Source organism: Vicugna pacos, chromosome 9 (genome assembly GCF_048564905.1).
Source record: "Vicugna pacos chromosome 9, VicPac4, whole genome shotgun sequence".
Taxonomy (NCBI): Eukaryota; Metazoa; Chordata; class Mammalia; order Artiodactyla; family Camelidae; genus Vicugna; species Vicugna pacos.
Window position 1 is genome coordinate 11,709,064 of NC_132995.1, and position 71,826 is coordinate 11,780,889.

The 71,826-nt window shown below is 40.6% G+C and overlaps 2 protein-coding genes and 1 long non-coding RNA gene across 7 annotated transcripts; 1 reads left to right on the plus strand and 2 right to left on the minus strand.

Annotated features, from left to right (window-relative positions):
• Window positions 1-15,288: 15,288 nt before the first annotated feature.
• LOC102525410 (uncharacterized) lies at window positions 15,289-27,350 on the minus strand. 5 transcript variants are annotated; one of them, XM_031681777.2, is made up of 7 exons: window positions 26,944-26,998; window positions 26,168-26,242; window positions 23,407-23,486; window positions 22,780-22,867; window positions 21,138-21,264; window positions 19,937-20,032; window positions 15,289-18,624 (listed from the first exon to the last, which is right to left on the minus strand). In XM_031681777.2, the coding sequence occupies exons 4-7, from the start codon at window positions 22,786-22,788 to the stop codon at window positions 16,508-16,510; spliced, it is 2,349 nt and encodes a 782-aa protein (XP_031537637.1). In that variant the 5' UTR covers window positions 22,789-22,867; window positions 23,407-23,486; window positions 26,168-26,242; window positions 26,944-26,998; the 3' UTR covers window positions 15,289-16,507. The 5 variants fall into 5 exon arrangements, with proteins under 5 accessions (XP_031537637.1, XP_015104038.2, XP_072823158.1 ...); XM_015248552.3 differs by lacking the exon at window positions 23,407-23,486 and having other exon boundaries at window positions 26,944-27,350; XM_072967057.1 differs by lacking the exons at window positions 23,407-23,486; window positions 26,944-26,998 and adding an exon at window positions 26,918-26,934.
• On the plus strand, window positions 27,188-29,583 carry LOC140698076 (uncharacterized). The gene is made up of 2 exons (XR_012075506.1): window positions 27,188-27,350; window positions 29,272-29,583. It is a non-coding gene; the product is annotated as an uncharacterized lncRNA (long non-coding RNA).
• A 2,215-nt stretch (window positions 29,584-31,798) lies between these two features.
• On the minus strand, window positions 31,799-40,439 carry PSMC4 (proteasome 26S subunit, ATPase 4). Its single transcript, XM_006215023.4, has 11 exons — window positions 40,282-40,439; window positions 39,260-39,358; window positions 38,948-39,134; window positions 37,373-37,519; window positions 37,182-37,291; window positions 36,985-37,078; window positions 32,955-33,122; window positions 32,799-32,875; window positions 32,486-32,654; window positions 32,217-32,272; window positions 31,799-32,031 (listed from the first exon to the last, which is right to left on the minus strand). Exons 1-11 carry the CDS (start codon window positions 40,315-40,317, stop codon window positions 31,918-31,920), a joined length of 1,257 nt encoding a protein of 418 aa, XP_006215085.1. The 5' UTR covers window positions 40,318-40,439; the 3' UTR covers window positions 31,799-31,917.
• Window positions 40,440-71,826: the final 31,387 nt, after the last annotated feature.

Sequence of the window (71,826 nt, forward strand, 5' to 3'; positions counted from 1 at the left end):
AGATAAGTCATATGAATGTAAGGAATGTGGGAAGTACTTTAGTCATGGTTCAAATCTTATGCAGGATCAGAGTATTTATATGGGAGAGAAACCATATGAATGTGAGGAATGTGGGAAGGACTTTAGACTTCATATATAACTTATGCAACATCAGAAATTTCATACTGGTGAGAAACTCTTTAAATGTAAGGAATGTGGGAAAGCTTTTAGTCTTCCCACCCAGCTTAATCATCATAAAAACATTCACATAGGTGAAAAGCCATTTAAGCATAAGGAATGTGATAAGACCTTTAATCATGATTCATACCTTGTTCAACATCAGAGTATTCATGCAGGTGTAAAACCATATGAATGTAATGAATGTGGAAAAGGCTTTAATCATGGTCCAAACCTTATACAGCATCAGAAAATGCATTCTAGTGAGAAACACTTTGTATGTAAGGAATGTGAGAAGGCCTTTAGTCTTCTGATACAGCTGGCTCAACATCAGTACATTCATACTGGTGAGAAACCATTTGAATGCAAAGAATGTGGGAAAGCCTTCAGTTGTGGCTTGAACCTTGTTCAGCATCAGAGAATTCACAATGGTGAGAAACCCTTGGATTGTAAGGAATGTGGGAAGGCCTTTCAACACCATTACCAGTTTCTCAGACATTACAGAAATCACACTGGTGAGAACCCCTATGAATGTAAGGAATGTGGGAAATACTTTACTGATGGTAGAGACCTTAGAGTACATCAGAGAATTCTTACCAATGAGACCATATCAGTGTAAGGAATGTGGGAAGGCTTTTAGTCATAGCTCAAACCTTCAACATGTTAAAATTCATACTGGTGGGAAACCCTGTGAAGGTAAGGAATGTGAAAAGGCCTTTAGCAATAATTACGAACTTACTGTACATCAGAGAAGTCATACTGGTGTGAAACCCTGTGAATGTAAGGAATGTGGGAAAGCTTTTAGACTTAGTTAAGTCTTTACTGTGCATCAGAGAGTTCATACTGCTGTGAAATCCTATGAATGTAAAGAATGTGGAAAGACCTTTAGTTTTATTTCAAACCTTGTTCAACATGTGAGAATTCATAGTGGTGAAAAACCTTATAAATGTAAGGAATGTGGTAAGGCTTTTAGACTTAGTTCAGTTTTTATTGCCCATCAAAGAATTCGTACAGGTCTGAAACCCTATGAATGTAAAGAATGCGGGAAAGCCTTTACTGTGAATGATCAGCTTACTCAACATCAGAAAATTCATAATCATCAGAAGTCTTATGAATATAAGGAATATGAACCAATCTTCACTGGGTATGAACAACTTACTCAGCATCAGACAATTCATACTGGTGAGAAATCCTATGACTATAAAAGATATGGAAACACCTTTCATCCTGATCTGAGGTTTGCTCAACAGCGCAGTATTCATACTGGTAAGAAGTCAGATTAAGTAACATTAAAAGACTTACAGTCACAGTAAACACCTTAGAGTTCAGAAAAGACATTCTCTAGTGAGAATATAGGGTAGCCTTCATGGTCATAATTTACTAACCATAAATACATTTTACTAGATATGTTAATTTCATAAATTTGGAAAAGCCTTCAAATTCACTAGAGAAAAACTCACTGGAAGAAATATAGGAAAAGGTCTACCTGAAGCACATACTTTATTATCATTGCCATTTCACTGCCTGTGTGATATGAGGCTAGATGTTTTATCCTCTTTTTGCACCATTGGTAAATGGCAACAATAAAGAGTACTTAGTAGCACAGTTATGGGAATAAATGTGTTGTAGTACTTACGAGATCCTTGAAATAGTGTTTGGCACATGGCTGTACTCATAAAGAATGGCTTTTACATTGTTGTTTCACTTGCATTACTGTTATTGATGTGAGAGAAAATTGTATTATTGTGAGTAATTTAGAAAAGCCACATTCATTCATCTGTAATTAAATTTTAAATAACTTATACTGGATAAAATCTAGTGGAAGGTAAAGAACGTGAGAGGATTCTCAGTAAGGCCTCATTCCTTCAGTTACATCAAAAAGTTAATGCTGGAAAGAAACCCTGTGGATTTCGTGAATGGAAAGATGTTGAAAATAACAGCTGTTGAAGAATCTGGGAGAGTTTTTAAAATGATTTTCCTATAAAAGTTTCAACAGGCAGAGAATGTGTAATTTATGTTCTCTGTCCAGAAGTAAAGACAATTTAGTAACAGCAAAAATAAAAACTATCCACATATATTATCCAGCTCTTTATCATGAAAATTGTTACACATAAAGAATAAACACCCAAATACTCCTGTCTAGATTCAAAGTTGTTAGCAATTTAACATCTTTATGTTTCTGTGTATTTTTTGTTGTACCATTGAGAATATGTTTTAGACATCATGATACTGTACCTCTTATTACATCAATATGTATTTCCCAAACATAAAGACAGTCTTGGATATAGCCATAGCACCATAATTACCCATAAGGAAATTACCCATAATTCAATAATAATTATCCTGTATGCAGATTTCTTCATTGGTGTCTAAAATGCTTTTTATAGCTGTTTATTTTCTAGAGAGAATGCATTCCAGATTCTTCATTGTTTTTGGTTGTTAGCTCTCATTAGCCTCTTGTAGTCTGCAACAGTGACTCTCAAATTTTCTTGGGTATCAGAATCACCTGTGGAACTTGGTAAACTACAAAGGTCCAGGCCTTATCCTACCTCAGTGACCCTGAGCCTCTGAATATTTCACTAGCTCTCCAGGTGATTTTGATGGGCACCACTGTTAGAGAGCCATTGGTCTAGAACATTTCTCTTCATTTTAAAAAACAATGTTGACTTTTTGAGAAATCCAGGAAAATTATCTACCGTGTGCTTAGGTTTTTTTGTTTCCTTATAATGTCATTTAGCCTTACTCTGACCTTTGTTATTTTCTGTACAAAGGAAGTTATGTCTAGAGGTTTCATTAGTTTCACATTAAATGTTTGAGGAAAGAGTACTTTGTAGGTTATGTTTGTCATACTGCAACACATCAGAAGACATTTAAGGACAGGCCATCCCATTCTTAGTGAAACTGAGATGATGGCTCTGGATCTCCATTGTAAAGATGTGGTTTGCAGTTGGTAAGCAATTTGTGTGGAGAGACTTTGTCATCTCTCTGGAAATTTATAATCGTGTGTATTTAAATCCTGGATCAAACAGAAATAAAAATTGAAATAGACTATTCAGGAATGAATGACATTAAGATGTCAACATAATTGAACTTATGGAATGTGGCTGAAGCTACATTCTGTAAAAAATCTGTATCCTTCAAGTATATACAGGAAACCAAGATTCTTTTGACCAGAACCTTGTTTTGTCATTATTCAGTACTTGATCCCCAGTGTATGTTGAAACATCATTGCATCCCAGGGCTAGATCTTACTTGGTCATGGTATATGGTCCTTTTAATTTGCTGATGAATTTGGTTTGCTAGTATTTTGAGAATTTTTACATGTGTATTCACCAGGAATATTGGCCTGTAGTTTTCTTGTAGTGTACTTATCTGACTTTGGTATCAGTATAATGATGGCCTAGTAAAATGAGTTTGGGAATGTTCCTTTTCAGTTTGAGGGAGAGAGTTCAAGCAGGATGGGTATTAATTCTTCTTTAAGTGTTTGGTTAAATTCACCAGTGAAATCATCGGGTCCAGGGCTTTTCTTTATAGGGAGATTTTTATTATTGATTCAATCTCCTTGTTATTAGTCTGTTCAGATTTTCTATTTCTTCATATGAATTATGACCACAGTCAATCTTGGTAGATTGTATGTTTCTAGGATATGTCTGTTTCACCTAGGTTATCCAGTTTGTTGGCATACAGTTGTTCATAATACTCTCTTATAATCCTTTTTATTTCTGATTAATCACTTGTAATGTTCCCACAGTCACTTCTGATTTTAGTAATTAGAAGTGTCTCTCTTTTTTTCTTAGTATATCTAAAGATTTGTAAATTTTGTTGGTCTTTTCAAAGAACCAACTTTGATTTTATTGATTTTCTCTTTTGTTTTTCTATTCTGTTTTATCTCTTATCTCTTATCTATCTATCTATCTATCTATCTATCTATCTATCTATCTATCTATCTATATATTTAACATTTTTATTGATTTACAATAATTTTACAATGTTGTGTCAAATTCCAGTGTAAAACACAATTTTTCAGTTATACATGAACATATATATATTCATTGTCACATTTTTTTCTCTGTGAGCTACCATAAGATCTTGTATATATTTCCCTGTGCTATACAGTATAATCTTATCTATTCTACATTTTGAAATCCCAGTCTATCTCTTCCCACTCCTCGCCCCCTTGGCAACCACAAGTTTGTATTCTATGTCTATGAGTCTATTTCTGTTTTGTATTTATGTTTTGTTTGTTTCTTTGTTTGTTTTTAAGTTTAGATTCCACATATGAGAGATCTCATGTGGTATTTTTCTTTCTTTTTCTGGCTTACTTCACTTAGAATGACATTCTCCAGGAGCATCTATGTTGCTGCAAATGGCGTTACGTTGTCGGTTTTTATGGCTGAGTAGTATTCCATTGTATAAATATACCACTTCTTCTTTATCCAGTCATCTGCGTTGATGGACATTTAGGCTGTTTCCATGTCTTGGCTACTGTAAATAGTGCTGCTATGAACATTGGGGTTCAGGTGTCATTTTGGAGTAAGTTTCCTTCTGGATATATGCCCAGGAGCGGGATTCCTGGGTCATATGGTAAGACTATTCCTAGTCTTTTGAGGAATCTCCATACTGTTTTCCACAGTGGCTGCACCAAACTGCATTCCCACCAGCAGTGTAGGAGGGTTCCCTTTTCTCCACAGCCTCTCCAGCATTTGTCATTTGTAGACTTTTGAATGATGGCCATTCTGACTGGTGTGAGGCGATACTTCATTGTAGTTTTGATTTGCACTTCTCTGATGATTAGTGATATTGAGCATTTTTTCATGTGCTTGTTGATCATTTGTATTTCTTCCTTGGAGAATTGCTTGTTTAGATCTTCTGCCAAGTTTTGGATTGGGTTTGTTTTTTTCTTATTAAGTCATATGAGCTGCTTATATATTCTGGAGATCAAGCCTTTGTCGGTTTCATTTGCAAAAATTTTCTCCCATTCCATAGGTTGTCGTTTTGTTTTACTTATGGTTTCCTTTGCTGTGCAGAAGTTTGTAAGTTTAATTAGGTCCCATTTGTTTATTCTTGCTTTTATTTCTATTGCTTGAGTAGACTGCCCTAGGAGAACATTTTTGAGATGTATGTCAGATAATGTTTTGCCTATATTTTTTTCTAGGAGGTTTATTGTATCTTGTCTTATGTTTAAGTCTTTGATCCATTTTGAGTTTATTTTTGTGTATAGTGTAAGGGAGTGTTCTAGTTTCATTGCTTTACACGCTGCTGTCCAGTTTTCCCAACACCATTTGCTGAAGAGACTGTCTTTATTCCATTGTATAGTCTTGCCTCTTTGTCAAATATGAGTTGACCAAAAGTTTGTGGGTTCATTTCTGGGCTCTCTATTCTATTCCATTGGTCCATATGTCTGGTTTTGTACCAATACCATGCTGTTTTGATCACTGTAGCTCTATAGTATTGTCTGAAGTCTGGGAGAGTTATTCCTCCATCCTCTTTCTTTTTCTTCAGTAATGCTTTGGCAATTCTAGGTCTTCTGTGGTTCCATATAAATTTTATTATGATTTGTTCTAGTTCTGTGAAATACATCCTGGGTAATTTGATAGGGATTGCATTAAATCTGTAGATTTCCTTGGGCAGTGTGACCATTTTAACAATATTGATTCTTCCAATCCAAGAGCATGGGATATCTTTCCATTTTTTTAAGTCTTCTTTAATTTCCTTCATCAGTGGTTTATAGTTTTCTGTGTATAAGATGCCCACTATCACCACTCCTATTCAGCATAGTCTTGGAAGTCCCAGCCACAGCAATCAGGCAAGAGAGAGAAATAAAAGGGATCCAGATTGGAAAAGAAGAGGTAAAAGTATCACTATATGCTGGCGACATGTTACTATATATAGAAAACCCTAAAAGGTCCACACAAAAACTACTAGAGCTGATTGAAGAATTCAGCAAGGTAGCAGGTTACAAGATTAACACTCAAAAATCAGTAGCATTTCTTTACACTAACAATGAATCAACAGAAAAAGAAAATAAAGAAACAATCCCCTTTAAAATAGCACCCAAAGTAAGAAAACACCTAGGAATAAATCTCTCTCTTATCTATATTAATCTTTATTATTTCCTTTCTTCTGGCTTTGGATTTAATTTGTTCATCTTTTTTTTTCCATTCCTTTAGTTGTAAAGTTAGGTTGTTGATTTTAAATTTTTCTTGTTTTTTTTAATGTAATTGTTTTTAGTTATAAATTTTCCTCTTAGCATCACTTTTGCTGCATTTCATAAGTTTTGGTCTGTTGTATTTTTGTTTTTGTTCATGTCTAAGTATTTTATGATTTCCTTGTAATATCTTCTTTGATCCACTGGATGTTTAAAAATGAATTAATTTCTACAATTTTGTGGATTTTCCAGTTTTTTGTTACTAATATCTAGCTTTATCATGTTGTGGTCAGTAAAGATACTTTGTATAATACCTGTTTTGTTAAATCTATTGAGACTTAATTTGTGGCCTAACATATAGTGTATCCTGGAAAATGTCCCATGTGCACTTGAGAGGAATGTGTATTTTGTTGTTGGGCAGATTGTTCTGTATGTCTGGTAGATCTAGTTGGTTTATTGTGTTAAGTCATCTGTTTCCTTACTTATATTCTGTCTTGTTCTATCCATTATTGTGAGTAAGGTATTGCAGTCTTCAGCTATTATTATAGAGCTGTCTGTTTCTTCCTTCAGTTCTGTCAGTTTTTGTTTCATATATTTTGATGCTCTGTCATTAGGTGCATAAATGCTAGTAATTGTTATATCTTCTTTCTGTACTGAACCTTTTATTAATATATATTAATGTCCTTTGTTTCTTGTGACTTTTTAAAATTTGAAGTCTATTTTTTTCTGATATTACTATAGCCACACCTGCTCTCTGTTGTTTACTATTTACATGGAAAATCTTTTTCTATCCTTTTAATTTCAGCCTGTTTGTGTCATTGGGTCTCAAGTGAGTCTCTAATAAAAAGCATATAGTTGGATCATGTTTTTTAATCCATTCTGCCAATACCTGTCTTTTGATTTGAAGAGTTTAATCCATTTACATTTAAAGTAATTGTTGTTAAGTAGAGACTTGCTTATGTCATTGTACTATTTGTTTTCTATATACCTTATAACTTTTTCATCCCTCACTTCCTGTATTACTGTCTTCTTTTGTGTTTAGTTGATTTTTTTCTGTAGTGAAATGTTTAAATTCCTTTCTCGTTTCCTTTTATGTATAGTTTATAGGTGTTTTCTTTGTAGCTACCATAGGGATTACATTTAACATCCTAATTTGAATTTATACCAGCTTAATTTCATTAACATACAAAAAAATCTGCTCCTTTGTAGCCCTGCTCCACCCCTTTGAGTTGCTAATGTCACATAATTATGTCTTTATACTTGTGTGCCCCAAAACATAAGCTAGTATTCTTTTAAATGCATTAGTCTCTTAAATTATGTAGAAAATAAGATTTGAAGTTACAAACCAAAGTTACAGTAATTCTAGATGTTGTGTCATTCCCAGCCTATTGATAGTGATACTGTTGGCTAAGAATGCCTGAGATACTTGTCCAAGCCCATATGACTTGTAGTGAATCCTCACAGACATTTCCCCCACTAGAGCTACTGTTGTGACTGGACTGGTGCTTGTAGTTCTTATTATGTACACACCTCAGCAACAACTATCAGGGAACCTTGAAGAACAGTTTTATTACTCACAGGTCCTAGAGGATATATGGCATGTCCAAGGGCCACATGGTGAGATTGCATATATAGAGTGCAGACCCAGTGCTCTGCCTTTATTAGGGATCGAGGATGGAGTGTGTAGGGTTTCACAGGTTCACTCTTTGTTGGCTAACATAAAGCCTAAGAGCAGAAATTAGGGCAGCGAAAGGGAGAATTAGGCTCACTCAAGTGGACAGTTATCTAGATTACCCAGGAATTTTTGAAAGGGGGAACTTCATGGGTGGGGCAGCCTAATTCCTTATCTTGTTGTTTTGCTAGTAGTTGTGTCAAACTGCTGACAGTATATTTATTCAAGATGAATGTCCTTTGAAATAGATGCCTCAGCAATCAAAAGCCTTATGCCAGGCACTTATTCTGCAATCAAAAAGCTTAATCTCAGACACACCTCACTAGCTTTTATACCAATAATTTTTTCCTTTAAGTGTATGTGTCTTAAATCATGCAGAAAGCAAAAAAAAAAAAAAAGAACTATAAACCATTATATACTAGCTTTTATAATTGTCTATATATTTACCTGTATTGAGATCTTTGTTTCTCTATGTGGCTTTAAGTTAATTGTTCAGTGTCTTCATTTTACCTGGCAGAACTCCCGTGAGCTATTCTTGCAGGGTAGGTCGACTGGTCATGAACTCCTTCAGCTTTTGTTTACCTGAGAATGTATTAATTTCTTCCTCACTTTTGAAGGACGGTTTTGCAAGATAGAGGATTCTTTAAAAAAAAAAAAAGCAACACTATTTATAATTGCCGAAATATGGAAGCATCTTAAATGCACATCAATAGATGAATGGATAAAGAAGATATAGCACATATATGTAATGGAATACAACTCATATCTATAAGAAAGAAGGATATTTTGCCATTTGCAGCCCTTCATTCACTTTTTTTTAATTCAAAAACCGGAATTTTATAACTGGCATAAACATTTCCATTGCATCAAAACCAACAAAATACCTAGAAATAAACTTAACCAAGGGGGTTATATACTCTGAAAACTGTAAAACACTGATGAAGGAAATTGAAAATGATACAAAGAAATGGAAAGATATCTTGTGCTCTTGGATTGGAATAATCAACATTATCAAAATGGCTGTACTACCCAAAACAACCTACAGATCCAATGCAACCCCTGTCAGAATACCCACCACATTTTTCACTGAACTAGAACAAATAATTCCAAAATTTATATGTAACCATAAAAGACCCCAAATTGCCAAAGCAACCTTTTGTAGGTCTTTCTCTCTTCTTTTTGTTCTCTTTTCTTACGGTTTGATGACTAGAGAAGTTCCTTTAACATTTGTTGTAAAGCTGGCTTGGTGGTGCTGTATTCTTTTGGCTTTTGTTTATCTGTTTTTGATTTCTTGAAGCTTTTGATTTCTCTATTAAATCTGAATGAGAGCCTTGCTAGGTAGAGTATTCTTGGTTGTAGATTTTTCCCTTTTATTACTTTAAATGTATCATGCCACTCCCTTCTGTCCTGTAGAGTTTCTGCTGAAAAATCAGCTGATAACCTTATGGAAGTTCCCTTGTATGTTATTTGTTGCTTTTCTCTTGCTGATTTTAATGTTTACTCCTTATCCTTAATTTTTGTCTATTTGATTACTGTGTGCCTTGGTGTGTTCCTCTTTGGGTTGATTCTGTATGGAACTCTCTGCACTTCCTGGACTTGGATGACCTATCCTTTCCCAAGTTAGGGAAGTTTTCAGTAATTATCTCTTCAAAAATTTTCTCAGGTCCTTTCTGTCTCTTTTCTCTTTCTGAGACCCCTATAATGCGAATATTAGTGCACTTCATGTTGTCCCAGAGTTCTCTTCAACTATCTTCATTTCTTTTCATTCTTTTTTCTTTTTTCTGTTCTGCAGTAGTGATTTCCACTAATCTGCCTTCTAGCTCACTGATCCATTCTTCTGCCTCATTTAGTCTATTCTTGGTTCCTTCTAGTGTGTTATTCATTTCAGTGATTTTATTCTTCAACTCTATTTGGATATTCTTTATATTTTCCAACTCTTTGCTAAAACTTCACTCTATGCATCTATACTCTTCTTGAGTTCTCTGAACATCTTCACCATCATTACTTTAAACTCTTTCTCAGATAAACTGCCTATCTCCTCATCACTTACTTCTTTTTCTGGGATTTTATCTTACGCCTTTGCCTGGAAGATATTCCTTTGCTGCCTCATATTGTCTATCTTTCTGTTTGTATTTTTAGGTAGGTTAGTTATGTTTCTCAACCTTGGAGAAGTGGCCCTCAGTGGGAGACATCCTATGCATCCCAGCAGTACACTCCTCTCTTGTCATCCAAGGGCCAGGGTCCAGCCAGTCCCACGGTAGAGTCTGACCTGTGTTTGTGGATTCCTTCCAAAGGCTTTGGGATTGTTGTTTCATTTCTGGTATCTTCCTCCTAGTGGATGAAGCTGGACTAGAGGCTTATGCCAGTTTTCTGGCAGGAGTAGTCAGTGCCTGCACACTGCTGGGTGAAGTTTGGTCCTGGATCTCTGGTGGGTAAGGCCATGTCTAGAGGTGTTTGTGGCTCAAGAAATCTGCTGGCAAGTGAGGCTGTGTTCCCACCCAGTATGTTGTTTGGCTTGAGGCTTCCCAGTACTTAACCCTACAGGCTGTTGGGTGGGACTGGGTCTTGGTGGTAATGATCCAATCAAGATGTCAGCCTCCAGAAAGCTCATGTAGGTGAACACTTACTTGGAATATCTGCCACCAGCTTTCATGTACCCTGGGTGAGCCACAGCCATCCCCTATTCCCAAAACCAGCAGACAGATCTGGCCCAGGTTCCTGTGAAATCACTGCCTCTGCCCTTGGACCTGGAGCACATGAGATTCTGTGTAAATTTCCCAAAAGAATGAAGTCTCTGCCCCGTGAGGTTCCTGAAGTTAAGCACCACTGGCCTTCAAAACCAGATGTCCTGGGGTCTCCTCCTCCCACTACCAGAACCCCAGGCTGGGGAGCCTGATGTGGGGCTCAGAACTCTCACTCCTGTGGGAGGGCCTCTGTGACTTAATTATTTTTCAGCTTTGTTGGTCCCACATTTGGGGGATAATGGCCTGATTATATTGCAAGCACGCCCCTCCTACTGTCCCACTGTGGTTCCCTCTTTGTTTCCAGTTGAAGAAGATCTTTTTTTGCTAAGTTCCAGTCTTTTTCCCCTCATTGGTTGTTTAGCAGTCAATTGTAGTTTTGTTGTAGTTGCAAGGAGAGGCGAGCTCATGGTCCTGCTACTCCATCTTGACCAGAAAATCCCCAGTAGGTAGCCTTTATATCAGTGGTTTCTTTTTCTGTGCAAAAGCTTTTCAGTTAATTGGGTCCCATTTGTTTATTTTTTTTTGTTTGTTTCTTTTGTCTTAGGAGAAAGGTCCAAAAAATATTGCTATGATTTATGTCAAAGAGTCTTCTGCTTATGTTCTCTTTGAGGAGTTTTATGGTTTCAGGGCTTACATTTAAGCCTTTAATACATTTTGAGTTTATTTTTGTATCTGTATTCATTGAAATTAGAACGTAAGAAAATGTTCCAATTTCAGTCTTTTAAATGTAGCTGTCCAGTTTTCCCAGCATTATTTGTTGAAGAGGCTGTCTTTCCTATTATATATTCTTGCCTCCTTTGTCATAGATTAATTTTCCATGTAAGTGTGGGTTCATTTCTGGGTTCTCTATGCAGTCCAACTGATTTATGTGTCTGTTTTTGTGCCAGTACGATACTGTAGCTTTGTAGTATAGTTTGAAATTAGGAAGTGCTATACCTCCGGCTTTATTCTTCTTACTTAAGATTGTTACAGCTATTCAGGGTCTTTTGTGTTTACATACAAATTTTAGAATTATTTGTTCCAATTCTGTGAAAAATGCCATTGGTATTTTGATAGGGATTTCATTGAATTTGTAGATTGCCTGGTGAGTATGGTCATTTTAAGAACAGTAATTTTTCCAATTTGTGAGAAGAACAATTTTCTTTCTATTTGTTTGTGTCAACTTCAGTTTCTTTCAGCAATGTCTTATAGTTTTCTGAGTATAGGTCTTTTATCTTCTTGGTTAGATTTATTCCTAGGAATTTTTTCTTTTTGATGCAGTTGTAACTGGGATTGTTTTCAAATTTCTCTTTCTGATAGTACATTAGTAGATAGAAATGCAACAGATTTCTGTATCCTGAAATTTTAGTGAATTTATTTATTAGTTCTAATAGATTTTTGGTGGCATCTTGAGGATTTTCTATGTATTGTATCACATCATCTACAAACAGTGACAGTTTTTCTTCTTTGTTTCCAATTTGGATTCCTTTTATTTTTCTTGTCCACTTGCTATGTCTAGAACTTCTAATATATGTTGAATAAAAGTGGTAAGAGTGGGCATTCTTGTTTTATTCCTGATCTTAGAGAAAATGCTTTTGGCTTTTCACCATTAGAGTATGATGCTGACTGTTGGTTTGTCTTTTTGGCCTTTTTATTATGTTGAAGTATGTTCCCCTCACACCCACTTTGTTGAGAGTTTTTTTGTTTTAATCATAGATGGATGTTGAATTTTGTGAACAGCTTTTTCTGCATCTGTTCAGAGGATCCTATGATCTTTATTTTTCAACTTGTTAATGTGTTGTAACAGATTTACTGATTTGCAGATATTGAACCTTCCTTACATTCCTTGGATAAATCACACTTGATCCTGGTGTATAATTCTTTTAATATGTTATTGAATTCGGTTTGCTAATTTTGGTGAGGATCTTTTGTAACTGTTCGTCAGTAATATTGTTCATCAGTGATGTCATTTTCTTTTTGTTTTTTGGTGATATCTTTGTCTGGTTTTGGTATTAGGGTGATGTTGGCCTTGTAGAATGAGTTTGGATGCATTTCTACCTCCTCGATATTTTGAAATAGTTTGAAAAGGGTTATTGTTAATGCTTCTCTAAATGTTTGGTAGAATTCTCACACCCCTAACCACTTCCCTTATTGGGTTCTCACACTCCAGGCCACTGTCCTTTTGCCCTTATTGCCCTAAAGCCAGGTATTAGACAACTAATGACAGACTGTAGTCCCCAGAGCTTACTGAAATTCAAAGTAGCATTCATAAGCATGACTACCTTACCTTGTGTCCATTCTTTTCCACAGAAACCACAATAAAGATGCTTATGCACAGTTCTCTCTCCCTCTGCTATGTGTATGACCCTGATGCTTCCCTAGAGTATGATCCTGCATGGCCTGCTGTATTCTCCCCAGGGAACTGTGGGTATACTAAACTGTAAAAAACTTTCCAGTTTCTCTCTCTTGATCTGCATCACCATACATTTCCCAAGGTATTAAATACTTTTTTCCTAAAGTCAGAAACAAGGTCCTCTCTGAGTGCTTCTATGCAACACTGTCCTAACCAGTGTGATAAGGCAAGTGGAGGACATAAAAAAAATGAAAATGAAAAAGGAACTATCTTCAAATATGTCTTTATTGTGTTTGTAGAAAACTCTAAGTAATCTTTAAAAAAATGAACCCTTCTAGAACTAAGTGAATTTATAGCAAGGTCATAAAATACAAAGCCAATATACAAAAACACATTATATTTTAAAAACAAGCTCCTTCTGTTTTTTAAAGAAGTTAATTATAATTCCAAAATCTTACCAATAAAAGAAAAAGGAAACTATAATGTCTCACAAATGATTATAGGTAGAAAAATTCTATATATTACCAAATGGTTCCAGCAGTATGACAAAAATCACAATATATACAAGAATTGTTTAACATTTAATAAACAAATCAATATTTCAGTAAATTTAAAGTGAAAATCATAAGATTATACCAACAGGTAACAAGATGGTCTTGGGCAAAATTCAGCAGTCACTACCAACCAAAGTAGGTATCCTCTGGTCTCCTACACATATTGAAGGAGATTAGTAGAGGCAACAAAGAGAATTTATCCACAGAGTGAACACTGTAGAAAATCATTAAATGTTGGGAAATTTCCATTAAATTTGAAGAAACTGATGACTGCTATCACCATAATATCTGACCTTTTCTCAAGCTTTTGCAAGAAGAGTAAACAGTATAACAAATATAAATACTGAAAAATAACTTAAATTTGTTAATATGTAGATTATACAACTTATAACCTAAAATTCTGTCCAATAAAAATAGAATGAGTGTTCAGTGGTTACATAACTAATGCTATATTAAATGTAGAAAATATTTGCATCAAAATAGCAAATGAAGTATCCAGAATGACATTCAAGTCAATTAGAAAACAAGCAAACAAACAAAAGAACAAAAATAACGGAGAAAGTCAAGAATAGGAAAGTCAAAGAAAAGAAATAATGATTGGCCAAGAAACATGTTTGAAAAATACGCTCAATTAAAATTGAAATTTATGAAAAAATATAATAAAACATATATCTAAGATGAGGATGTTGGAATACTCAATTTGATAGGAGTCTAAGAGAACTATCTGGCAATATCTAGTACAACTGGAAATGTACATAACCCATGAGCAATTCAGCAATATCTAACATAACGGAAAGATATAAAATATATGCGCAAGTCTACTCCCACATGTATAGAATGAAAGGCATTCCAGCTTACACCAACCAGTGGTCACAGACAAGGATATTCACTGAAGTATATCTGAAATAGTGAAAAATCGCTAAACCTAAACACTAAAAAAAAAAAGATGTTTTAAATACATTATGCTTTGTTCATATAAAAAACTGGACCAAATGGGTTTTAATTTTGTAGAAAAGTATCAGCCCTACATTTGGTTAGCAAGCAACTGACTGCAGAGGAAGATGTGAGCAGCAGAGAAGTATGTCATGCACTTCCTTTCTCAACATAGCTAAGCATCTGCCAGGATATCTGGACAGTCCGTCCGTTGGGGTCACTTTTTTGGGGGTTATGGCAGCATTTTCAGTGTTGGTTCACATCCCAAAGATATTAGGTATTGTGAACGGGACTTCCTTGGTAAGGTGTGAGTTACAGTAGAAGATAAACAAAGAACAACAAATTTTCTTTATTGTAGGACTCAAGTCCTTTGATAGCCTGAAAACAAGCATTTTTTTCCCCTAGAAGGGCTTTTAGTACTCAGAACGTCCTAAGTCTGTGAGCACAGAACATTTTTTAAGTACCATTAAATACTACTGTTCCCAGAGACACTCTTTCCAATATGTTGGGTTAAGGCACTGGCTATCTGTCTGTAATATTATGGATTGTGGAATTGCTGTTAATATCCTTAGGTGTGCAGTTATATAGTGATTAAGTAGAACACAACTTTTATTCTTAGGCGTTGCATGATATATATAGAAAGGTGTAATGTCATGATGTCTATAATTTACCATCAAATACTACAGCAAATATATATCAGAAATATACAGAAGCAAACCAAATATGACAACATATTAATAATAACTGAATCTAGAGAAGGCATACCAGCATTTATTGTACTATTCTTTTATTTTTTTCTAAGTGGACGGTGGCCTTTTTCATTGTTACTTTCAAATTTATCATGAATTTGGGGCAGAAAAAGCAGACTGTAACATGTCTGCTTAAGGACATGTTACATGTTTCTTTTATAAAAGAAAAAACATTACAGCTCTCCCTGATTCTTCAAACGCTTTATTCTCTTAATGTCCACATTCATCAGTTCTGGAGATTTCTTTCTCACCTTAGTTTTCAGAAATGAGTTCTGTTTTTAGGAATGAAAGTTTATGTTACCAGATTTTATCCATAATTATTCATTTAAGAAGTAAAAGGTAATGGGCAGTTTTTACAAATTCTTTACATTCATAGGGTCATCCTCTCACGTGAATTTACCTAATATCACTATTGATAAAAATAATGCTTATAAACACATTCTCTTCTATAGGTTTTGTTTTTTATTAACACTTCATCCTTAACAAAAGTACTATTAGGTAGATATTCTAGTTACCACTTTAAAATTGAGGCACAGAAGGGAGGAGTGTTTTGCCAATACCACACAGGCAGAGGTGGAATTATGAGAATTATAGTAAAGATACGCTATGGCTAACATCTTTCCCCACATCTGTTACATTAACAGAATTATTTTCTGTTATAATGCTATATAAAGTGTGGTCCATGTACTGATGCTGGTCCACAGATCGTTTGCTTCTGGTCTGCCATGAGTTAAGGTACAAACACTGAGAGCAAACATTTAGAGACATTTACATAAACAAGACAGAACTAATTTATGTCTGTTAAATCCAGTCATAAAAAATTGGGACTTTCATTTTGTATGTCTGTTTGTCTTTCAATTTCATTTTTCATGGTTACCCAATTTCATTGTTCTTATCAAAGTATTGGTCAACAACAGTTTTTTTGGGGGGAGGACATCCTTCATCTTGGTTTGCGTGCACTGTACCAGTATCAGTCTGCAAAAGTTAACCGAGACTGGGTAATGCTACAATTTTTCAAACTCTTTAAATCTAGATAGATAGATAGGTAGATAGACAGACAGACAGATAGATAGATAGTGTAAAACTATGTCTCAGTTCAGTTTTGAGCATGAAGCAAAAGGGATTCCCACATGTTCCCTAACAAGCAAAATTTTTCTTAAATCAAATATGTATTTACTGTTGTTATAAAAGGCATTTTCTAAAGGCCACTGTATCCTTTTTACATTATGCATAGGGTTTCCTCACTAATATGATTTCTCTGATGTAAAGTGAGTTGATCACTACGAATAAAGGCTTTCCCACATTCTTTACATTTATAGGGTTTCTCACCAGTATGAATTCTGTGATGTCGTGTGAGTTCTGAATTAACACTAAAGGCTTTCCCACATTCTTTACACTTATAGGGTTTCTCACCAGTATGAACTGTGTGATGTCGAGTAAGTTCTGCTTGAAGACGAAAGGCATTCCCACATTCTTTACACCCATAAGGCTTCTCACCAGTGTGAAGTCTAAAATGTTGAGTGAGATGATACCGGCGACTAAAAGTCTTTCCACATTCCTTACATTCATAGGGAATCTCACCAGTGTGAATTCTTTGATGTAAGGTAAGTTGATAACTACAAATAAAAGCATCCCCACATTCATTACATGTGTAGGGTTTCTCTCCGGTATGGATTCTGTGATGTTGGGTAAGGTGATAGTGACGACTAAAGGCCTTCCCACATTCTTTACATTCATAGGGTTTCTCACCAGTATGAATTCTGTGGTGTTGAGTAAGATGATTGCTACGAATAAAGGCTTTCCCACATTCCTGACATTTGTAGGGTTTTTCACCAGTATGAATTCTGTGATGCTGAGTAACTTCTGTTTGAAAGCGAAAGGCCTTTCCACATTCTTTACATACATAGGGTTTTTCACCAGTATGAACTTTATAATGTTGAGTGAGATTGTAGCGACGACTAAAAGTCTTCCCACACTCCTTGCATTCATAGGTATTCTCACTGTTGTGAATTCGCTGGTGTGAAATAAGTTGATTGCTACGAATAAAGGCCTTCCCACATTCCTTACATTCATAGGGTTTCTCACAAGTATGAATCCTGTGATGTCGAGTCAGTTCTGCCTGAAGACGAAAGGCCTTCCCGCATTCTTTACATCCGTAGGGTTTCTCACCAGTGTGAATTCTGTAATGTTGGGTAAGGTGATACCGACTACTGAAGGTTTTCCCACATTCCTTGCATTCATAGGGAATCTCACCGGTATGAGCTCTTAGATGTAAAGTAAGTTGATAGCCACAAATAAAGGCCTTCCCACATTCCTTACAATCGTAGGGTTTCTCCCCAGTATGAATTCTACAATGCCGAGTCAGTTCTGTTTGGAGACGAAAGGCTTTTCCACATTCCTTACATTCATAGGGTTTCTCACCAGTATGAATCCTATGATGTCGAGTAAGTTCCGCATGAAAACTAAAGGACTTACCACATTCTTTACATTCATAGGGTTTGTCACCAGTATGAATTTTCTGATGATGAACAAGGTATGAGCCATGACTGAAGGCCTTCCCACACTCATTACATTTATAGGGTTTTACACCAGTATGAATCTTCTGATGTTGACTAATATGTCGTTGTACCCTAAAGGTCTTTCCACAAATCTTACATTCATAAGGCCTCTCACCTGTATGAATTCTCTGATGTTCAGTAAGTTGATAATGAAGTCTAAAGGCCTTCCCACATTCTTTACATTCATAAGGCCTCTCCCCAGCATGAATTGTCTGATGTACTCTAAGGTCTCGAACACGACTAAAGGCCTTCCCACATTCTTTACACTCATAGGGTTTCACACCAGAATGTATTCTCTGATGTTCAGTAAGGTGGTAATGAAGTCTAAAGGTCTTCCCACAATCGTTACATTCATAGGGTCTCTCTCCACCATGAATTGTCTGATGTACTCGAAGGTCCCCCACACGACAAAAGGCCTTCCCACATTCCTGACATTTATAGGGTCTCTCACCGGTATGAATTCTCAGATGTTGAATAAGGTATGACTGTTGTCTAAAAGCCCTGCAACATTCCTTACATTCGTATGATTTCTCTCTAGCATGAATCTTCTGATGTAGTGGAAGAGATGTATGTTTTTGGATTATCATTTGACTAACACATTTCATTTGATGTCCCTTTTGTCTCTCCAACTCATGTTTACACTGCAAATCACTTCTGAAAATGGTGTCCTCATGGGTGTAAGTTTTACTTTTGTCCATTGTCTGCAACTGAGATAAATATAGTTCACAAATATCCTTTTCTGGAAATAACTCCTTGGTGACATACTTAGACTCCAAGTCTGAAAAAAAAGCAAAAAGGAACAAATGCTGTGATGGGATTTTTCTGTATTGAAGGTGGAATAAGGGATTGCATCTCATAGTTGAAATGAAAGGCAAACTAAAACAACACACATTAGAAGTAAAGGTTCAGAACAGGGTTCGGCAAACTTTTTTCGGTAAAGGGCCAGAGACTAAAAACTGTAGCCTTCGTAGGGCACATGGTGTTTGTTACAATTACTCAGCTATGCTGTTACAGCTCAAAGGCAGTCACAGACAAAATGTAATTGAATAAGTGTAGCTATGTTGTAATACCACTTTATTTATGGACACAAATTTGAATTTCACAAAATTTTTATGTGTCACAAAATATTCGTTTGATTTTTTTTTTTTGATCCAGTAAAATGTAAAAACTGGTTTTAGCCCCTGAGCCATACAAAAGCAGATTGTGAGCTGTTTGGCCCATGGGCCTTAGTTTGCCTGAATCTGACTGAGAAAACGCTAGATTACTGTAGAGCAATTTGAAATAAGGCATAAGACTTCAGAAAATAATATGACTCTAAAAGAAGATAAAATAAGTGATTAGCGGAACAAGTTAAATCAGTGGTCCTCCTACTTAGTGTGGATGTAGGCGAGTTCCTTACATATACTGCTCTTCAGGCACTGACCCAGACCAACAGAATCAAAACCTATAGGATCAAGTCCTGAATGTCTGCATTTTTAATCTTTCTCATAAGATGATTTTGATGCAGACCATTTTGAGAATCTGTACTTAATTCTTTTTCCAAAGGTTTCTCTTTACTCTTAGAATAAAATTCAAACATATCAGCACAGATAAACAAAGTATCACATATTACTTTACTTATCTGTACTACCTAGCTCCCTTCCTACAATATCAACACCTCCGTGACAATAGAAAAACCTGTATCAATAGTGCCTGGACTTGAGCACAGTGCTGGTTTCAAGTAAATAGGAAATAAGTGTTGAATAACATAATCATAGGCAATGGAGAAGTGAACAGAGGTGTAACTATAAAAGAGGACTTGGAAACATAGGTAAAATGGTTTCAATGGGGAAGAAAGAAGGCAGTTCCCTCTTTGAAATGGGAGGGAAACAGAAGAGAAACAAGGAGCATGGCGGATGGAGGTAAAGATGAAGTGCCTTTGGGAGGTCATGTCAGAGGATATTAATGTTTTCCCAGATTTCAGGCCTTCTCTCCACAGGCCTTGGACTTTTGAAAGGAGCTTTCCAAACATCTCAGGGGCGTGCCTCTCCCTGACCCAGGGGGCTATAATGTGTGACGACATCCCCCTCGCCTGATTTGCCATCACTCACCTGTGTACCAACTTCTCGTTCCTTCTCTCATTACCATCCAGGGCTCTTTCTCTTGCTCCAATAAAGTAATCACGTCTGGCTTAGGAGTGGAACATCCTACTCACAGGAAAGAAATGTCACAGGATTTAGGACAAACAAAGAAAACGTAAGTTCAAAAATGACTTAACCTAGAATTGGTTACATTTATAGTAAACTGTAGATCTGAATTGTATATTTTAAAATGAAAAAGGTCATTGAAGAATATTGACATTTAGATGGACTCATGATCAGAGGACTAAAGAGGCCAGATAGGGGAGGGAAAAGGTCTGCTCTGCGTCTAAAGACAGTATAGAAAGAGGTTGAGAACACAGACCTTGGAGCCCCATGACCTGGGTTCAAGTCTTCTGTCACCCACCAGCTGTTACTCCTTCCATGTGTTATGCTTTTATCAAATGTAAATACTACCTACTTCATAGGGCATTTGTGAGAATTACGTGAATTAATATATGTAAGGGCTTACAAGGATGCCTAACACGCAGTATTATTTTGGTGGTTGTTCTCATTAGTTTATTAAAAGAAAAATACTGTTTCCTAAAATACTTCCAACTTCTTCCTTAGAATTCTTTCAAAAGAAAATGCAAAATTCAGACTAGAATTTTCAACCACAAAGTAGGTTAAAGAGACTATGTCTCTTTTAAGGATGGGATGTGTTTGCTTGAGTTTTAAATGGATGTTGTTAACCCAGTCCACCACTATATAAACTGTAGAGGCTCATTTGATGATCGAAAAATGCAGAACCCTGAGACTAGCTAATCTGTCTGCAGAAGGGCCAGACATGAACACAGAGCAGCTATAGGAATTCTGAGCATACACATTGTATGAAACCTGGCTTCTCTGAAAATGTTGTAGAGTGGGAATCATTTAGAAAAAGAGACAAACCTAAGCAAAAAAAAAAAAAAAACAAGAAGAAGAAGAAAAGAAAAAGAGACAACTGTAGGAAGGGCCAGAGAGAGGAGTGAAGGTCACTGAAGGATGGGGAAGATGGTGCTTAACACATGGGCCCATTTCCAACCCAATAATGTTGGAACCATTTCTTTCAAAATAGAGGGCAGACATTCAGCTTGTATTTTAAAAGACGTTCAGCTAGAGCTCTGAAATTCAACAATGGAGAAAACTGATATTCCAAAAAACAGATGTAACTTACCTGCACAGATACCCTTACCTAATGAGACCAAGTTGCTATAGTTCTCCAACATCACATCCCTGTACAGAGTCCTCTGATCAGGGTCCAGGCACTCCCACTCCTCCTGGGAGAGGTCTATGGCCACATCCCTGAATGCCAAGGACATCTGAAATGACAGACCCATGTATTGTAAACATTGTTTTAAATGTATTTTTAAGATGGAAAGCCACTTTGCAGGAAAGAGGCAATAATACAGCAAGCAGTAAACTGGGGTTCAAGCTCGTGACATGCAGGGAAGAGTAAGAAAATCAGTTATTTCTAAAGTGGAGTGCTATCTGCTTTTAAAGGATACTCTTGGTATGAACAAAAGGTCCTGTATACCATGGGATAACATGGTTCTGGGAATGAATAAAGTAGTTTTCAAAGTTTCCCAGTGAAATTAACTCAGATAAATAGGCACATTGCCTATCACGTGCCTGCATTTTAAGCACTGAATAAACATGAGTTCCATTCTCTTCTCCCTTCAAGAAACTTTTTTTAAAAAGAAGTAATGCATTGTTTTTCCCCGAAAGCACTCTAAAATCTGTGGCCTAGAAAGTAGGACTTGACTGACATTTGATTTCAACAAAATTCAGGTTTATCATTATGTAATGTCATAAGCATTTTCCCTGCTTAACAAATGACACACAGCATTGTAAAATGACTATTACTAAATAAGACAATGTTAAAAACAAAAACAAATGACAAAACCTTTAGTTAATTTATTTACTATCTGGCTAATCATCTATCTTGTGATTATGTCAGACGAATCTTTCTGTCACATGTAGGCATTTAGGTTGTACAAAGTGTGTGAGAGCTTCCCTAAACCCGTTAGCCTCTCTTCATTTCCCGCTCGGGATCTAGAGGGTTCTCCTATCTGCTGTCACCACCATCCCCCAGGATGCTTGTCTTGACCCGGAGCTGGAGGATGCTGATGAAGATGTCACCAGAGACCAGCACAACCTCTTCACAAAAGTGACCTTTGTCTTGTTGTTCATTCCTCTGGGTACCCCTGGATAGGTCCCTGAAATCCCCACAAGCAGGCCCTCAATCACACTCCAATCTAGTCCTATAAGCCTCTCAAGGAATGAGATTTCACACATGCAGAACTCTCAACACGAAATTCCATCTTATCAACCTGCAAAAGTCTCAAGTCTAATGGGACTGTCATCTCTTTCATGGAATCATGACTCTAACGAGGGAAATTCAAGTATTTCATTCAAGCAACTTCACCCATCACAGCTCCATCAATGCTCCTGAGAGAGACTGAGTACTTGGAGAGGTGATGAATTAGTGAACACAGGAAGAGACAAGAGAGGCAAACGAGGAGAAGACTAGATTGTGTGACACCATCCTTCACTGTGATTGGAGTAACTAGCGAGCAAGCAGCTGCAGCAATAGGGTTGTCTTAGGAAGAAGTCTCAGGATAATAAAAATGATCACAAAGGGGTGGAGAGGATATAGCTCAGTGGTACAGCGCATGCTTGGTAAGCACAAGGTCTTGGGTTCAATCCCCAGTACCTCCATTAAATAAACAAACAAACAAACAAACCTAATTACCTTTCCCCTGCTCCCTCCCCAAAAAAGAAAATGATCACATGAATTCAAAACCACATTTCAAGGAGGAGAAATGTGAACTTACATAGGCCATGGTTTTAGCCCTGCAAGACCTTGTTAGTCCTCTTTGGGCTCTCTCCACTGGAAAAGCACAGAGTACAGAGAAGCCAGGGCTGAGGGAGGAACAAGAGACTTTGTGACCAGGTGTGTCTCAGAAATCCCCAAATGACTTAAGTTAATATCATCCTGTTTTGCCTTCTTTCTACTTCCATCCCCACAGTGCCCCACATACAAATCAGGAGAGACAAGAGGGAGTTTGGATGAAGCCAAGTCCTCACTATACCACAGGGAACCACCTGCACCAGTGTAGACACAGGCCTTTTTGTGCAGAGGCCTCCTGCATGCAGCCAGGCCAGGCACTCTAGCAGAAGGGTCTCTAGTTCACCCAAATTTCTGATGATGTTGATCTGCAACTGTCCCATTAGTCTCACTTTGAGTCTAACATAATTAGGATAAAAACTGTAAGATAAGAAGTTGTGCAGTCCAGTAATGATAGCCAACAGCCACACTTGGCTATTTAAATCAAATCAAATTTTAAATGAAATAAAATTAAAAGTTCAGTTCAGTTCAGTTCCTCTGTTGCACCAGCCACATTTCAGTTGCTGATGTGGCTAGTAGTTACCATTTTGGAGAATGTAGATACAGAACATACCCATCATCACAGAAAGTTCTACTGGACAGAGCTGGTATGAAGCATACAGCATAAAATCCATTTATCGCCACGGAGGTCCCCTGAGTTCAGAATAATTTGGTCAAAAACTGAGAGATAGCTAGAGAAATAACATCTCCTTCCTATGAACTCCCAAGGCATGTGACCTGAATTTCCCCAGATGGCTTTATTACCTCCTATCTCATGCTTATTCAGTCTATTCTGATTTTATATTATGTGCTGTATTACAAGAAACTTAAGGGCAGTAACAATGCTTTCAGTGCTTGTATTCCTCTAGTTACTATCACAAGATTCAGCATACTATGAGCCTTTATGTCTGATCTTTGACTAAAATTCCATTTTTAGGCAGTTTTTTCTTAGGAAATGGCTATAAATGCACATTAAGATACATGCACAAGATGTTAGAATAACCAACTGAGGTTATATTTCTAACAGAACTACAGCTACCAGAGGCAACAGGTTAAATAAGTCTAGTCAGTTGTGATGGCACTCTAAGGCCTTATTAATACAGATTATACTGGTCCATATTTATTGTTGGAGAAAGACAATCATGATGAATTACTTATTGATATAGGCAAATTAAAGAAGTCTCTAAAACTATGGGAGGGATTATAATGTTATTAATAACACAGACTCTGTTGTCAGACTTGTAGAATGTGAATCTTTGACAGCTACTAACTTTTCAGTTAGTTTATTGATTGATAAACAAAGGGTAAAAATAGCACCTATCTCCTACAGCCGTCATGAAGATTGGGATAGTACATATATACCACTTAATGACATATAATTACTAAATTATATAGTATTAAATTAGATAGTATTAAAGGACATGTAATGTCCTATATTTTAATAAGAATCACATATTATTAGATAAAATTATTTTCTATTTTCTTTTTTATGGTAAAATTTGAGTCTCAAACTCACTCTTCTTTATAAGGACATCTTAAATATTTTACAGCCAATTTTGGAAATGCAAATATTTTTAACAATATTAGCCAAACAATTCTTAGAAAGCTAACCAAGAAATCACTCATTGTCCCTGCAGCTACCTAAGACGAGACACCATTCTTCAACATAAAACTAACAAAAAGAACCTAATAATGCCTTAAATGGAGAACTTTAATAAGAGATTCAATCTCATTCTCCTGTCCTATGTAAAGATGTACATGAATATTTATAGTTATTACCATCTTATTCTGTTTTGTACTATTATAAATCTGTCTTACAAATTTTATTTGCATTAAAAGATATGTGGACTGGGGAGGGTATTGTGATGTCCTGTGAAAGCAACCTTAAAAATCTAGAAAAGTGTCATCCTGAAGGGCTACCTTATTTGACAACCGTGCCATAATAATTATTTTTAACTGATTTACATAACCCTAAATGGTGTAAATCTGGAGGTGTAAATACTTGGAAGGTTTATCAAACTAGAGGGGTTCATTGGCATTTTCCTCTTCTTCCTATATTCATGGAGGTATCTATGGTCAGGGGAGGGTATAGCTCAGTGGTAGTATGCATGAGGTCCTGGGTTCAATCCGCAGTACTGCCATTTAAAAAAAATAAATTAAAAAGATAAATAAGTAAACCTGATAACTGACCCCCACCAGAAAGAAAAAGAAAGAAACTATGTTAGAAATAATTTTTCTAAATAGGAATTGGATAGTCTGTGTCCTTTGAATGTTCAATTAGAACAATTTCTATTCTGCACACAAACACACATACCCACACACAAGCACATACACAGGTGCACAGAAAAATTCTGCTAAAATAAACCTCCCCCAAATATTAATAGTGATGCTGGTGCTAGTTTTAGTTTCTTTTTAATAAGTCCCTCAAGTAATAAAACTGAGTAACTGTTTTTTTCCAAAAATGACCATTAATTCCAATTAAGTATACAATAAATTGATACTCAATTTTAAAATATTTTAAAGTCTTGAAAGCAAATCAGTTTGATGTGTGGGAATAGTAAGGCAATCAATGTGACCATTATAAGTAAAGCCTACCAATTTTTGAACATTCTTCTTAAAACAATAAGACCTTTTTACTGACAAGATTCTGTTCTGAATGGACATGTCAGGTGAGGGGCATCTGCAAACTAAATAAAATTTGGGCAAAGCAGACAGAACAGTGTTTCGTTCTCTTTCTCCTCCACTAAATAATCAACTGAAATATCACTTTGCATATAACCCTTGTAAAATGTCTCTGAACCCCAATATTAGTAAATGACATTCATATAAAATTTAAGTATTATTGTTCATCACAACGAATATTACTTTACTCATACATGTGTTTTCTTCTTTTGACAAACTCTTTATAAACGTAAATCCAAACCTATTGATTCCTTGGGAAAATTCCCTGCCCATGATGGCAGGGCTCAAACCTGAATTCACATTTCTGCTTCTAAATCCTTAAAAAGTAGAAGCCCATGTCACTCACTTACTGACACCAGTCAAACCACCTCTGATACTGCATTGCTTTAAACTGAGGTTCTGGAGAAGACGAATGAGGTGATTCCACCTAAATATTAATCTCAATAAAACAAAACTTAACTTTAGACTCCAGGATGAGTATTTCTTATTACTACAAAAAGTGAATGAGAGAGGGATTCACCTGCATGACCCCTCATTCACTGGAAAGGAAGGCCTAGAATAGGCCACTGGACATTTCAGGAAAATAAAAGCAAATGTTTCCATGTTTCAAAAACAAAAATGCACTTATGAACAAAGAGGAAATAGAAACTCACCTGATCTGTACTTTTAGATGTGCAACAACAATTTTTCTGTCCTCCTCAGGATCCTTCTTTTGGAGAATGGCAGGACTGGGGTAGAAGAAAATCATGAGACATCAGGCTTTTCTTGGGGCTCAGACAGACGGAGAATGCCCCTTCCAGAGCCCCATCGGTCCTGACCTCGCACATATAACCAGAGGGAAGAGGGAGGCTGGAACCCGCCTTTGAATTCACAGCAGATTCCGAGGGTCAGAGGTATGGGACTACTGAAGTTCTGAAAAATGTAGCAGCACCCACAGCGCTGCTAAGTAGGGAGCCCTGCCATCATTTCGTCCCAGGAGTCTGTCTTGGAGACACTTCTAGCTCTAAAAGTCCCACCCCAAGCCCAGGACTCTGCCTTCTTGCTGAGAACCTTCATTCTAGAGTTCAACATTTGACTTTCCTCTTGGGGACATAGCTCTGTGCAGACACTGGGACCTGAGATGGGAGGGAAGGGAAGGTAGTAGGAACGTGGGTTAGGGACACCACCACTGAGCCAAACACCAGCCTCAGACACACAACCGCGCCTACCATCAGGAGGCCTGCCTCGGTCCTGGCAAGCGTGGGCGCGCGCACAGCACACACACACTCTGACACACACACCCTGACACACTCCCTATCACACAATCCCCCTCCTCTGCTCCTCCTGCCCGCACAGGCCTGAGGCTCCGGGCACGATGCCCCCTGGGCTTCTCACTTTGGGTGGCAGCTCCATCCCATCCCTACCCGAGACGAGTACTGCTCCAGCTCACCTAGCACAGACTTCTTCCCAGGCTTCCACCAACTCCCGGGCGGGGGCTGAGCCACCCAGAACGCACGGTTGGGGGCCCTCAGGGTTCGAGACTAACACCGCCGGGGCTTCTGGGAAATGTAGTTCACGGCTGATGGGCTTGGGCTCCGAGGGCGCAGGCGCAGGCGCGCGCGGATCCGGATGCCGCCGTCTCCCACTGCTAGATCCGCGGACACGCGCAGTAAGGTAAGCTGAGAGAACTGGCCGCCGGGGGCTGTGTGGGCTGTGCCGCCTCGCCGGACCCCAGAGGGCTGGCCCGCGCAGTGCACCCATGGGTGCCACCGTGAGGCCGGGCGCGTGCGAAGTGTCTTCTGTCAGTTTCTTTCCCGAGGGAGTCCCTGCGCCTGGATTGCGGCGGGAGCTTTGCAGGTGTACTGTTGAGAACAGTGCGTGGCCCTCGGTCCCCGGCCTCGTGAGCGTGTGTGTATGTGTGATCGCTGCGGGACCGACCGCGCCTCTTTGTCCGAGAGTGAGTCGTGCTTCTGCGTGTGTGTAATTCTTTGGGTGCGAGACGGTGTGTGCCTGAAGCGGCGCCTGACTGGAGGGAGGCCAGAGAAAGTAGCCTGGGAATGTGATTCGTGACTGAGCAGTGAGGTGAGAGGCGCGGTGGGAGATTGTGGCTGTGCGGGACTGAGACCCGGGTGATTCGGGTGTGATGGGCGGCGTGTGCGGGGCGCTGTGTACTGGTTGAGCGGCCGGTTGCAAGCGAGGCCGTGTGAAGGTGGATCTGTGTGATCCTGAATGCGTGTGGGACATCACGGGTGCCAGTGGCCTCATGACTGGGTGTGTGTGCTATGTGTGATCGCGTGCAGCCATAGGCTTATCATGTGAGAATAGGTTGCATCTTCCTGCAGCTTCAGCTTTATTTCAAGATTTGGACCAAAGATTTCCAATCTGTCGAATAATTTTGCCTTTTTGTAGGAAATAAGATGAATTTTTTCATGGAGAAAAATGTAAATTATAGTAACTTTTTTAAAATATGAAGGAATCCTCTCCATTCTTCTGTGCTGTTAGGGGTCCCTGGCAGATAAATTTGAGAACCTTGAATGAAGAAATAGCTTTATGCTTGGGAAGGCAGTGTGCTGTAGGATAGTTAGGCCACAATTTAAGTCAGGTGATAACACATTTTGCTTTTCCTCTCCTTTTTTGAAGAATTCAGTCCTAAAGCCATAAGGTGGGCTCAGAGCAGAGTCTTGGAGCTTGAGCAGGATGAGGAAGGTGTTCATGCAGGGATGGCTTGGTGCAGGGTGACCAGCTTACTAGGGGGGCATTCCAAGTGGTGGAAAAGACTATCATGGTGTCAGCCTAACCAGGATAAGGAGGGTGTCCACACAGGAGGAAGGCTCTGAATGGTATTTCAGAGCCCAAGCAGGGTGAAGAGGGCTTCTAGGAATGGGTACTGTCCAGTATTGGGTGGTGGAACCTAAATGGGGGTGTTGGAAACATTCATGTTGGTTGAACAGGAGGCGATGAGTGTCAGAACCCAAGTAGGGTGAAAAAAGCATGGGGGCGGGGTGGCAGAGTGATTGGAGTCTGTTATACACGATGGGGGTGGAGGTGCTTATCAAGTTAGTAAATATATGAAGGGCAGCGGGAGCAGGCAGGCTTCTCCCTGTCAGCGGGAAAGTAGAGATATGGAAAAGGAGCGAACTAGAGTGACCTTTGTGATGGTAGGTTGAAACTAGCTGTAATGTATGAATTCACTATTGTCTATATGGATTGATATAAAAATAAAAATAAGCAGGTTCTGGTTCGCGGAGGTCACCAAGCTCACTTCTGCGGAGAACCCTGCTCTCCCTTTCAGGGCTCTGGGTTCCAGCATCTGCCTGGCCTGTTGTGTCCCTGCTTCAGCAGGAGGAGTCAGTGTGCTGAGCGTTCCACTGGAGCCCCCAATCCTATCACATAAGACAACATATATATCTTAAGATCCTGAAGAAACGGCAAAATGTCCAAGTAATATTTAGGGATAATTTGTGAGGAGAAGTAAAAAAAAAGTGCTGCAGTCATCATGGCATTGAGCACCATCTTCTGGCTGCTGCTTCTGCTTCTTCATCTTCCTTTCCCTATGAGGCTGACATGGAGGACGGTGTTTGAGTCTTCTGGGATGGCTGTGGTGTGGTCTGTGCCATCAAACATAGCTTCTGGTTTGTGCAGACAGTGGTGACATTTGTCATGTTGTTGTACTGGTACAGAGTCATTTTTGATCAACAGAGTCCTTTTTAACAAAGTAGCAGTACACAGATTGTAGTCTCATCTGAGATATGCTAACAGATTCTGGTTGTCCTCAAAGGAAATGTTACTGAAGAATATATGAAACCTGGAGAAACAATCGACATGTGTCCAGCTGTTGCTGTATCAAGCTGGGGTTCACTCACCATGGCAGTAACTGCAGAAGATGTATTCACACAATGGATCATCACTGCCTGTGGGCAAACAGTTGTGCAGGAATCTCCTTCTCAGTGGAAACCTACAGCCTGGTCTTTGGATGATGCTTACACAAGTGTTCTATTTATAATAAGTTGTTACATCATACATTTATATTTTGGGCACTTTTATGTGTATTATTTTTACAATTAAAAACAAATAAAAACATTTACATATATTTAAGTTTTTTCTTCCTCTTGTCTTTGCAGAGTGGAACAGAGAAAAGGGATACATGTCTCCCTTGGCAGGGAAACACTTGCTTTAAAGACTCCACTTCCAAAATGTACTGGTGCCTGGGCTGTTCAGCTAACTGGCTTTACTTTTTCCCTCTTCACACAGTAGCATGTAATTGAGAACAGAAAAAAGCAGCCCCTGACATCCAGGAACTCATCTCACACTTACAGGTAGGCCTCACTGGTATTGAAAGCTGGCCTGGTGCTCACAGCTAGGCCATGTTATTCTCCAGTTGGACATAAACAGTCTCACAGAACACCAACATCAAAGTCACTCTGAGACCATAATGATGGGAGGCCACTTCATAATTTTGTCTAAGAACAGGCAAAAACAAGTTTGCTAGGCAACCCACAAAATATACCAAATACCCCCTCTCCCAGCTAATGTGAGTGGCTGCTACCTCTTGCCAGTTAGAGCTTTAGGCTCACTCTGGTCAGCTGTCATTTCTGGGGTACATGGTTCTGTTCTCTTCCCAGACTCTTTGCCCTTTATCGCTGATATTTAGGATGTGTTTTGTCACTTTAGCAATTTCCTTCCTTTACCCTCCTCCTTCCAAATACCAACTGACTTGCAAAATCCTTTTTTTTCCTCCTATAGTTTTGTTGTTGTTTTTTTAAGTACCTAATTTGAAAGGTCAACTATGTATAAGGTATGTAACAAAAAACATTCCCGTGGCACCCTCACCCCGTAGTTCCCTGTCTAGTTCCAAGAGGCAATGACTTCCCATCCTCTCATTTCTTTAGAAATTTACTTCCATCTTTCTAAATTATATGCTTTTGTACACTCACCAGTTTTAGATATTAGCTGCTACTGAATGCAAAAGATGTCTCCTAACAGCCTGCTTTCCTCTCTTTTCTCTCATGCTGCTTGGTTTCCTCAGAAGGAATCCTTCAGTTGCCTGCCCAGGGCTCTCACTTCATCCCGTCTTCCGCATGGCAACCCCTCTCATCCATGCTCCAGGCCCTCCAGCCCAGACACTGCTGGCCCAGCCTTTCCAGAGTAAATCTGAGGTCTTCAGCCAGGTTGGAGAAAGGTCACAGGGCCTGGAGTAACAACCGCTCATTTGTTTCCTGCACAACTGATGTATTGTGAATCCTGGTTTTTATATAGCCTTTCAGGTAGTCCTCACCTTCAGAACCTGGCACCTCTGGTTTCTGAAAGGGACTGTATTTGTTTCTGGGCTTCCCTGTAGCTCAGGTTCACGCTTCCTCAGGTCTGCTACGTCAGTGAGCAGGTATCTGCCTCCTTCCAAAATTGTGTTGCTGCCATCTCCTCTCTCCTCCAGTGTCCTTGTGAATTTATACCTTACTCTGGTTTTAGTGAGGTTCCAGGAGGAAGGAAGAATTAACTTCTCTGCTCAACCTGCTTAACTACTGAGGAATCACCCCATCCCTTCAAGGACCTGCGATTCCCCAACTATTTTTCCTCATACCTTCTTCCCATCTCACACCCAAATATATAGTGACATTTATATATTTGTTCAAAGGACATGAACTGAATGCCTACCACGTGTAGGTGCTGGGCCTTGAATTGTGATCAAGCTACAATCCCTGATGACTCCACACAAGGTTCTAGTCTGGAGAAGGCAATCACTCGGGGACGTAAGAAATGCCAAGCAGAACGTGTGCACGATGCCAGGGCAGCACAGAAAGGTTACTTCCTGACTTGGCACCAGCGAAGGCTCCCCAGAGGGAGAAGTGTCTAACTGGAGATTTCAAGAGAACGTGAGAATTGGTCCAACCAAATGCGTCTGTGCCCCAACAAGATTATGGATAAGAGCAGACACATTCACAGAACCCCCAGGCATCAACCTCCCCCTCATCCCTGCTCTGGGAGACTCTGCAGGGCTGTCTGTCCTTGATACTCCCTCTGAGTGTGAAGAAGGCAGGAACTGCCCAGGACTCTTAATGGTCTTCTACCTGTAGGGAATGGGGTGGGGAGATGTACAGGGGCTTTATTTTATGGTCAGGGGTCGGAGTCTGTTCGTTTTCCACCCCTTTCCCCAAATTTGTGAAGTCAGTTAGCTCAAATTCTTTGCTTCTCTCTCAAGCTGTAACCCAGGCCATGTACGTCAACTGCTTATCTGCCAGGAGAACAGGACGGGCAGAGGATCCCAGGTTCTCCAAAGGAGTTAAACTTGTAAGAAGAAATTACGCAGATTCAGTCTTGTCTGTTTATTGAATAAATCAATCCTAGGTAAAGAGAAAAGAAAACTAGGTTTGAGGACAGAGGCTGGGGGTGAGCGAAGTCCTCGGCCCCTGTGGTGTGAGGGGAGGGGTCACTTGTAAAACTCATGCTCCTGTTCGTCCTTCTTGATGACCGTCTTGTATGCTTTCTCAAAGTCCTTGGCCAGAACAATGTAGCGGTTCTCACGGACAGCCAACATTCCACTCTGTTGAGGAATGAGAGTTAAAAGCTACTCCCTTCATTCTCCGCCCCTAGTGATGATGGAGGAAGACAGACTCAGCCCAAGACCCAGGGAGGGAAGGAGGGACAGAAGGATTGCAGCAGAGTGGTCTCAAGGAGGAAGGGTCTTCTCACACCCTCTGCCCCATCCAGAGAGAAAACATTACTCACCTCTTGACAAATGGAGTTAATATCAGCTCCTGAAATCTTATCTGGTCGGGCCACATCTGTGGCAAGTGAATTAAGGAAATCACTCCCTGCATCGGACGGGGTGAATGCCTGGAGCCAGAAGTCATCCTTGGGGTGTTTTTGTCACCACCACTCCTCCCTGGACTTTGGCCTCCCACCTGCACAATCTGGGTGGTGATGATGACAGAGGAGATGAAGATCCAATCCCCATTCCCAGCTGTGATCCTCCCCTCACTTCTAGAGCAGGATACAGTCTTCCAAGTCAACTTCCTCAGAAAGATTCATCTTGCTGGTGATAGTGGAGAAAATCAGTCTCTTCTGGCGGCGGTCAGGGAGTGGAAATTCAATTTTACGGTCAAGGCGTCCTGGCCGTAGCAGGGCAGGATCCAGGGTGTCTGCTCTGTTTGTGGCCATGATCACCTGGCATTGGGGGACAGGCCGGCTCAGACCTCTGTCCCCACTACACCCTCCATCCCATCGTGATACCTGCCTTCTCATCTGCCAGCCTCCACCTTTCCCTGATTTTCACACCACACCTCCCCTTGCCCATCCTGAACTCCAAACCTTGACATTGACATTCTGGTCAAATCCATCCATTTGATTCAGTAGCTCCAGCAGGATTCTCTGAACTTCCCTGTCAGCTGGTGAATGAGTAACATGGTCAGCCAGCAGCTCAGCAAGCTTGCCCAAGACCCCAGGCCCTGTTTGGGCATCACTCACCCCCAGTCTGGGCATCGAATCTCTTGGTGGCGATGGCATCAATCTCATCTATGAAGATGATGGCAGGCGCGTTCTCCTTGGCCAGGCGGAACACGTCCCGGACCATGCGGGGGCCCTCGCCCAGGTACTTCTGTACAAACTCCGAGCCCACGACCCGGATAAATGCAGCTGATGGCAGGATGACAGGGGTTACATGAGGACAGGTCTCCTGCAGGGCCTGGTGCTGCTTTAACAAAACAGAACTCCCCGAGGATGTCCCTTTCTTTGGACACCCACTCCAAAGAGCCAGGTCATTCTCTCAAGCCCTGGGCTGAGTCTTAGATCCAGTCAGGAGGACCAGCTCCCTCTTGTACCCCACAGCGACCCAGCAGCCCAAATAATAAATCCTGCCCACAATTATGTCATTTTTTTGCCCAGCATTTAAAAATCAGAATTTTTTTAAAATGTGTCTGTGCTCCAATATGCCTAAAACACTAGAGCTAGAGACATTCATGGAATCCAACATACAAAAAAAAGATTTCCAGAGTGCTTGAAAAATCAGTAAGAAACAGATTTTCCATACTCTAAAGCATCTTGCCTCACCAAGAGCTCAGTTCCATTTGCTGTAAGGACCCACTTTTGAATATCATGCAAGAGTCAAGTACACAAGTACTTATTCGGACATAATCAACAAGTGGCAGTGGGGTTGAAGACAAGTTTGTTCTGAGCCTGCCTCTCCATTCTAATTCTTCTTAGATTTTAGCTTGTTTGTTAGTGACTGGATGTAGTTTTATGTCACAGGGAGCAACCTCCAGGACCCTCCTTCCAGCTACCATAGAGAAGGGATGCACAAAGTCCACTATGTAGACCTGGTGGTTTTATGTCATAAACTAGGAGTTGTGCAAGTCACAGCCCTGCCCATCTCTAATATGGTGATCACTGGCCACATGTGGCTACTGAGCAACCAAAATGTGGCTGATCCAAAGTGAGATGTGCTATGAATGTGAAATATACACCAGATTTCAAAAGTCTTAGGACCAAAAAAGTAATATATCTCAATAATTGTCCATCAGCAAATGAATGGGGTAGATAAAATGTGCTGTATACACACAGTGGAATATTATTTGGCCTTCAAAAGGAAGTAAATTCTGACACATGCTACGACATGGATGAGCCCTGAAGACACTATGCTAAGTGAAACAAGCCAGTCACAAAAAGACAAATACTGTATGATTCATCCACGTATATGGTACCCAGAACAGGCAAATTCATGGACGGAAAGTAGAAGAGATGTCGTCAAGGACTGCAGGGAGGGAGAAACGGAGTTAGTTTAATGGGTATGGGATTTCAGTTTGGGATGATGAACAAGTTCTGGAAATGGATGCAGGTGATGGTTGCACAACATTGTGAATATACTTGATGCCACTTATAAATGTTTATAAGTTGGTTAAAATGGTAAATTTCATGTTATATATATTTTACTGCAATAAAAAATTATAGGATGTAGAGTAGATAAACAAGATTATACTGTATAGCACAGGTAAATACAAGATCTTATGGTAACTCACAGCGAAAAAAATGTGACAATGGATATATATATGTTCATGTATAACTGAAAAATTGTGCTCTACACTGGAATTTGACACAACATTGTAAAATGACTATAACTCGATAAACAAATGTTAAAAAAATTGTAGGAAAACTCAAATTCTGTATCTGCTGTGTGTCAAAATAATATTTGAGTATGCTGGTTAAATAAAAAAATTATTTTAGACTAAGTTCACCTATTTCTTTTAACCTGCTTTTTAAAACATGAGTACTTTAAAAATTTAAATTATATGTGTAGCTTGCAGTGTACAGTTGACCCTTAAACAACATGGGTTTGGGGTGCCGACCCTCTGTGCAGTAGGAAATGGGTATAATGTTAGAGCTGGCCTCATAGCTACACTTCTGCATCTGTGGATCCATCCAACTTTGGATCATGTGAAAAAATCCGATGTGAGTAGACCCCTGCAGTTCAAGCCCCTGTTATTCAAGAGTCAACTATATTTCTATTGAACCCTGCCTGTCTAAAACCACCTTGCTCTCAGGACATCAAATGAAGTCTCTTGGATTAGCACTAAGACCATGTCTGTTCACGCCCTTTCTGATCTCCTCAGCCTCGCCTCCTGGACCTGCACAGCCCATTCAACAGTTACTTTCTGAGCACCAACCACAGTGCGGTTATTGGGCGGGCACTGGGGAAAAAATGACAAATGCACAAGATCCCTGCCCTTGTGGAGTTTAGTCACAGTCAACTCAGGGCTCCCCAAATGGGCTCTTTCCCACCCCCTGGCCTCTGCACAGGCTATTCCCTGTCTTGGATGCCCTCACCCAACTGTGTGCCTGACAGAGTCCTCTTGCCTTGCCTCCTCTGGGAACCCCAACCTGAGAGGCCCAGGATGGACTGACACCCTTAGGGCAATCCCACTACCCTCCCTGCTTCCCTGGAGCATTTGCTACTCTGCAGACTGTCCCCATTTGGGCTCACCTCCAACCATGACCCCCTTGCTCACTTGGCTTCAGCTGCAGGGGCCTCCTCACTGTTCTTGGAAAACTAAGCACACTCCTGCCTCAAGGCCCTTACACCACAGAGTCCCTCAGCCTGACACACTCCCACCCCCAGACGTCCATGGGACTTATTCCCTCAAGGCTTCTTCTGGGTCTTTATGTAAATGTCATCTCAGAAAAGTCTTCTCTGACCAGCCCCAGTACCAGCACTTCAAGTTGCAACCCCTGTTAATTCCTTATCCCCTGGCCCTGCTTAGTTGTTCTCTTCGGGCATTTAGCACCACACAACATATAATCTATTTATTTCTCTGTTTAAGTGCTTCCTCAACTAAGACATCAGCTCCACGAGGAATGGAGACTTTGTTCTGTTCACTGCCATGTCTTCTGCACCCAGAACACAACTTGGTACATACTAGGTGCAATAAATATTAACTGAATGACTGAGTTCTACATGTTTATTTCCTTTTTCCCCAGCCACACAGGGAGAGTCTCCAACGCAGGGGACATGTCTGACTCATCACTGTATCCCAGCACCTGGGAGAGCAGAAGTTCAGTGAAGTTCAAGCAAAGGAATAAGCGTGACAATGGCTAACACTTACGGTCCACTTACTACCTGCCAGGTATGGTTCTAGAAGCTCTTTATTGATTAAATCCTCTGAATAATCCAGAAAATTAAGAAATGAGAGTCACAGAGAGGCTAACTTGCCAAGTAGTTACGTAAACTAACTTACATAAGCAGTTTTACGGGGGCCAGATTTCAAACCCAGGCAGCCTGGCCCAGAAAACACACTGCTCTCTACTGCTCCCTGGGTTATGTGTGTTAAGATTTTAAGATGCACAGAGCCCTGTCTTTAGGCTTTGCAGTCACACAGTGACTTTCAGACATTTTCAGACACATTGTTTGAAACCTACAAGTAGAAGCACACTTATAAACCACCACAGCATACATGTGTGCACGTGTGTGTGTGTTATGTTTCACAAACAATACGAGCTCTTACTATGTGGGGTGGACTCTGAGGTTTTCTATTCTATCTCATTTTTTTAAATGCTGGTAGCAACCCAGGATTTTTTTTTTTTAATTTTTTGGAGGTAGGTAATTAGGTTTGTTTGTCTGTTTGTTTTTAATGGAGGTATTGGGGATTCAACCTAGGACCTTGTACATGCTAGGCATGCACTCTACCACTGAGCTATACCCTCCCCACAACCCAGGAATTTGAATTCATAATTACTAATGGGTCATGAGCTGCTGTAGGAAAAACATGGCATTATTTCATTAATTCCTCACAATCATGCTGTGAAGGAGTCTCCTATTAGATGAGGCACAACAGTGCAGTCACCTCCCCAGTAAGGCACAGCCAGTTAGTAAGACACACACTGGGGCTTTGACCCCAGAGCCCATGCCACTGGGCCACGCCACTTCCTGGGGAGGATGATGAGAGCTGAAAGCAAGGTCAGAAAAGCCCCAAAGGTCAAAGCTTGGGGGAGGAGCCAAGCGGCTCACCTGTCGTATGATGAGCCACAGCCTTTGCCAACATGGTCTTCCCGCAGCCAGGCGGGCCATACATGAGGACGCCTCGGGGAGGGTCAATGCCGATCTGAAGCACAGAGGTGGGGAAAGAAGGATGAGCTAGGGGTCTGTCAACCTGAGCCCCAGTGGAGCCAGCCTCTCCCTCTCCCCTGCCAGCCCCAGCTCCGCACCTGCTTGTAGAGTTCGAAGTGCGTAAGCGGGAGCTCCACGGCCTCCCGCACCTCCTGCTTCTGGATGTCCATGCCCCCGATGTCCGCATACATCACGTCTGGCTTCTGGTCTGGTGGGAGAGCAGAGCTGGAGCTCCCAGCCTGGCCCACAGGGTCCCTTCAGGCCTCCCTGACCCTGGGCTCCCTCTCACCTGAGGTGAGCATCATGATGCTGCTGTCAGCCTCAGGAGGCAGCACATCCACTAAGGCATTGCTGTGCTTGTGGAGGGCCACCGAGGCGTTGGGCTTGAGCAGCTCCCGATCAATGGTGCTCAGGATGCGCACGTAGTAGTTGGAGCCTTTGCGAAGAGGACAAGGGAGGGGGAAAGTGAGAAGTGCCAGAACCTCAAAACTGCCCCCTTCCCCCGACCTCACAGTTGCACCTCCAGGCCACCCAGATTGCTCACTAAGACCCCAAATGGCCCTTCTGGCCCCTAGTCTTGCCTCCTCCAGTCCATCCCCCACATTCATGCTAACAACTTCCCCGTCTGTCTGTAGCCCTGAGATCTGGCCCTGAGTGACCAGCAGCCTCCTGAAATTCATCCCCCAGGATGTCCCTAGGGTATGTCTCACTCACTGTGTCTCACTCTGTTCTCAGTACCCTTCCCCTATTTGTGCTGCTCCCCTGGGTCTCTGTCTCAGGGAGGACCAAGGTCCCCAGTCACCAGCCAGAGCCCTACGCCTCCTCCTAGATCTTTCTCTACTTCCCTCCACAGCCCATCAGTCACTATGACCTTCCACCAGCCTCCTGAATATCTTTCCAACCAATCCCCTCTCTCCTCCCCAGGGACCTGCCCTGATTCAGCTCCATCCTCTCCCAGCTAGGTCTCTGCACCAGACTCCTTGCTCACCCAGCCTCCAGTCTCACCTCTCCAGTCCACTTTCAACATTTATGTTGAAAAGAGACACCCATCTCTTTCTAGCCTCAGTTTCTCCCTTGACCTTCAGACCTGGCTGTCCAGCATCCTCTCAGACACCTCCTTGTGATGTCTCACGCTGCCCTCACTGTCTCCCTGCAAACCTACTTTTCTGCCCATGTCACCATCTCAGGGATAGCCTCACTGTCCCCCTGAGTCCTACAGATCAAAGACACAGGCCTCATTTTAGATATCTGCCCCCCTTCACTACCTCACCACCAGACCATCAGTCCAAGTCCAGGCCCAGTCACACATCTTTCCCCAGAGGCTTTACAAGAATATGGCTTGGTCCAAAGGAGCAGAGGCCAGAAGCAGGAAAAGACAGACAAGACACAGGGACAACAGCCATCATGAAGGTAGAGCCCAGACCCACATTAATAAAAGTAGCTACAGTATATCGAGTCCTCACCAGAACTCAATCTCTTAACACCTCACCCACAGTTTCAAATTTGCAGATCCCAACCTAGTAGTAGTTGTGAAATCAATTTAGAAGATTATGACCAGAACATTGTTTAAAACAGAGCAGACTAGAACAGAATGGAAAACTAATTAGGGCATGTCACACATAGTAAGGCCAACTATCATCTGGTTTATTATATAAGTTATATACACATACACACTGAGAAAGAGAGAGAACATAAAATATATTTCCACTTTTGCATCAGGCTCATAATGTTCTGAAAAACACCATTACACTGTCTTACCTCCTTTGCCACTGTAAGTTCCGGGCACATGGCAGGAAACAGTTAACAGCTGATGAGTGAACAGATGCCTGAATGAGCCCGCCCCCATCTCCCCTTTCCCACACACCTGTGGTAGAGCCCACGATGGCTGTATTCTGATCCACAGCCTCCAGAAACTGCCCGATAACCAGTGGGATGCTCTGGATTCGCTTCACCTCCTCCTGAGCATGGAGGAATTCCTTCTTTAGGTTCTTTTGCTCATCCTTGATGTACTCCTCCTGCACCTCCAGGAATTCTAGCTCTTGCTGCAGCTTCTGTGAGCAGAGAGAGGACAGGTAGGGGATGGACTCCAGGCCTTGCTGAGCCAGGGAGTGGTAGAAGGCAGAGGAAGTATGGGATACTAGGCCCTGTGCAGGGTCCATACTGGGGCTGCATGTACCTTGTAGCGGCTGTACAGGTCCTCCAGGTCCTCAGGCTCAGGCCCCAGGAAGGACAGGCCAGTCTGGGGCCGTGACACAGACAGGGCTGGGATCTCATCCTAGAGTAAGGAGGGAAACTCAGGTTGGGAAAAGAGGGTCCCCTCATGAAAGAATCTTAGATCCCTCTCCCCACTTCACCATGAAGTCACTTGGCCCCTAACAGGCTCCTGCCATCATTCAGCTTCCTAAATAGATCCTGTAAACCTCTCAGCCCCCTAAACAGGTTCCTGAAGTCACCTAGCTCCTAACAGGCCCCTGTCAACCAGCCTTCCAAACAGATCTTTTGTTATCATATGCTACTTGTAACATGTTCCCAATGTCACCCAATTCCCAACTAGGGCCTAAATGTGTCATCAGCTCATTACCAGACCCCCCCCAATACCCTCCATCCCTCCTCAACAGGTTCCTAATGTCATACAGCTCTCTCAATTGACTGTTGAAGTTGCCATACCTTCAAACAGCCCTGGCATTACTCCATTACCCCCAAAAGATCCCTCATGTCACAGAACTTCAACTCACATTAGGCCCTCATGTCATGCATCTCCCCAGGTAGGCCTCAAACATCACTCGGCCAGACCACAGATATTACCTGGCCCTCCAACACCAGCTGAGCCCTGATCATCAGTCAACTCCCCAGCCCAGCCTCAGATACCACTGGGCCCCATGGCCGGGTCCCATACATCACTCACCACCCGACCCATCCCCAATCCCGAGGGGCGACTGATGTCACTGAGCACTCCCAGTTACACCTTGAAATCATTCAGTCCCAAACAACCTCTAACGTCATCCATTCCCAAGCCCCGCTTTCCAAGCCTTACTGCCCTCCTAACATCACTCAGACACCCAGCCAGGCCTCGGGACGGCACGAAGCTCTTCCCTGAGGCCTCCGAAATCACCCAGATCCAGGCCTGGATCTCCGAGGTCACTCGGCACCCCATTCAGGAAGGCTTCGCCCTCTCCCCACGAGCCAGGCCCACCAGACCTGAGCTTTCTCCACCAGGATGCCTATCTCCTCCATAGTGACCAAGCCGGCCTCTGTGTGGCCCGGCCTAATCCAGTCACCGCTTCCGCTGACGCCACCGGAAAGCCAGGGCCTGAGTGGATTCTGGGGAACGTAGTTTAAGACAACGCTGAGAGCGGGCTGGATGGGCCGGATGGGCCAGAAAGTGGAGGGAGGGGCGACCGCGTCCTGGGTCCCGCCCTTAAGATACGCCCCTGCGCACTCCGTACCTCGCGGGAGCGTCGGCGGGCCGAGGGAGACGCGTGTGCGCAGTAGCGCGCAGTGGCGCCGTGTCGCGGGGCATCCTCGGGCGCACGTGTTCTCGCCAGCAGGCGGCGCTGCCCTCATTGTTCTTTCAACTGAGGAATTTCTCAGAGATCTCAGTCTGATGGCCAAGTGCTCTTTCCTGTTTACTGGCGGGACTGAAGATACCTTGGGCTGGGTTCCGTAGAACAGGTCTTTTAGGGGGTCTGCACGTGGGCTGCGGCCGAGAATTGCCCCCACGCGGGGGCGAGAAGACCCGGGCTGCCCTAAAGTACTTCTTCTTGTCTCCATCCCCGGGGTGCTGAGCCCCAAGCCCACCATTACCGGGAATCAAGTAGAAGCCACGCACTAGGGCTGGAGAAAGTGAGGCAGTGGTGCCGGGAGCTGGGTCATGCAGGAGACCTTGCAGACCTATACCAGGCCCTGTCTTACGTGCTCAACTCATTGAATCTTGACAGACACTATGTTCCCTCTTAAAGGGAAAGAAACCAGAACACGGGGCCCCACATCTGTCTGTCCCCAAAGCCTGTGCCTGACCCCCTGGGATACACTGCTGCTCATCGCACCAGCTACAGTTTTGTTAAGTAAACTTTTCATTCAAGTACAGATACATACTTACTCATATCATATCATTAGTGTACAGTTCAACGAATTTTCACAAAGTGAACACACCCATATAACCAATACTCAGATAAGAAAGCAAATATTAGCAGGCCTCAGAAACCTCCGCGCATACTCTTTCTGCCACCCTCATCCCCTCTGAAATTATCGCTTACCTGATTTCTAACAGCATGAATTACTTTTGTCTGTTTTAAACTCTCTATGGACCCATACAGTGTGTGCTGAGTATTTAGCTTCCTTTACTTAACATTACGTTTGTGAGATTCATACTGTGTGTAAGGGATAGTTCTTTCACTTTCATTTCTATATGGTTTCCATGGTGTGAATATGCCTAAAATTGAGTATTTTCCAGTTTGGGGCTATACTGGTGCTATGAATATTCTAGCACATTTCTTTGGTAAACGTAAAAATACACTCAAAAGCAGAATTGCTGGTCAGAGGACAGCTATGTGTTTAACTTTACCAGACACTGTTAAACCTTACTAACTTACACTCCCACCAGTTGAGCATACATTTGATATTCTTTGTCTTTACATTTTTTTTTTTCCATTCTCAGGGGTGTGATGGGTTGTCGCACCCTTTTGTGCGCTTACTTTTAGCCAGGCAATTTCCAAACCATGAACTCTGAATCCTTACAACACCTTCAGGGGTAGGTTTGCTTTTCCTCACTTTACAGTTGAGGAAACTGACTCTCAGACAGGGGAAAGCCACTTTCACTAACTCAAAGAGAATTATTGGTTCCTGCTCAGTCCCAGCCCTATGCAGGGGGAACCCAGGCTCAAATCTGGTCCCTGTCTTCCTTGTTTAAGTTCCCAGTATCTTTATTTCCACAAAAAAGGGGAAAACAATGGCAACAACGCCTTCCTTTTTTCTCTGCGTTGACAACTCTCAGTTCTGTCTTTCAGGTCTCTACCTAACACCCAAAAGGCATCCCGGATTTCTACTTGAGCCTTAGAGCCTATACCTTAGAGTGGAATCCATTATCGGCCCCCCTGCCTCTTGTTCCCTATTCTCCCAGTTTCCAGACTTCAGATTCTAACCTAAGTGAGAGCTTTGCCTTTATTCCCCCAAGCCCAGTCAAATTGTCTCCAAATTCTCTCTGCAGCCTTTGTCAATGGTAAATCAATGTTTCCCTTTGGAATCTTAATGGAGAATAGTCATAAATAGCCATTTTCTGAATACTGACTATGTACTTGGTTATTTGCTAAACATTTTACCTCACTATCTCATTTAATCTTCACAAAAACCTTAGGAAGTGAATAGTAAATGTAACCATTTATACAGAGTCCTTACCTTGTTCCAGGTATGCTTAAGTATTTTACACATATCATAATTTAATCTCAGATTCAAGTGGGATTTGAAGTGGGAGCTATTGGCTTACATCCTTCTTTCTCAGGACCTACATGAGAAACCAGGCTTAGAAAGGTGAGGTCACTTGCCAAAGATCACACAGCAAGTAAATGGTCGAACTAGCATTCAAATCCAGAGCCTGTGCTTTTAACCTCACCTGATAGTTATCATTTGGATTTGCAGATGATCTTCCACAGGTAGGCTAGTTGTTCTCAAGAAGGAGGACATCAGATCAATTAGGGAATTTTTGCAAGCTAGACCCGCCTTTCCCTGCACGCTATCATTATGCCCGTCCCTTCCACCTCCCAGTTAAGAACCACACATCTGGTCATCTAACAGCGGGCAAATGAGAGCCAGGATCAGCCCAGCTGACTAAAATTTAACTCTCTGGTTCAAGCCCAGGGCTTCCTCTCAACTATGCTGCCTTCTAACAAAAGTCCCCAGCAGCTCCTTTTCTGAGTGAGGCTGTTCCTGAATCTGTGTCTTTATAGCCCTGGGTGAGGCTAAGTGCATTCAGGGTCCTGCAGACAAGTCAAGAAAGAGAGCTAGGGTGGCAGAGAACCTATTCCTCATCTACAGAGAGTGGCTGAAACGCAACTCCAGCCACAAGAGCCATGCCAAGGGTGTTGGCCCATTGTTGCCAGATCTGATGTTTCAACAGAAGTCAAGAATCCAGATTTTCAAGTCAAGTCTTCTAATTTCCAAGTGTTGAAAATAAATTCAAACAGCTAAAAACACCAGGCAGGCCAAATAAAACTCACGTGTGGGCCTCATACAGAAGATAGATGACACCTGTCTCCAGTATTACTGTCAAAGGCCCAGAAATGAAGACCTTTACTTAATCCTAGGGTAGAAGTGGAGGGAGGGGTCTGAACCATTTAGAAGGCAGCAAGAATATGGAGTAAAGAATATGTAAGTATTAAATGCAGGGGAAAGCAAATATAAATGTCTGACAATAACTGATAGGTTAAATAAAACCATCCATTATAGGCTATTGCACAGTTTCAAAAAATGGTGTGGAATATTTAATGATATGCCATGTGTTCACAAAATAAGTAATACCTAAAAGAGAAAGATGATAAAGCAATAAACTATAAACTCTTCAAAAACCCTTTTTATTTTGAAATTTCAGTTACAGAAGACTTGTAAGAATGATACATACTCTTTGCCCAGACTCCCCAAATGTTAACATTTTAACACATTTGCTTTACCATTCTCTTTTCTCTATGCATGCATTCTTATATGTGCGTGTATGTATACACATACGTTATACATATATCTAGCTGTGTGTGTGTGTGTGTATATATATACACACACAGACATGCACACTGCCATAATTTTTTTAAACCACTCCTGGGATTTTTATTTTGATTGCATTAAATCTATAGATAAATTCAGAGAGAACTGGCATCTTAATAATATTGAATCTTCCCATCCATAAAAGTAGTATATCTCTCCATTTATTTAGTTCTTCTTTGATTTCCTTCTTTAGCGTTTGTCCCTTTCAGTATACAGATACTGCACATATTTTGGTAGATTTATACCTATTACATTTTTTCAAGCTATTTAAAATAGGACTTTTATAAAAACAGGTACAATTGATATACCAAAAACTGCACATATTCAAAGTATACAATTTGATAAGTTTGGGCATACATGTACAGTACTATCACCAGAGTCAAGACAATGAACGTATCTATTACCCTCAAAAGTTTCTTCACGTCTGTTTGTACTGCCTCCTGCCCTCTCCTTGCCTCCATTCCAGAAAATTCTCATTCATTTGCACTTTTTAGAATTTTATGTAAATAGAATCGTACAGTATGTATTCTTTCACTCGGCATTATTCTTAGATTTATCCATGTTACTGTAATGTATCAGTAGTGCTTTCTTTTTTATTGCTGAGTATTCCCCTGTATTGATTGACAGTCTTTGGCTATTACAAATAAAATTGCTAATAACTTTCATGTACAAGTCAGACATGTGTTTTTATTTCTCTTGGATAAATATCTAAGAGTGGAATGGCTGGGTCATGTGGCAGGTGGATGTTTAACTTCTTAAGGAACTGCCCAACTGGTCCCCAAACTGGCTGTACCATTTACATTCCCATTAGCAGTATGAGAGTTCTGGTTGCTCCACATCCTCACCAAATACTCCCTGATCCTCTCATCTATCTTTTCAGTTTTAGGCATCCTAATAGGAGTGGTTTTAATCTTAATTTATCTAATGACTAATAGTGTTGAACCTTTTTTTTTTTACAACCCACATATCTTCTTTGGTGGAGTGTCTCTTAAAATCTTTTGCCCATTTTTAATTGTGTTATTTATTTCCTTATTGAGTTTCAAGAGTTCCTTATTTATCCTGGTTATGGACCCTGCTTGGGCTGTAACTGTAACATAACACAGACTGAGTAGCTTAAATAGCAGAAATTTATTCCTCACTGTTCTGGAGGCTCTGGAGGCTCAGGATGAAGGTGCTGGCCAATTTGAATCTTGGTGAGGATGCTCTTCCTGGCTTATCCATGGCTGCTTCTCACTATGTCCTCACAGGATGGAAAAAGAGAGCTGTGGTGTCCCTTTCTCTTCTAATAAGGGCACAATCCTCATAGCACTAGGCCCCAGGCTTAAGACGTCACCCTCGTTAACCTTAACACCTCCTCACAGACCCTGTCTCCAAATAGAGTAACGCTGGATGTTAGGGCTTCAACATATGACTTTTGGGACAGACACATTCAGTCCATGACACTCAACAATTTTTATGCAAAATTACCATAAAAATACAAAAATATATGTTTACATTCTTAAAAACACTTAATCTTGAGGTTGACAAAACTTTAACTTTCCTGAATAAGTATGATACAACAAAGCAACAGAGAAACAATTTTTTTCATGTCAGCCTAAATTGTCCATTAACAGTCTTGCTTTCCAGAAACAATTGGAATGCAGGTGGGTTTTTTTTCTGTTTTAGTATATGAGTGCTTCTTTATTATAGAGAATTTCACTGAGGAAAAGGTAAATGGAATGGGCTGGGTAACAGTTATTACTTATAATAGTGAGTCAGATATTTTAAAGCCTGTTCTGCTTCTAGTTTGCTTAGCTCCCAGATTTATAAGCTAAACATAAAATCCAAAACTGTAACTTGATCTCATCCATTCCTGACATTCCTTTTAAAACAATTTTTTTATTAATAGACTTTATTTTTTTAGAGCAGTTTCAGGTTCATAGTAGAACTGAGCAGAAAATACAGAGGGTTCACACACAGCCCTCCCCCCACCACATATATACTCCCCTACCCTCAACATCCCTCACCAGTGTGGCATATTTGGTACAATCGATGAACCAACATGGACACATTATTATCAACCAAAGTCCATAGCTGACATTAAGGTTCATTCTTGATGTTGTACATTCTATGAGTTTTGTCAAAGGAATGCAGTTATTTTTATGCCCAATAACAAGTGATGCTTAAATAAAAGAAAGAAAAGTAAAGTGGGCGATTGAAATTTAATTTTCTTAGCATCTCACAATTATAGGCATCAGGTTGTAGGCCCACGTTTCAACGTAACAAGTAAAAATGTGTTTTAATTGGAGTATTAGATATTTACTGACTGTTAAAGGTGATATCTGGTAACCCAGAATCTTGTGCAAAAAAAAAAAGCCCTTTTTCAGATATCTTATTTACAATATATTCCCATTACGTGGCTTCCCTTTTCATTCTCTGAATAGGATCTTTGAAGAGAAGATGTTCTGGATTTTAAATCCACTTTATCCATTTTTTAAATGGATCATGTTGTCAGTGTTGTATCTAAAAACTCTTTGCCTAATGGAAATTCACAAAGATTTTTCCTCTATGTTTTCTTCTAAAAATTTTATAGTTTCATATTTTACATTTAGATCTATGGTTCATTTTGAGGGGTTTTTTTTTTTAGTATATGGTACAAAGTATTGATCAAAGTTCATCTTTTTGCATATAGATACCCAGTTGTTCCAGCACCATTTGTTGGAAAAAACTCTTTTCCCACTGAATTGCTTTGAAACTTGGTCAAAATTCAGTGGACTATGCATATTTAGATCCATCTGTGGACTATTTGTTCTCCTGATCTATTTTTCTATCTTGACACCAATATCACATTGTCTTAGCTTTATAAATCTTGAAAGTTTAGTTGTGGAAGTCTTCCAATTTTATCCTTCTTTTTCAAAATTATTTGACTGTTTTAAGTACTTAGCATTTCTGTAAGAATTTTGGAACCAGCTTTTCAATTTTTGTAAAAAAAAAAAATCCTTACAGGATTGGATTTGGGAACGCATTGGCTCTATACATTTAATTTGGAGAAAATTGACACCTTAGCATTAAATTTTCCAACCTGTGAACTCGGTATATTTTTCCACTTATCTAAGTATTTCTTAATTTCTCCCAGTTCTGTTTTTTAGTTTTTAGTGTACAGATCTTGTACATGTCTGGTCAGGTTTATCCCTATGTATTTCCTATTTTTAATAGTCCTTAAATGGTATTTAAATTTTTTATTTCAATTTTTGGTTCCTAGTATATAGAATTATGATTTACTTTTGCACATTATCCTGTGACCTTGTGAAAATCACTTACTAATTTCCCTTACCTGAAGAGACATAACCAGAAAGATATTGCTAAAACTAATGTCAAAAAGTGTACTGCCTATGTTTTCTTCCAGGAGTTTTATGGTTTCAAGTCTTACATTTCAGTCTTTAATCCACTTATGAGTTGATTTTTGTATGGTGTGAGATAGTGGTCTAGTTTCGTTCTTTTGCATGTGGATGTCCAGTTTTCCCAATAACACTTATTGAAGAGACTATACTTTCTCCACAATATGTCCTTTGCTCCTTTATTGTAAATTAATTATCCATATGTGGCTGAATTTACTTCCGGGCTTTCAATTCTTTTCCATTGATCTATATGTCTGTTTTTCTGCCAATACAGTGCTGTGCTGATTACTACAACTTTGCAATATAATTTGAAACCAGGGAGTATGATGTGTCCATCTTTGTCCTTTTTTTCTCAGGATTGCTTTGGTTATTCAAGGTCTTGTGGTTCGATATAAAATTTAGGATTTTTTTTTGTTCCACTTCTGTGAAAAATGTCCTTGGGATTTTGATAGGGATTACATTGGCTCTATAGATTGCTTTAGTTAATGTGAACAATTTTTACAATGTTCATTCTTCCAATTCATGAGCACAGAGTATCTTTCCATTTATTTGTGTCTTCCTCAATTTCTTTCAACAGCGTCTTATATTTTTCAGTATACAAGTCTTTCACCTCCTTGGTTAAATTTATTCCTAGGTGTTTTATTCTTTTAGCCACAATTGTAAATGGGATTGTTTTCTTAATTTCTCTGTCTGCTAGCCCATTGTTAGTGTATAGAAATTAAACAGTTGTTTTTTGTATATTGATTTTGTACCCTGCAAGTTTACTATATTTGTTTATTATTTCTAATAGTTTTCTGGTGGAGTCTTTATAGTCTTCTATATATAAAAATTATGTCATCCATGAATAGTGACAGTTTTACTTCTTTCTTACCAATTTAGACTTCTTTCTTTTTCTTTGCCTAATTTCTCTGGTTAGGACTTCCAATACTATGTTGAATAAGAGTGATGAGAGTGGACATCCTTGTCTTGTTCTGATCTCAAAGAAATAGTTTTCAGTTTTTCACCGCTGAGAATGATAGTTGTGGGTTTGTCATATATGGCCTTTATTCTCTTGAGGTACATTCCTTTCATTTTATTGATATTTCTTTTTATCATAAATAGGTGTTGAACTTTGTCAAATGCTTTTTCTGCATCTATTGAGATGATCATACCATTTTTATCTTTCATTTTGTTAATGTGCTGTATCACATTGATTCATTTTGCTGATGTTGAACCATCCTTGCATTGCTAAGATAAATCTCACTTGATCATGGTGTATGATCCTTTTCGTGTATTATTGTATTCAGTTTGCTAATATTTTTTGAGGAGTTTTGCATCTATGTAAATCAGAGATACTGGCCTTTGGTTTTCTTTTTTTTTTTTTTTGTATTGTCCTTGTCTGGTTTTGATATCAAGGTGATATAGACCTCATAAAATTAGTTAGGAGGCATTCCTTTATCTTTAATTTTTTGGAAGAGTTTGAGAAAGATAAGTATTAAATCTTCATATATTTGGTTGGATTCACCAGTGAAGCCATTTTGTCCTGGACTTTTGTTTTTTGGGGAGGTTTTTGATTATTGTTTTATCTCCTTACTAGTTATCAGTTTAGTCATATTTTCTGTTTCTTCATGATTCAGTCTTGGACATTGTATGGTTCTAAGAATTTACCCATTTCTTCTAGGTTGTCCAATTTGTTGGAGTATAGCTGTTCATAATATTTTCTTATAAGCCTTTGTATTTCTGTGGTATCCATTGTTATTTCTCCTCTTTTATTTCTGATTTTATTTATCAGAATCTTCTCTCTTTTTTTCTTAGTGAGTCTAACTAAAGGTTTGTCAGTTTTGTAAATCTTTTCAAAGAATCAGCACTTAATTTCATTGACCTTTTCTATTGTCTTTTTTGTCCCTATTTCATTTATTACTGCTAGAGGGGAGCAGTAGAAGCTATGTTGGTCTTTTATGTATTTTTTATATCTTTAATCATTCATTAGCTCTCTATGACAAATCCTTCAATGGATCTATTTTGGAATTTTGAAGCCTTTTGGGGCTCCTGCATACCAATTTAAATCGATACGCTTGTTTAGGATAAGAACTCTCTAAAAATTTACCAGTTTGGAAAATTTTCAAGTTCATAGGATCCATCATCTTAATAGCAACTCAAACCAATAAGATACAAGAGGTGTCCCCACAAGAGAGTTCAAAGGATGCAATCCTCACAAGATCCAGAAAGTGCACTCCCCAAAATAGTGTAAACAAAGACCTCCATTGTACAAGCAGAAACAACAAAATTTGACATGCAGAGGCCCCTTGTGGACTGAGATCCTGATGAAAAACTCCTTTGGGAGCTGACACAGTTAGATAAAGAACACTCCCAGCTTGGAAATGCAGTCTATTTAACTGACCACCAAATGTGTGTTGGTACCTGGAATTTCTGGATGGCAGAGACCAGAGAGAATATTCTCACTGGTCAACAAGTGAGATTCTTGGGACATACAGCAAGACAAAAGGAACACCTAGTCAGACCAATGGTTTTCCTTCTTATGACAAAGGACACAAAAGACAGAGACAAAGAGAAACAATGGGAGAAAAAGGGAGGAAAAGGATCCACAAACCAAGAGTACCCTACCAAATTTCAAACCAAGAGTCACTGAGTCCAAGGAGCTAGCTGTACAAATATTTTCCCCTGTGAATCTAATTTTTAAAAGAGAGAAAAACTCTTACCATTCTTGTTTCCTAAAGAACCTCTCTCAGGCAGAGATCTGGGAGACTGACTAACAAAATAAGAATTCTTACCTTTTGTTGGCTTTTGTTAGGTATCCCAGGATTTCTTAACTGCAGTAGCCTTAGGATGAGTAGTGTTCAGCCAGTGAAGTTGCATTCCATCCTTGTTGCCAACTGGGACAAGCAGGAAGGAAGAAATATTCCTCTACCCTTCTAGGTTCTTCTGGCTGGTCTAAGAATTAAATTGACATGAGACAGATTAACAGGAGAAAATCAAACAAAGTTTAGGAACATGTATACATGGGAGAGACCCCAAAACCCCGAATAGCTCCTTAAATATCTTAATTATCTCTCTTCTACCTATATCATTTCTAGATTTTTATCTTCAAGCTCACTAATTCTCTCTTTCATATGGTCTATTCTATTTCCAATGCTTTCTAGTGGTTCTTCATCTCATTTATTGAGTTCTTCTGGTTCTAGACTTTCTGTTTGGTTAGTTTTTAAAGTTTCAGTCTCTTTTTATAAAGTATTCCTTCTCTTCATTAATTTTATTCCTGAGCTCACTGAGTTTCTTCATGACAGCTATTGAATTCTCTCAGATTGCAATATTCTGTGATTTTAAGTTCGGTTTCTGGAGAATTGTCATTTTCTTTTTGTGATACCATGTTACCATGGTTCTTTATGGTGCTTTATAAGTTGTTACTCAGCTGGTGCATTTCGAGTAGTGAACAATTTTCTTCTTTAGGTAAAGCTTTAAAAAACAAAAACAAGCAAAAAAACCCTTGATTCTGGGTTCAACAGGTTAGCAATTAGGGGCCTTTCTTTTATTTTCCAGTAGGTGGCGCCCTGGCACAAGCTTTTGGGTTCTCTTACCTGTGCTACCTCTGGTTATGCATATTTGGGATTGGGTACTTCCCACCCTCTACTGCCTCTGTCAGTCCCTCAGTGCCCTAGTTGTCACTACTTGTGCCTCTGGGGTCGTTGGTGCCTTGCTGCTGCCAGTGATGGTGGCATCACCACTTGAGGCACTGGGATGGTGGGTGCCTCCACCATATCTGGGATCTCTTGGGTGGCAGGTTCTGTCTCAGGGTGTCATGGGAGCCAGGGTGGCAGGAGTCTGTCATGACCAGGGTTGCTGCTGTAAGCAAGGCAGGAGCGGGAGTTGTGGGTGCCTCTGTAGCTAGATGGGCAGGGTCACAAGCCCTTCTGCTACTGCTGCTGTGACATAGTGCCATGTGGCTGTGGGCATTACTGAAGCTAGGAGGCTGAGGTCATGCCCACTGCCTCTCCTGATACTACTGGGTTCTCTGGGGCCGCAGGATCAGTCACCATGGCCGAGTTCCAGGGATCAGGTCATGAAACACCTCTGCCATTCCCACCCCCATGCTGCCTCTTCTATATGTTCCAATCCACTCACCCTTAGATGTACAGATGTGAGGAATTCTCTAGCATCCTAATGTGTTGGGTAGAGGCACCTTTGTTGAGTTATGGATGTTTTACTGGTTGTGGACTGAAGAGGGCAGACAAAGGGAGTGTCCTACGCTGCCATGATGCTGTAGTCACTCCTAAAGTCAAATAGCATATAGTTTTAATCTAACGTGACAATCTCTGCCTTTTAATTGGTATGCTTAAACCATTTACTTGTAATGTAATTATTCATAAGTTGGACTTAAGTCTACCATTTTATAATTTTTCTCTTTGTTCCCTCTGGGTTTTGTTCTTATCTTTCCCTCTTTTGCCTTCTTTTGGGTTTGTTTTTTTTTTCCATTTAATTTCTCTATTGGCTTCCCCAACAACCTCCCCACAACCTGCCTCCGACACACATACACACACACACACACACACACACACACACAGTCTCATAGATGATCCTTCCCTGTCCTCTGCTTATAGATGATCCTTCCCTGTCCTCTGACTGGAAAGTTTCTCAGAATTTTTCTGTCTTTATTTGCTGCTTTAATTTATTTATTGCCTTGGATTTAGATCACCATCTGTTTAAAGTAGGGAGATATAAGAGGGAAAAAAACCCCCACAGAAACTTTACTGCCATGTCAGCAATCTTTTTTATTGCAGTATTATTAATTTACAATGTTGTATTAATAGTAATTTTTGGATGTTGACTTCCTTCCCCAATCTGCCTGCTCTCAATTACTTTTCAGTGGCCTCATATAGTTGCTTTATGTATTCTGGCCAGAGCTTTTAGTTGTAATCAGTAAGAGATTACATATAGTAGGCTTAATCAGTCTTAAAGAGAACCATAAGCAAACACACACACACCAAAAAATCTACTAAGAAGATTGACATTGTTTTGAGTTGTTCAAACATGTTTAATGTCCTGCTTAGTAGAAAACAATTGGATTCTTGTTTCTGCTTCTGCATTCAGTGTGTTTTGGTTGAAGTATATCAAGAAAATTTGGCCTCACATATACAAGCAATTATAATATAGGGGTATAAGTAACAGTCTTTTTAGATAAATGCAAATCTTCTTTTTTAATACTACAGCAAAGCTCTACACATGGTAGTTTCTTAAAGGTTAGTTGCAAGGTGGAGTCTAAAACCGTATCAACAAACTTCTAAAAATCTATTGATCTATCTTGCACTTTGAATAGATCTTTTACCTATTCATTGTTTCTTTTTTTAACATCATGCATGAGACATTTGGAAAATATTGGTTCACTGAGTTATTTGACTTTCCCAAAATTTTGAAACATTTCCTTATATAATATCAAAAAAAATCATAGTCGTAAGTCTCTACATTGATCTCATCAGAAAACCTTAGAAAGTTGTTAAGCATATGGTGACAGATGTATTTTTTTCCCTTGAAGTCTTGGATTTTATCATTTGTCACTAATTTTGTCAGTTATTTTCCTTAAAGGGAAGGCTAACTTTGTTCTTTTTGAGGAAAAACTCTTGTCAGATACTCGTCTATCTTTTTTTAAGGTCACCGAATGGTTTAATTAAGACTCATTGTTATTTCATTTTAATGATTTCAGTTGTAATATATATCATTAGCATTAGCATTAGCTTTCTATTAGTTTTTTATTACAGTCATATTACTTTATAAAGTGATTTTATTAAAACTAATGTTCTACAATATAAATGGGAATTGGTTTATTCTGGCTTTTCATGTCTCTGGAAAGATTAATTTTGGTAAAACTGGTTTTTTTTTACCTCTTTTTTTAAAAATAACTTTATTGTGGAATAATTTCTGTACAGTAAATGACACATATTTCAGATGTAACAATTTGATGAGTTTTGATAGATGTATACACCAATGACACTACCACCACAATTGAGACACTTAACAGTTCCATTCCTCCTCAAGAGGTGCAAATTTTGAATGCCCAATTTATCCCTTCCCACCCACTTCTCCCTGGTAACTATAAGTTTGTTCTCTATGTCTGTGAGTCTGTTTCTGTTTTATAAATAAGTTCATTTGTGTCCTTTTTTAAGATTCCACATATAAGTGATAATATATAGTATTTTTCTCTCTCTTTCTGGCTTACTTCACTTAAGAGTGATGATCTCCAGGTCCATCCAAGTTGCATTTTTTATGGCTGAATAGTATTCCACCGTGTATGTATGTGTGGTGTGTGTGTGTGTGTGTGTCTGTATCCCAAAACTTCTTTACCATCCAGTCATCTGTTGATGGACATTTAGGTTGTTTCCATGTCTTGACTATTGTAAATAATACTGCTGTGAACATTGGGGTGCATGTGGCTTTTCAAATTATATTTTTCTCTGGATATACATCCAGGAGTGAGATTGATGGGCCATGTGGTAAGTTTATTTTTAGCTTTTTTAAGGAACCTCCATATTATCCTCCATAGTGGCTGCACCAATTTATGTTCCTGCGTTCCTCCTGTGTGGGAGGGTCTCCTTTTCTCCACACCCTGTCCAGCATTTATCATTTGTGGACTTTTGAATGATGGCCCTGCTGACTGATGTGAGACAATACCTCATTTCTTTAAACATGTTTTTATTGAGTTACAGTCATTTTACAATGTTGTGTCAAATTCCAGTGTAGAGCACAATTTTTCAGTTATATATGAACATACACATATTCATTGTCACATCCTTTTTCACTGTGAGCTACTACAAGATCTTGTATATATTTCCCTGTGCTATACAGTATATCCTGTTTATCTATTCTGCATATGCCTGTCAGTATCTACAAATTTTGAACTCCTAGTCTGTCCCTTCCCACCCCCCTCCTCCTTGGCAACCACAAGTTTATATTCTATGTCTGAGTCTGTTTATGTTTTGTATTTATGTTCTTTTTTTTTAAGATTCCACATATGAGCGATCTCATATGGTATTTTTCTTTCTCTTTCTGGCATACTTCACTTAGAATTGACATTCTCCAGGAACATCCATGTTGCTGCAAATGGCGTTATGTTATCATTTTTATGGCTGAATAGTATTCCATTGTATAAATATACCACTTCTTCTTTATCCAGTCATCTGTTGATGGACATTTAGGCTGTTTCCATGTCTTGGCTATTGTAAATACTGCTGCTATGAACATTGGGGTGCAGGTGTCTTTTTGAAGTAGGGTTCCTTCTGGATATATGCCCAGGAGCGGGATTCCTGGGTCATATGGTAAGTCTATTCCTAGTCTTTTGAGGAATCTCCATATAGTGTACTTTTCCACAGTGGCTGCACCAAACTGCATTCCCACCAGCAGTGTAGGAGGGTTCCCTTTTCCCCACATGGTGTTGGGAATACTGGACAGCTGCATGTAAATCAGTGAAGCTAGAACACTCCCTTACACCATACACAAAAATAAACTCAAAATGGATCAAAGACTTAAACATAAGACAAGATACAATAAACCTCCTAGGAGAAAATATAGGCAAAACATTATCTCACATACATCTCAAAAATGTTCTCCTAGGACAGTCTACCCAAGCAATAGAAATAAAAGCAAGAATAAACAAATAGGACCTAATTAAACTTACAAGCTTCTGCACAGCAAAGGAAACCATAAGTAAAACAAAACAACAACCTACAGAATGGGAGAAAATTTTTGCAAATGATGAAACTGACAAAGGTTTGATCTCCATAATATATAAGCAGCTCATACAACTTAATAAGAAAAAAACAAATAACCCAGTCCAAAAATGGGCAGAAGACCTTAACAAGCAATTCTCCACAGAAGAAATACAAATGATCAATAGGCACGTGAAAAAATGCTCAATATCACTAATTATCAGAGAAATGCAGATCAAAACTACAATGAGGTATCACCTCACACCAGTCAGAATGGCCATCATTTGAAGGCCACAAATGACAAATGCTGGAGAGGCAATACCTCATTGTAGTCATGATTTGCATTTCTCTAACAATTAGTGATGTTGATCACAGTTAGTGATCTTTTCATGTGCCTGTTTGCCATCTGGATGTCTTCTCTGGAGAGATGTCTGTTTAGATTTTCTGCCTATTTTTTGACTGGGTTGCTTGTTTTGTGTGTGTGTGTGTGTGTGTGTGTGTGTAGTTTTTTTTGTTTTTGTTTTTGTTTTTATATTAAGCTGTATGAGCTGTTTTTATATTTTTGAAATTAGTCCCTTATCAGTCACATTATTTGCAAATATTTTCTCCCGTTCTGTAGGTTGTCTTTTCATTTTGTTGATGGTATCCTTAGCTGTGCAAAACCTTTTAAGTTTAATTAGGTCCCATTTGTTTATTTTAGCTTTTATTCCCATTACTCTAGGAGCTGGTTCAAAAAAAATATTGCTATGATTTATATCAAAGAGTGTTTTGCCTATGTTTTCCTCAAGGAGTTTTATAGTATCTGGTCTTACATTTAGGTCTTTAATCCATTTTGAGTTTATTTTTGTATAAGTGTTAGAGAAAGTTTTTATTCTTCAGTTTGTTAATGTGATGTATGACATTGACTGATCTGTGGATATTGAAAAATCCTTGCATCACTGGGATAAATCCCATCTGATCATGATGTATGTATAATCCTTTTAAAATATTGTTGGAATCGATTTGCTAATATTTTGTTGATTTTTGCATGTATTATTCATAAGTGTTATTGGCCTGTAATTTTCTTTTTTTGTGATATCTCTGTGTGGTTTTGATATCAGGGTGATGGTGACCTTATAGAATGAGTTTAGAAGTGTTTCTTCCTCTGCAATTTTTTGGAACAGTTTCAGAAGAATAGGTGTTAACTCTTCTCTAAATATTGGTAGAATTCGCCTGTCAAGCCATCTAATCCTAGATTTCCGTTTGTTGGGAGTTTTAAAATTACAGATTCAATTTCAGTACTGGTAATTGCTCTATTCATATTTTCTATTTCTTCCTGGTTCAGTCTTGGCACATTGTACCTTTGTAAGAAATTGTTGATTTCTTCCAGGCTGTCCTTTGTGTTGGCATATAGTTGATCATAGTAGCCTCTTATGATCACTTGTATCTCTGTGGTGTCGATTGTAACTTCTTTTTCATTTCTGATTCTATTAATTTGGGCCCTCTCCCTTTTTTTCTTGATAAGTCCCTGACTAAAGATTTATCAATTTTGTTTATCTTTTCGAAGACCAGCTTTTAGTTTCATTGATCTTTTCTATTTTTTGTTAGTATCTATTTCATTTATTTCTGCTGTAGTCTTTATAATTTCTTTCCTTCTACTAACTTTGTGTTTTGTTTGTTCTTCTTTCTCTTATTGCTTTAGGTGTCAGGTTAGGTGGTTTATTTGAGATTTTTCTTGTTTCCGGAAGTAAGATTGTATCGCTATAAACTTCCCTCTTAGAACTGCTTTTGCTGCATCCCAGAGGTTTTGGATCATTGTGTTTTCATTTTCATTTGTCTCAAAGGATTTCTTCAATGATCCATTGGTTGTTCAGTAGCATGTTGTTTAGTCTTCACGTGTTTGTGGTTTTTGCAGTTTTTTTTCTTGTAATTGATTTCTAATCTCATAGTATTATGGTTGGAGAAGATAGTCAGTAAAATTTCAATTTTCTTAAATTTACCAGGGCTTGCTTTGTGGGCCAGCATGTGATTGATTCTGGAGAATGTTCTGTGTGCACTTGAGCAGAATGTGTATTCTGCTGCTTTTAGATGGAGTGCTCTATAAATATCAGTTAAGTCCATCTGGTCTAATGCATCATGTAAGGCCTGTATTTCCTTATCGATTTTCTGTCTGTATGATCTGTCCATTGATGTAAGTGGGTGTTAAGTTCCCCAACTATTACTGTGTTATTGCCGATGTCTCCTTTTATGTCTGTTAACAGTTGCCTTATATATTGAGGTGCTCCTATATTGAGTGCATACATATTTATGATTGTTATATCTTCTTGGATTGACCCCTTGAGCATTATGTAGTGTCTTTCATTGTCTCTTATATCAGTCTTTATTTTAAAATCTATTTTGTCTGATATAAGTATTACTACTCCAGCTTTCTTTGGTTTCCATTGGCATGGAATATCTTTTCCCATCCCCTCACTTTCCTATATGTGTCTTTAGCTTTGAAGTGGGTCTCTCGTAGACAGCTTATATATGGGTCTTTTATTTTGTATCCATTCAGCCAGTCTATGTCTTTTGGTTGGAATGTTTAAACCATTTACTTTTAAGGTAATTATCGATACATATGTTCTTATTGCCATTTTGTTAATTGTTTTCAATTTGTTTTTGGAAGTCTTTTTTTCTTTCTTCTGTCTGTTCTCTTCTCTTGTGATTTGATGACTATAGAGTTACATTGGTTTGCAGTTACCATGAGGTTTTGGTATAGAAGTCTATATATATATATGTATATATATATATATATATATATATATGTATATACACACACACACACACACACACACACACACACACACACACATACATATACACATGATTGTTTTAAGTTGCTGAACTCTTAATTTCAGATGCATTTTGGATACCCTGAATTCATACCTTCCCCCCTCATGATTACTTTTTATGTTTCTAGTTGTGGCTTTTTCTTTTTTTACCTAGAGGAGTTCCTTTATTGTTATAAAGCTGGTTTGGTGGTGCTGAATTCTTTTAGCTTTTGTTTGTCTGTGAGGCTTTTATTTCTCCATCAAATCTGAACAAGAACCTTTCATCACTTTAAATACATTGTGCCACTCCCTTTTGGCCTGTAAAGTTTCTCCTGAAAAAATCAGCTGATAACCTTTTGGGAATTCCCTTGTATGTTTTTTGTTGTTTTTCTCTTGCTGATTTCAATATTTTCTCCTTATCATTAATTTTTATCAATTTGATTACTATGTGCCTTGGTGTGTTCCTCTTTGGGTTAATCCTGTCTGGAGCTCTCTACGCTTCCTGGACTGGGGTGACTGTTTCCTTTCCCAAGCTAGGAAGGTTTTCAGCTATTATCTTGTCAAATATTTTCTCAGGTCCTTTCTCTTCTCTTTCTGGGACCCTTATAATGTGAATATTAGTGCACTTCATGTTGTCCCAGAGGTGTCTTAAACTATCCTCATTTCTTTTCATTCTTTTTTCTTTTTTTTCTGTTGTGTGCTAGTGATTTCCACTAATCTGTCTTCTAGCTCACTGATCCATTCTCCTGCCTCATTTAGTCTATTCTTGTTTCCTTCTAGTATATTATTCATTTCAGTAATTGTATTCTTCAACTCTGTTTGGGTATTCTTTATATTTTCTAGCTCTTTGCTAAAAACTTCGCTCTGTGCATCTAGTCTCCTCCCAGATTCTCTGAACATCTTCACCTTCATTACTCCAAACTCTTTCTCGGATAGATTGCCTATCTCCTCATCACTTATTTCTTCTTGGGATTTTATCTTGTGCCTTGGCTTGGAACATATTCCTCTGCTGCCTCATATTGTCTAAATTTCTATCTGTATTCTGAGATTGGTAGTTACACTTCTCGACCTTGGAGAAGTGGCCCTCTGTGGGAGACATTTGTCCTATGCATCCCAGCAGTGCACTCCTCTCTTGTCACCCAAGGGCCAGAGTCAGCAGATCCCAGGGTAGAATCTGGCCTGTGTTTGTGAATTCCTCCCACAGGCTTTGGGATTGGGATTGTTATTTGCTTACTTCTGGTATCTGTCCCCTGGTAGTGAGGCCAGATTAGAGGCTTGCGCAGGTTTCCTGGTAGGAGGGGTTGATGCCGGCCCACTGCTGGATGGAGCTTAGTCCTGGCCCTCTGGTGGGCAGAGCTGTGTCTAGGGGCAGCTGTGGGGTCAGGAAGTCTGCTGATGGGTGGGGCAGCATTCTCACCCAGAATATTGTTTTGCCTGAGGCTTCCTAGCACTTAACCCTACAGGTGGAGCTAGGTCTTGGTGCTAATGACCTAAGACGTCATTCTCCAGGAAAGCTCACGTAAATGAACACTCCCCGAATGTCCATCACCAGCTTTTATGTCACCAGGGTGAGCCACAGCCACCCCTTGTCTCCCCAGGGGACCTTTTAAAATCAACAGGCAGGTCTGGTCCAGGTTCCTATGAAACTACTACCTCTGCCCTTGGACCTGGTGCACACGAAAGTCTGTGTTTACTTCCCAAGAGAGTGAAGTCTCTGTTTCCCCCAGTCCCATGGGGCTCCTGGGGTTAAGCCCCACTGGCCTTCAAAACCAGATATCCTGGGGTCTCCTCCTCCTCCTCCCACTTCTGGAACCCTGGCCTGGGGAGACTGACGTGGCGCTCAACTCTCACTCTTATGGGAGGGCTTCTGTGACTTAATTATTCTTCAGCTTGTGGGTCACCCACCTGGGGGTTATGGGACCTGATTATATCATGAGCACACCCCTCCTACCATCCTGCTGGGGTTCCCTCTGTGTTTCCAGTTGAAGATCTTTTTTGCTAGGTTCCAGTCTTTTTTCCAATGGTTATTTAGCAGTCAGTTGTGGCTTTGTTGTAGTTGCGAGGGGAGGTGGGCTTGTGGTCCTACTACTACACCATCTTGACCAGAAATCTCTCAGATTTCTTTGCCTTTAAGCAATCTGTTCCCAGTTTGCCCTTGAAATCTTTTATTGTCACTCTGGTTAAATGAACAAGTATTGTTTCACGGTGACCTGTGATCTTATCTGACCAAGGGTTTTAAAATTCTTTGACAAACTTCCCAAATATCAAATTTGAAATAAAGTTCTTTTACTTCTAACTAACCTTGGAATGCTTCAAAGGGCCCCTGGAGCATCCCAAAAAGAGATTTTAAAATGATTGGGTTCCTTTGGTATGTTAAGTTACATGGCAAGTATTGTCAAATGAATGATAAGAAAACTTCTTAGCTTATACTGTATGAGTAAATATTATTAATATGCATATTCTAGTAATTATATGGAATTCTTAAAAATCTGGTATATCCTGATAAAATGTTATCAGTCATAATTCTAATTATTATAACCATGTTTGTTAATTACTTTGTCATTTGACATTTGTGCCTTTTTAAGTCTTTTGTCATTCGTAGACAGTTAAACTAGTGCTTTGCAAAATTGCTTCACCTTCAATAAGATTCATAGAAAAGACTTTTTGACAAGTACAGGTTTCTGATAACTTTTTAATCATACTGCTAAACTGGGTAAGAAATTTTAAAAGTCTAATGGAAACTCTGATTTCATAGAAAGTTAAGGAAAGGATTGGTTACTTAGTGAACTGGTAAATATGGTTTAAATGTTTATGGTTTTTGTCTGGAATATTACTGGTTTTGATCTGCGTTTTCGAGACATAGGGAAGCATTTCCCCTCAAGTTACTCACAACTTATAGCAATTTGGTAAGTTACACCTCTGTGGGTAGAATTGAAATATTTTACTTTTCTCTCTGCCTGGTCCCTCCAGAAATTGGAAACTCTTGGTTTCTGACCAGCCTTATCAGGTGAATGGCAAAGACTGTCTCCTGGCATGTGCAGGAATCTTGATGTTTTGAGGACCACTAGAAGAGGCAGAATCCACTGAGGCAGAATCTGATAGCAGGCCTTTGGCATGGCTTTCCTGGTCTTGAGAGGCCTTTGGGGAATTCAGTCTGAGACTCCTTCGACCCCAGCCAGTTTGGAAGCGCCTTTGTGGTCAATTGACCAGGCTTATTTTGGAAACAAGTTAGCCTCAATTTGGCTGTGTTTGGTGATGAGGGTAACTTTAGAGGAAAAAATAGATACTAAATTCTAGTTCTGTTAACTAAAGTCTGTATTTATAAAGGTTATTGCGTTAGCCACACTTTTACCCTGATGTTCAGGAGAAAAAGAAAATTATTGAGTGAGTTATTGTTGCTGAAAAATCAGCCTCTGTACCCTGATAGCCAAACTGAGAGTCGGAGGCAGAATTTTGGGAGGACAGGAAAGAGCAGCTTTACTGTTTTGCCGGGCAAAGGGAGTCACAGCACACTGATGCCTCAGAGACCGTGAGCCCATTTTGGGATTGAGGTCTCGAGGTTTTATAGAAACACTGGATGGAACGGGAAGGTGATAACAATCAGGGCATTCTACAGGGAGCTACATTCCTCTTAACTTCAGTGAATTTTCAGGAGGAATCTGTCCATTCTTCTGAGATTATCAACCTGTTATCTCCTTCCTCTAGCTTAGCCTCTGGGTTAATGTTATTCTTAGTAAAGGATGAATCAGCAAATAGTTCTGGCATCAGGGAAGTCAGTTTGTTAGTTTGCTTCCTACTCCTTCAAACCCCTGCTGTTAGTTCATTTCTTCCATTTCTATGGAAATAGGGGAACAGGAGTCGTCCCTCCTCCCTCTGCTTCCTGCTGAACTGGGGCTTTGCCCGGGGCACCTAAAAGCCGGTCGGTCGGGGGCTTTGATACTCATTTCTGATGCACAGGCCTCTGCATCTCCTTTGTCCTAAATTTGATTCATCAGATATAGAAGTATAACAAGAAGTGTGAATCACAGCGCAAGCTCCTCCTTGTGAGGCAAGTGAAATATCTAAGGGCATCTGGTTTTGTGATGCCACTTTCCTCCTTAAAGAGACCCTGGTGTTCAGCAGAGACGGCTCCACTGGCTGTCCTGCAAACCCTTTTGCATTAAACAGGCTTCGGTGTTGTGCTTGCCCAGTTACCCCCACGAGATTGGAATGGCGGTCTTGCCTAAAGAGGTTAACTTACAATTTAGAACAGAGTAGGTGGCTCCAGTGTCCACTAAGAAACCAACTAATTGAGACCCCACTGTTAGTTGAATCGACTGAAATAAATGCATAACCTAGAAGTTGGGAATGATGTTTTATTGGGCAGACATTTCTGAGGACTCGATGACAGCCTTTCAGATCACTCTGAGAGACTGCTGTGAAGAGGTAGGGGAGGAGTCAGGATATATAGGAGTTTTACAACAAATACCAGGTGGTCAGAACATCAACAAAAAATACTGTTAATTAAAGAAAACTAGATAGCTCAAGTTAAGGAATTTAGCTCTTTTCTATGTATGGGAAGGTGCAAAAGGTATGGGCTCATTGAAATCATTCCTTTGATGTGCACCTAGCTATCTAGGGCCAGGATCCTGTTCTTTCTCATCCGGAGTTCCCTCAGGATGCACCGAGGGGGTGGCTCCCGAAGCTGGGCTGCCTGCTTGTTTGTGTCCTGAGCTCACTGTCATGTTTAGTGGTAGCAGCTGATGACTTGATGGCCTAAGCATTCTTTGTTTACTGATATGGCTTGCAATATTTTCCATTCACAGTTTTATCCAGAGAAGCTATAGTTATTGGGTTCTTTAAGACTGCCAGGAACCCTGGGTTTCCCTTATTAACTGTCATCATTCGCTTTATCTCTCCAGGTCACCATAACCCCTCGGGAAGGCTTGTCACTTTTGGAGACTTATAGCCAGGTAGTCGGTTGTCTAATGCTAACTTTTGATGTGGTGTTTACATGTACATAATAGGAGCTATTGACCACTACACAGAAGTCTTTTCTGTTAATATCTGATCTAAAATAATTTCACTGTCTGAAACTTAGTAATTACAAGACAGGACCTTGAAATCATAAGGTTGCAGCTGTAAGTTGCCACCAGACACTGCTTTGAGAATGCCTGGTGGTGTCCCTAGTCTGACACAGCTCAGAAAACTCAAGTTCTCAGCAATAGAGAAACTTGTCTGCAATCACGTCCACAATGGCTACCTAGTTTTGTTACGGAAATGACAGGCCAGCCAAGAAACAAGCACCACTCGGAGGGTTGGAGTACTCAGATTTATTACGCCGGCAGGCTCAGAGGGGCTTCTGCTCCGAAGCTCTGAGCACCTCCAAGACGTGCACATGAGGTTTTATAGGGTTAATTACAAGTATGGGCTATTAGCCAATAAGGCTCAAACAACAAAAAGCAAGGAATCAGTACACTGGAGCTTATCAATTCGGAACAGATCACGTTACTGACACTTGTTGAGCTTGGATTTATGAGTTAGCTTGTTAGCCCAGTAAACTGACACTAAACTTTAGATTTACAAGTTAGCCCGGCAGAACTTATATCAGTAAACCAACATTTATTACACTTAGATTTGTGACTGAGCTCGTTAGCCCAATAGACTGACACTAAACTTCAGATTTATGAGTTAGCCCAGCAGAACTCAGATCAGTAATCCGACACTTGTTGTACTTAGATTTGTGACTTAGCTGTTAGCCCAGCTGGGCTTTTCTTTTACATTCCCCCCTCTTGATGCTTTCACAACCCTTGTTGGAGTAAGCATCATCATTTACCTGTTGCAGGGGCTCATAATTGGAGGCTAACATCTGAAGTTTTATAGCCTCTATCCGCTCACTGACAAAGCAGGTCAGGAAGTTTAGGGCATAGGGCCCAAACAGCAGAACTGCAAAAATCAGGAGTAAGGTACCTATGAACGGTGCCAGCCAGGAGGTCCAGCCCCAGGGGCCTGTCCATGGGCTTTTATCTAAAATATGTTTTCTCTTTTCCACTCGGTCTTGTAACTCTTGAATCATTCCTCTGACAATTCCTGATTGATTGGCATGAAAACAACACTCTTCATTTAGGAAGAGGCATAGTCTCCCCTCTTTGGCCGTGAGTAAGTCTAGACCCCTCCTGTTTTGTAAGACCACCTCGGCAAGAGAGTCAATCTGATTTTGCAGAGTTCCCAGGGTTTCTGCTATTCGTTGGAGATCGTGGCTGAATTCACCTGTAAGCTGATAACAGTAATAAGAGGAAGAGGCGATGCCCCCGATTCCTGTGCCTACCCCTGCTGCCACTCCGAGCCCCACTAGCAAGGGGATCAATTGTATAGCTTATTTTACTCTCCATGGATGCTGGTGAGTTATGACAGGGATGGGCAGACTTTGATTATTAGGCATAATGTCCATTTGGGGAGTGAGAGAAGCCAAAGCACATAACCCTGCCCATCTGGCAGGGAGGCACCGGTAGACAAATTCGCCACATACAAAATAAGTCCCATCATTAGAACACTATCCTTGTGTGGGTTGGCACCCTAGACCCATACAGTGAGAGGTTTTAATACATTGATTTATAGTTAGATTGCCCTCTAAAGGATTAGTTCCATTGTTGAAATAACATTTTGGTGCCTTGTAGGCGAGCTGTACCCAGTTCAGCCTGGAACTCCTAGTGGTAGAAACGGCATCGCTATGAGTTGTGGTGAAAGTCTTAGTGAGGTTTGTTAGAGGTAAAGCCAGGTGCTGGATGGGGCCAGGACACAAGCATAGCCAGCAATCTTTAGCCAGGTCTGGATTGGAATGATTGAGAATCCCACGGACTGCGGCTAACAGCCTATTTATTTGTGGATCCAGATCCCGAGGCTCGGCTAAAGATGGAAGCTTTATTGGCTTCCGGGTAGGTAATAACTTCCGGTGTTGCCTCTGGACTGCTTGTTGGACTGCTTGCCGGCGTGCCTGGTCCTGTACCCCTCCTCCATCACTCATCCCATAATGTGTTTGCTTGGTCCAGCACACCAGCTTGCCGGGTGTGCCATAGCATTTGATGCTAGATAATAAGCCTTAATTGTGCCAATCCAGTAGGATTTTCCCTGATATGTGCACTCTGAAGCGGAGTCATAGCATTGACTCGGCTGATAAGTATAAGCTGAAAATACAGGCCGGTATATGGACCACCTGTCACCCGGTTCCATGCAGGTGCATTGTACAGCCAAGGAGAGTGAGGGCATTAGCGTCAATAACATCAGCCTTATGATTATCTTAGACATGATGCTGCGGTGATGGCACTAATTATAAGAAGATATAAAATAGCTATCTGGATTCTATGGCCTATGTTCCAGTCAGGTGGGGCGGCGCTAGCAGACTGGTATAGAAAACAATGAAAGAGGCAAGGGAGCACAAAAGAAATATATTTAACAGCTGCGTTGAGCTTTTCTCAAGCTTCGGCCATGCGTTGACTAGCCAGCTTCCGGGTGTGGCTAGAGCAGGGCTTGTCGATCCTCAGGCTTCGGCCATGCATTGACCAGCCAGCTTCCAGGTGCGGCTAGAGCAGGGCTCGTCGATCCTTTTCTGGTCCCTCTTGATCTTGATCTTGAGCGGGTCTCCCGGGACACTCTCAATTTTCCAGGGACCCTCTGTCTGAGGTGCAGTCGCTCTCTTGACCCTGGAGTTGTGGATCCAAGGGAAGATTCCTGCAACTTTAACAGCTGTAGGAGTAGTTAATACCACTAAATATGGTCACTTCCATGTTGGTTTGAGAGGTTTTTTTTCCCAATCCTTCACCCATACCTGGTCACCTGGTTTATGGGGATGCACTTGAACCCCTAAAGAAATGGGGGTTTTCTCTGTCACTCAACCCCAAACTTCTCGTAGTACTTTTCCTAGTCCCAACAGTTGTTGGTGGAGTCCTAAATTTCCTATTTCTGGGGTGGGATTTCTCATCCTGACTAAAGGTGGCAGTCGCCCATAGAGGATTTCAAAGGGAGAGTACCCAATATTAAATCTTGGGGTGTATCTAATTCGCAACAGAGCCAGGGGTAGAATGTCCACCCAGGGGAGCTGGGTTTCTTGGCTGATTTTAGCTATAATTTGTTTTAGAGTTCTGTTCATTCGTTCTACCTTCCCTGAGCTTTGAGGCCGGTATGCTGTGTGCAGGTTCCAGCGGATGCTCAGTGCCTTTGCCACTTGCTGTACAATTTCTGACACAAAGGCGGGTCCATTGTCAAGACCCAATGGAGATAGGCATTCCAAATCGAGGGATAGAGAAGAGCCTGAGAAGAGCCTTTGTCACTTTCTTTGCTTTCTCTGTCCTGGTGGGGTAGGCCTCTACCCACCCTGTGAAGGTGCAGACGAAAACCAGCAGGTACTTATATCCCTTACTGGGCCCAAGTTCAGTAAAGTCCACTTCTAAATCTTCAAAGGGAGCCAGTCCACATCGTTGTATTCCCATTGGCCCAGTGAGCCCTTGTTTTGGATTGTTTTGTGCACAGAGCAAGCAGCGTTGGGAAACTGATGCACATAGAGTAGGGAGACGAGAAATTAGGAAATATCGCTTTAAGAGGGCCTCTAAAGCCGTTTTTCCCATATGTGTGGCTTCGTGCTGTTGTTGGACTAAACGATAAGCTAGTCGTTCTGGGATGAAAACCCTTCCATCCGTCATGATCCACCATCCGTCCTTTCCTTTCTCTCCTCGTTCAGCCTGTGCCCACTTGTTTTCATTGTGACTATATTCTGGGGCAGTGGGTAGCTCTGGCGCTGCCATAACTTTAATTACTGAGTGTTCCCAGGCGGCTGCTTCTCTTGCCTTTTGATCAGCTAGCCTGTTCCCTTGGCTCACAGGGTCATTTCCTCTTTGATGTCCCTTACAGTGAATAACGGCCACTTCCTTTGGATCCCATACTGCCTCCAGTAACTGTAAAATTTCTTCTTTGTTTTTGATTTTTTTCCCCCAGCAGTCAAAAGTCCTCTCTCCTTATAGATGGCTCCATGTACATGTAAGGTTGCAAATGCATATTTGGAATCGGTGTATATATTGACTCGTTTTCCTTTCCCTTCCCTTAGTGCCTGGACCAGTGCCCAGATCTCTGCTCGCTGAGCAGACCATCCTGGGGGAAGGGACTCTGCCTTTATTACCTCTCGGGTTGTTGTTACAGCGTAACCTGCTCGCCGTTGTCCATCTTGCATGTAACTGCTGCCGTCTGTGAAAAGTTCCAGGTCTGGGTTTTGCAGGGGCTTGTCGGTTAGATCAGGCCTGCTTGCATACACCTCTTCAATGATTTCTTCGCAGTTGTGGTCAGGCTGTCCTTCCCCCTCAGGCAAATATGTGGCTGGGTTTAAGGTTCGCACAGTCTCTAGACGGACTCTTGGATTTTCACATAGAAGCCCCTGGTAGTGGGTCATCCTTGTGTTAGTTATCCATTTGTAACCTGGGCTGTTCATCAGGGCCACCACAGAATGGGACACTTTTACATTTCAAGTCTGTCCCAGTGTGAGTTTGTCTGCCTCATTGACCAGGAGGGCTGTGGCAGCGAGGGCCCGTAAACAGGGTGGCCATCCTGATGCTACAGAGTCCAGTCTTTTAGATAAATAGGCCACAGGGCGCTGCCATGGCCCCATATTCTGAGTTAGGACTCCAAGAGCAGTTTGGTCTCTTTCATGTACAAACAGATTAAACTCTCGTGTTACATCTGGTAAGCCTAGTGCTGGGGCTTGGGTTAGTAGTTTCTTTAATTGCCTAAAGGCATTTTCTTGTTTAGTTTTCCATTTGAGGGTTTTTTTTCCTGATTCAGCAGTTGCTTCGTAGAGGGGCTTGGCTATTCTTGAAAACCCGGGGATCCAGATCCGGCAAAACCCAGCTGCACCCAGGAACTCTTGCAGTTTTCTTTTTGTTTCCGGTCTGGGTATGGTGCAAATAACTTGTTTTCGTTCTGGTCCTAGGGCTCGGTGTCCCTCTGAGATAATAAATCCCAAGTATTTGACTGTCTTTTTGGCCTGGACCGGCTGAGCTGCTAATATCTTGTATTGTCCAGGTCCATTTGAGCAAAACCAAATCCATGGGGGTAGAGTCTGGGCGATATTTAGCCAGGAGTCAATGTAAGGGAATTGATCTGGATGGCCTGGGGTTCCAGTGATTATTTGATAGACTGCTCACACTGTTGCTAGGTCCAGAGTTCCTCCTGAGGGCCACCCGACTCCAAAGGCAGTCCATTCAAGCTCACACAAAGTGCGCAGCCTGCCAGGGGTCATTCGAATTCCATAGTCTCCTGAGAACCCCTTTTTGAAATTCTTAATTATGCAGTCTAGAATGGTGGGTTTTGACTTAGAGCCTCCCATTCTTTTAGATATTTAAGGATAATAGTTCTGTTGCTTTAGATGTTTGGGAAGGTAGCCTTTATATCTTTTTCTTTTTCACTCTTCAAAACACTGGAGTTCCCAGAGAGACTGCTCTCTTGTTGGGTCTATGAGTTGTTTTAAGGCTAACTTGGTCAGGGACTCTGGGTTCCAGTCACAGCTGATGTCTCTGGATCTCAAGGCCTCAAGCAGTTTCAGGGACTTTCTTCATTAAATCCTCTCTATATTTTGAACTAACGTATCAGGGGCATGGGACTGACGGCAGATGGCAAAACAAATGGACTAGAAAAGGGACCTCCAGGGCCAGGCAAGCCCGGTCCTGAAGGAATTTGTCTTCTAAACTTGAGTCCTGGGGGTCTGGGGCTAGGCAAAAGGGGCACTACTTGGGTCACTTCAGTAGGGGAACAATAAGTCTCGGGTGTTCTGTGACAGTCAGGTAGGAGACTTTCTCAAAGAAATAGCTTCCTAGCCTCCGAGGGCACAGGGGAGTTGACTCATTGGCTGTCTATGTCCTTTTCCCTCCCAGTGTAGCCACCCTGTGCCGGTGTCGCAGACAAGACAAGGGAGGGTTTTCGTTGCGTCCGCCTGGCCGCTCCCCTCACGGGGACGAAGGTGCCTCTTAGCTTTGGCGGGTCAGTATAAGCCGCTGACTCCGATCGGGACCCTGAGGGACCGATACCGCCCTGAGCCGTATGAGGTCACCACGGAACCACAGGTTGGGACTCACTCGAACTCCGTAGCAGAATGCAGTGGAGCTACAAACTCGAGCCTGATCACATGCTTCACAGGCCGCTCATTCACTCACACACACACAGAGGTTAATAACATTCCTCCCACCAATACCAATATCCTGTTTCCTGTAGGAGGGGATCAGCCTCCTCTTCTGTCCAATGGGACAGGACCTGATTCCTCCCGGGGGATCCTACCTTGTCCGGACGGCCACCTGGTGAGTCTGTCCGTCCCTCCACGGAGTCTGGCTCTGGTTGTAGCCCAACCACCCGGGGGGACGAGTTGCCGTCACGAAAGAGAACCCAGAATACCGTCGGGCGGCGCCACCTCGTTCGATGCCGGAGTCCCGTCCCCCGGTCGGCCGGAGCCACCAGTCCAGCGGCTCAAAGGGCCGGCGTGGTTGTAGCTTGCTGGGGCCTCCAGAAATGTTACAGAAATGACAGGCCAGGCAAGAAACAAGCACCACTCGGAGGGTTGGAGTACTCAGATTTATTACGCCGGCGGGCTCAGAGGGGCTTCTGCTCCGAAGCTCTGAGCACCTCCAAGACGTGCACATGAGGTTTTATAGGGTTAATTACAAGTATGGGCTATTAGCCAATAAGGCTCAAACAACAAAAAGCAAGGAATCAGTACACTGGAGCTTATCAATTCGGAACAGATCACGTTACTGACACTTGTTGAGCTTGGATTTATGAGTTAGCTTGTTAGCCCAGTAAACTGACACTAAACTTTAGATTTACAAGTTAGCCCGGCAGAACTTATATCAGTAAACCAACATTTATTACACTTAGATTTGTGACTGAGCTCGTTAGCCCAATAGACTGACACTAAACTTCAGATTTATGAGTTAGCCCAGCAGAACTCAGATCAGTAATCCGACACTTGTTGTACTTAGATTTGTGACTTAGCTGTTAGCCCAGCTGGGCTTTTCCTTCACAGTTTTACCTTGGATGTCTGAACTACAGTTATTTCATTCTGACTTTCAAATACATTCCTCTCCTTAATGGCCAGAGCAGATGTCACTGTTAATGATTTTAGTGTTTTTCTAGAGATGAGGAGATGCAAGAATTTGGGCTCAGAAAATCTTCTCCTGAAAATATCTAACTGTCTGAAGGCCTGTCCTCCTGATCTCTACCCTGAGTTCCTTTCAGGGTGCGCTGAAGGTCAGCAAGGTCAGCGACTGCAGTGGCTTATGACTTATTCCTTGTAGAGGCAGATGGCAAGTGCCAATTGTAGTTGGCAGGGCTACTTATGATCATAAATTCGACCATAGCTTGGGAGGCATTTCATCCCCATTTCATCCCACAGTGTTAGGAATGCTCATTCCTAGGTCAGGCAAGGATTTCGTTGATAGGCCACTCAGTATGCTACTACTGGACTAGGCCTTGTTAATAGCCAAAAGTCTCTGGACCACCCGCCTTACTAGTCTGTTATATTCCAGGAAAATATTCCCTCTTGTTGCTTCTTCACAAATCTAGAGTTACACTATTATAATTACAAATCTTGTGTAGAACTATATATCTGGTCAACTGCTTCAAGTTGTCTAGTCATTATTTTATCAGAGGTTCAGTCACATATTTGGTAATGTAAGAAACAATTTCATAAAACAGGCAATATGCAAATATTAGCAGTATAGTAAGGTCATAAGTAAGAATTTAAGTTAAGAACTTCCATTAGGTGCAGCCTAGTTTATCCTCAGATTGTCTGACTTAGTCTGTTCTACACCAGTCCATATCTTTTAAGGGAAATTATGCATTGGCATTTTCTATAAGGCACTCAGCCCAATTTCCTAGTATTATTAGGCTGGTTATCCTTAAGATTTAATTTTCCCAACATAAGAGAACTTAAATGACCATAGTCTGGTGTCAACCATGTAAGTCCATCCCGCAATTGATGAGGGAGGTTATATTCTTTGGCTGAAATTTTCTTGTTGCCTTGATTGAGCTTGAGTGATCTTATAAGAAAATTCATATTTATGGCCAGGATCAGAGCAGGTGTTATTAATTGGCCAGGTGAGGGGATCCTACCTAGTAATATCATTAGTGGCCTGAATAGGACAAGAACTTCTTTCTGCTAAAATAAAGTTCCTAAAGGCTATCCAGTTAGAGCCTTGGAGTGGATAAATCCACCAAGGTTACACAGAAGTACTGGATATAATTGACCATAAACCTACCAATTGGATTAATTTTAGCTCTACTTAAGATTGTGAGATACATTTAGTTTCTAAAGCAAAAGTCTGCAGTTATCAGAGTAACCAGTATACAGACCTGGTCTGGTGTCTTGGGTTAGTTGTCTACCTCAGATGTCATCTTCTTCTCATCCCGGTCTGGTAGCTTCTTCTCCATCTGAGCATTGTACTAACATGTAGCAGCCCTCTCTATATGCCAGTCCAGTGTAGGGGCCCTTTCTGAGTGGAAATTAATCCAAGAGTCAATTTCCTTCAGTTTTACTGTATATGAGCTAGTTAAGAGTACCTGATAAAGGTCCTTCCATCTAGGTTGGAGATAGACTTTAAATTATGTCATTCCCAGTATGTATAATTTCCTGGTTTCAGGTCATGGGGCATCTGATCTTCATCCAAAGATAGATTACTAAGCTTCAAAACAAAACTAGATTGTCCTTTTAATAATTCAATTAAACTTTGCAACGATATACCATAACAGCAAGGAATGGTCTGAGAAGTGAGTCTTAGTAAATACAGACCTCAATTAACAAAACTAGAATTTAATATCCACTGAAATATAATCTTTCTCTCTCTATAATTACCCTCATTTTAAATCAAATATAGCCAAATAAAGATTAATTGATCATAGGCTCTTTTAAATTGGCTATATTGGAATTCCTCAGAAGGAGTCTCAGACTGAATTCCCAAAAGGACTTTCAAGGCCAGGAAAGCCACATCAAGGAACTGTTACAGATTTTGTCTTACAGACTTAAGTGAATTCCTCCCTTTTTGAGGTCCCCAAAATACCTTGAGATTTTTGCACCTGTTAGGAGGTGACCTTCCTAATTTACCTGGTATAGCTGCTAGGAACCTAAGA

What these genes read in the sequence shown, in the direction of transcription:
- LOC102525410 (XM_015248552.3), bottom strand. Translation starts at nt 27,254, where the DNA reads ATGGGTGCACTGCGCGGGCCAGCCCTCTGGGGTCCGGCGAGGCGGCAC. An exon ending in CATCTAAAAGTACAGATCAG is followed by an intron (nt 22,868 to 26,167) that starts GTGAGTTTCTAT and finishes TTCCTCCCTCAG; the next exon opens with CCCTGGCTTCTCTGTACTCT. An exon ending in TAGCAACTTGGTCTCATTAG is followed by an intron (nt 20,033 to 21,137) that starts GTAAGGGTATCT and finishes TCCTGTGAGTAG; the next exon opens with GATGTTCCACTCCTAAGCCA.
- PSMC4 (XM_006215023.4), bottom strand. Translation starts at nt 40,317, where the DNA reads ATGGAGGAGATAGGCATCCTGGTGGAGAAAGCTCAG. An exon ending in ACTTCGAACTCTACAAGCAG is followed by an intron (nt 37,079 to 37,181) that starts GTGCGGAGCTGG and finishes TCTGTGCTTCAG; the next exon opens with ATCGGCATTGACCCTCCCCG. An exon ending in ACCAGAATGTCAATGTCAAG is followed by an intron (nt 32,655 to 32,798) that starts GTTTGGAGTTCA and finishes CCCCAATGCCAG; the next exon opens with GTGATCATGGCCACAAACAG.